General features: G+C 38.1%; 1 protein-coding gene across 1 annotated transcript; it reads right to left on the reverse strand.

Moving 5' to 3' along the window:
* Positions 1 to 33,848: 33,848 nt before the first annotated feature.
* Positions 33,849 to 36,629, reverse strand: LOC148039657 (UDP-glycosyltransferase 76E2-like). Its single transcript, XM_087692468.1, has 2 exons — positions 36,032 to 36,629; positions 33,849 to 35,649 (listed from the first exon to the last, which is right to left on the reverse strand). Exons 1-2 carry the CDS (start codon positions 36,528 to 36,530, stop codon positions 34,688 to 34,690), a joined length of 1,461 nt encoding a protein of 486 aa, XP_087548594.1. The 5' UTR covers positions 36,531 to 36,629; the 3' UTR covers positions 33,849 to 34,687.
* Between the last annotated feature and the right edge of the window lie 35,460 nt (positions 36,630 to 72,089).

A 72,089-nucleotide genomic window follows, 5' to 3' on the forward strand; every position in this document is an offset into this window, starting at 1 on the left:
GATCTTGGCCATGTCAACCTTTTGCTCATCAAACTGTGCATGATAGACCTGACTAACCTTCACATGAGAAGGTAAAGGATAGCCAATAGGATTAACATCTTACATATGAAACTACTCAAGAACCTTTGGATATACTCCTTTTGCGACAAGTAAAGCAAACCCTTAGAGAGCGATCATGCATGATGCACATCCTTGGGAAATGAGGTTTGTCCCATGTCCTTCATCTCAAACCTATTCTTGAGCTAACTTTTCAAGGCATCTAGCTCATCATTAGTACTCCAATTAGAATATCATCAACATAGAGTATAAAAATCATAACGCTACTATCATTGGCCTTCTTCATGCATATACATAGATTCATATCTCTACGAATATATCCTTGTGAATGCATGAAAGTATCAAATTTGTGATACCATTCCCTAGGTGCCTACTTAAGGCCATAAATGCTCTTTCTCAACTTTCATGCTAGGTGTTCCTCAAAGCCCTTATGCTGCTACATATAAATCTCATCATGTAAGTCCCCATGTAAGAAAGGCATCTTGACATCCATTTGAGAGAAGTCCCAATCTAGTTGCACAACCAAAGCCAAATACCAAGCATAGGGTAGACATCTTGACTACAGGAGATAAGACTTCATCAATGTTAACACCATGCTCTTACTTAAAACCCTTAGTAACCAATGTGGCCTTATAGGTTGGCTTGGGGTTTCCATGGATACATTTCAACTTGTATACCCACTTGCATGGAAAATCACATTTTTCACTAGGAAAATGAACCAAATCCCACCTATAATTTTTCTCAAGTGAGTTATACTCTAATTGCATGGCCCTCTCCCAAGAGTGACCATCACATCAGCACATGATCTCATCATAGGTAAGAGGCTCTCAAGCATTTGTCAATATAACATAATCCGTAGAGGATGCAAACCGATCAGGCTAATATTTATCTCTGGTAGATTACTTCAAAAAAGGTTGTGGGGCCTATACCTCCTATCTAACATCAGATTCTTGGGCCATTGGAGCATTACCTATTGCATGCTATCTAGCTAGCTATACAATACTGGAGGCTCCTGATAAATATCATGATGCGTATCTCAATGACATACTTAGGCTGCTTATGCATTTTCTCTTTAGGGAAAACAACATCATGGTTGGTGTGAATGACCTTTCGAGCATGCGGATCCCATAGGAGATAGCCATTTCACATGTATTCCCGTAATTAATAAAAATGTATTTCACGGACTTAGGATCTAGCTTATTGCCCTTGTCCTTGGAAACATGGTAGAAAGCTTACAACCAGAGACATGCAAATGGGCATATGATGGAGGTTTTCTAGGTCATACCTCCTCTACAACCAGATAGTCAAGAGCAATGCATGGGAATCAATTGATCAAATATAAGGCAGTAGTAACTACCTCAGTGAAAAAGTATTATGGTAAGCTTACTTGGCTAAGCATACTATGGACTCGCTCCTGATTATTCTATTCATGTAGTCAGCCATACCATTCTAGGGTGGGGTGTATGGGGTATTCAATTGACACTTCATACCGTGCTATGATTACAAAACTAAAAGGCTTTAGATATATACTCACCCCTATGTCAAATCGTAGGCATTTTAGCCTATACCCAAATTGATTCTCAACAAAAGCAAGTTAACCTTGAAAAGTAGCCAAGACTTATGACTTCTTCTTGATGGGATATGCCCAAATCTTATGTGAGTAATCATCAATGAAAGGAATAAAATACTTTGCACTACCTAACAACTTTTAGGAAATGGGTCCACAAACACCAAAATGAACAAGAGCTAGGGACTCACCCATTCACGTAAGGCATGACTTCTTATCTGAACTATGGATCTACTTGCCAAGACAACGATTGCAAGGATAAAAACACTTATAGTCAAGGGGCAAAGGATACTACAAACAAGTAAGAATTTTCATCCCTTTAATGACATGTTTCCAAGGCAAAGATGCCATAATGATATATGTGGTATTGTAGCCACCAGTAAAAAAGCATGGTTGGTAGAACAAGATACAAGTTAGGAATAAAGAGTACCAAACTTAGTACCTTATGCTAGAGAACAAGATTTCCATGGGTAATATTTCATGAGGAATCACCAAAAAATACAATATAATCTGCATCATCCATATGTAGGATTTTAGTCAAAGCTAGAACATGGTGTACATCATGCAAAGTGAAAACACTGGCTGAAGAAAACTACAGATGAACATCTCCAATACCAACCATATCCAATGCAAAGTTATTATCCAATCTGATAGATCTTGTCATGTAATGGCAGGAGTGAAACTGCTCTCAATGAGGGGTGGATGAGGCATCAATCAACTACAAAACATTTAGAGAAGAAGCTGCAAGTACATAGTCATCATCAGAATTAGTCTGCATGACATTAATCTCTTCAACCTTGACCTTGGACCTGCTAGGGACAATGTTATGATCATCATTCTTTTCTCTCACTTTACCTTTTCCCTTTTCCTAGCACTTGTCATCATGCATTTTATGGCATTGTGGCCAAATCTGACCTTGCTTTCCATAATAGTGCCAAGCCAATGCAGACTTATAGTCACGAGACTTATTGTGAAACTGTCCATGTAACTAAGAATGAGACTTTTAAGAGTCTCTCCCATAGCGATCCTATGATTATTGCATTTGATTTGTGAAAGCAAGGATGTGGGAAGCATATACATTCTTTCAAATAACCTCTTCATTCAAGAGTGCATCCTCTATATTTTATAATTTTAGCCCATCAATAGGCATATTTCCACACATAGTAGTATGGAATGTGTTCCATGACTTAGGCAATGCAAGTAACAAGAATAAGTGAGGAAGATTGTCCTTAAATTACATGCCCTACGAAGATAAGTGGCTGAAAATAGAATGAAGCTCATTTCAGTGTGTAAACATGAAAGTCTCCTCCATATGAATGTCCATGAGTTGCTTTAGCCAATATATCTGAGAGATAGAGCATTGCTTATCATAGACATTATGAATTTATCCCATAACTATTGGGCATTCTGGTTGTCAAAGATAATATTATAGTAGACTTTCTTAGAGAGTGACAAAATGATTGTAGATCTACATAACTCAACCATTTTAGCCCAATCCTCTACATCAATGTGTTTAGACTTGATACCCTCATGTCTCACTTAATCTATAACTTTTGCACTAGAACTTACTAGATTTGTGCCTTCCAATAGCTACAATTTATGCCATTCAAATTGTCAATATTGAAGATAAGATTGTCACCCAACCCATTAGTTGTAATGCAAGAAAGAAAGGCACATGACAAAAAAAACAAGTTGCTCTAAATGACTACAAACAACTCCAAAATCAGAGCCAAATCAAGGACTAAGTAAGAGAAACTATGGTGAGCTTTTCACAAACTATAATCAAGTAACTATCAAATCCAAGTGTTTACCCTTAGATAGAATGCATTAAATAAAATAATAGATTGCTATAATAAACTATAGTATTATGCCAGCAATAAACTATGATAAACCAAGAAAGAAAGACTAGGAACAATTGACATTGAAAGTTTTCACAACTACAATGTGTTACATGTGGTAGGCATAGATATCATGCACATAAGAGATCTTAGGGTAAAGAGAAGAGAATTGCCAAATGCATAACCCACTAAGAAAAGCTAAATACATAACCCATAAGTTTATAAATATCACTGATAACATAGTGATAGATTTAAGTGCCAGGTCCAAAGTAAGTGATCAAATCAGCCCACTATAGGGTAACTGCATCCAATACATATCAATAGAGCATGCACATGAGGTAAGTGTCCCATGATCTTGGTGAAATTAAACTCAATCTCCACTATGAATGTCCAAAACTCTATGTAACATCCAAAATGTCAAGAAAGCTCCTACTACAACAAAGAGTAAATGCTAGATGAGTAGAAGAAGCTTAATACATCAAAGGTGTATAATCTAAGCATCCAAGATACATGTGAAATACATCTGAAAAGCAAGATAGATAGACAACCCTCAAGTCACAAGTTGAATCATTGAAGTACTCAAAGCATAAAGCCAATGCTCCAATACATATAATCAATCTCTAAGGACCAAGAGACATCTGTAAGAGTTCCAAAACTCTGAGAAAGAGGCTATCCTAGAGGTATTATAGCCAAGAAACATCTGTAAGAGTTCCAAAACTCTGAGAAAGAGGCTCAATATTAATGCTAAGGTTGTCAATGATGAATGCCAAGCCTCTGAAGAGTGTTTAAGGACCAATGGAACGGGTATGAGCTATTGTAGACAATTGTTATGTTGCCCAAATAGTCCATTCTAAGGTCTATAGGTCTACAAGTGGATGTGTTGAAGCGAATGGGGTAGACAAGATGCTTAACAATGCTGATTCAAATCCTTACATAATGCTCAAGTGTCCAAGAATGAAAATGAACTCCCAAATAACAAGAAATGAGCTTTTTGGGAAATAGGTGCAGTTTGTCTAGCTTATGCTACCACTAAAAATGGTGGGGGGGAAGCAATGTTGAGCTCAATGGAGCATAAAACAATGCTCAATGGGTCCTGAATGATGCTTGGAGGAATCTTTATTGAGCTAGATAGAGAGTAAGTAACAATGGTTACTACTTAAAGATGGAGTAATGGCTACCAATGAGTGTATGAGTGCTCTAGGTATTTCTCATGAGCTGAGAAGAATGCTAAGAAAGCTCGAGTGTAAGGGCTTTGATACCGGGTGAAGGGAGAAGCCCTGAGTGGAATCATGTGAATAGAAGCATGAGCTATACTAGAAAAAGAAAGAGAGTAAGAGTATGAGACACATGATGTGGGAACTCCAATATTCACAATGTGTGGCCGGCCTTCCCTTATTCAAATGCCACTAAAAGAATAAAGAATGAAGTGATAGCGATAGGCTCCTACCAAGTGTGTGGGTACTGTTAGTGTAATGAATACACAATTGGTTAGGCATAGTTGCACTTTACTATCTTTAAATCTATATCCATGTGCCACTCAACTTTCTTCAATGCTTAGTTTCTCCCTTGCTTGTTTAACCCTTATCACTTTAGGTATAGAAATTCATTGAAAGAACTAATGCAACACATCAAAATCCTTAGAGTCAACATAAAATGCTCCCAACATATGTCAACATAAAATGCTCCCAACCAACATATGTCTTACTCTAATTGTATATTGAAGTACATTAAGCCCTCCATGCCTTCATCCTACGTAGTTTTTGATTGAAGAGCCCTATTCATTAAGATGATTGTAACTCTCTTTATTTTGTTACCCTTCACAATCTCAGTTTCACCTAGCTTGATAAAAAAATGTCAATCCCATTTGCCTTAGCATGCTCTAGCCTATTAAACTTAATAAAAGTTATTTGCAAAGTCCTTAGGTTAAAGTATATATAATATAAGCTATTACACTTTGGCACTCTCTTCTTTCTAGGATAGCTACCTATGATGTGAAAGGACTTACCAAGGACTTTCGTAACTCTTTGACTAATATTGCATCTTATTTGCTGAATTGAAGATGGCTTTGGCAATCCCGAGGATCCCTTGACTATTTTCTTATTCAATGTCTATTCCATCTCTTTGAAGAGTTGAGTATATCTTTGTCTCATAATCCCCACTTTGCCCAAGGTGCTTTGGATCTCCTCTCTTTCCAAGAAAGAACCATGCAGGAACTTTTCAACACATTGTTCCTTGGCCTTCTTAAACCTTTTCTTCGCCAACATGTTTCTCATAGCTTTAGGAGGAATGATGTTGTAGGATTGCAATGCTCTTTCCATGTTCCTCTTCAATTTGTCTAAATTAAAAAAAGGTCGTATCAGTTATAAAAATAATAATAGTATGAGAATATATACATAATATAGTCACATAATGATCACATACTTGGGACTAGATGGACCCAAATCACAATTAGAAGAACATAAAACTAGTTTCAAGCTAGTGGCTAACTATTACCATATTGCTCTTGTTCTTTTGCTGCAATGTCGACTTCCAAGCTTATTGAGTCTCAGTATTCTTCACACTTCTCTACCTTTCACGAGACCTGGGCTTAGTTTCCTTCCATTTACCTACACGTACAACAGGGTTTACAAGTTCTCTATTTTCTATTGGTTCTCCTCTAATTATTTCCTCATTATATCTCTTTCTTGACATAGCTACGCTTCTCCAACTTTAAAATGCTTGAATGTGCTACTAGATTCTATATATAAGTTAGAAGCCCCTAATGGACATCTCCAAAAATCCTTAGCAACAAGGAACCATTAGAGAATGGAGGGGTGCTTCTTGTTGTAGAATCAATAGGATACAATTGGCCATTAGTCCATAGATAAAAATTGTTTCTAACCTCTAATCTCGATGCTTCCATTGCACTTGATGCATTCATATTAACCTTGTTTCTTTTACAAATATGTTTATACTTATCTTTCAAATAAATCTTGGATTCCCTTTTCCTTTCCCTCTTTACTATGTGTATTGGTGGGTGGTGGTGTAGTAGGAACCATTCTCACAATTCAGCATGATATGCCCGAAGATAGCATGGATTAATTAGGCTTGGATGGAGGTATCTTGATTATGGTAGCTGACAAGAGCACACCAACTTGATTTCTCTTTGGTGGATAGATCTCATTGATGGATTTAACAAGCGGCTTGTGGTTACCATTGGTGGTCCCCCTAGTTAGTTCCAAAACCTATTTGAACTATGCTATAATTGAGAGCCAAGAACATATTGGAGGGTCTTTCAAGGATATCTACTATGAATCCACTAGATTTGATACTCTTCTTGAAGGTTTCTATGATATATGCAATGTATTTCTACTATGAATCCACCAGATTTGATACTCTTCTTGAAGGTTTCTATGATATATGCAATGTATTTCATATCCCAAGTACTAGGAAAGACTCCCACATATCAACCACCAGTGCATGATGAGTGCATTCATGAGGTGCTTTCACATCATATAAATGCAATCTTCATGGCATGCTATGAATATACCCATGTCATATTGTTAATCCTCTTCAAATTTCCCACTATTGTCAATGGTTTGTCACTATTGTAGTTAGATAGGTAAGTCTATCGACCTAGGTAAAACGATGTAGAACCATGAGCTTTCTAAGGTCATGTATGATGAAAAAATGCTTGAGGTGAAATTCGCTAGATTTGTCTTAATGCTGTTGATTCTTTGATTTTCACCTTGAGGCTACTAATTTTGATTTGAAAATCAAGGTTCTCATATCAAGGTCATCATAGCATGCATATAAAGCTAGACATTATAAAATTTCATGAGTATGTCCTTTCAAGCAATGCATTAGTCACATCTATTGATAAAACTTGATTGAAGAGTTAAAGTTTTTAGAAAGCACTCTTCTCTTAAGAATTAAAACTCATGAATTCATTTTATTAACTTGCCAGTTTCATGAGTATGCTTGTGGGCTAAGACTAGTGCACAATGGTTATGTACATGGGGGTGTTGTCATGTAGTTACAGATTTAGTGAAGGAAAACCATAGAAAATACCATTTATTCAAAGACACATGGTAGGGAGTTTTTACAATGTTCTCTAGGAAAACAGAACTATTCTTCGAGATAGTCCAAGTATCCAATATTATGTTTTAGTTAGTGAATGGGATCTTTGGGTGAACATAAATGTATACAAGGACTTATTTTGAGTGGTATCCAATGTGAAAAAAAACAAAAAGTAACATGTTTACAAAAAAGTGACATTTTTAGCTATTCTAGGATGATTTTTTTACAAGATTATGCCTGTGTTCGCTTGTCAAAGGTTTGTTTGCTTCAATTTGAGTACATGATGATCCTATTCCAAGTTTTTATGCAAAAGCTATGGTCAAAACAATTTGTAGCTAGGCACATGCTCGTATAAACGAAAACAAATTCAAAAAAATCACTAAAGTAAATTGGGAGAAGACTGATATATCATTATGGATGCATGTTTATGACAGATTTAGGTGAGATTTGGGACTGTTATATTGCTATTAGACAAAGCTTTATAGGGCTAAAGTGCTAAGCTTGGAGTTGTAGAGAATATTCCCTTGATTCAGGTACTATCTCTCGTATGTTGAGTACCAATAGGGAGTTTATGGATAGATTTGGATCTCTCTTTTCCTATTGATGTGGATTAAAGAGTGCAAAGATTTTATGCTTAAAAATATAATGGTTTTGAAGCTTTTTCTTAGGGGATATATTTGTGTTTTTTTAATTCAAGTGCATCATAAGGTTATACCATGGTTGTCTTAAGGCCATACTAGCATTATTTATGCTAAGATATTATCTATGCAAAATGTCTATGCAATAGTAGATGATGCACCTTATGGAGTTCCAATAGAAGACATTCTAGACATTATTGCTAGTACATGCAGGAAATGTGAAATTTGAACTCATGCCCTACAAATTGTGAGTAAGGAAAAGACCCCTAAAACAAAGCTAAATAATACAAGAAGGAATATCATGAAAAGAATTGAAAAGGATACTTATTTAATTTATGCATATTTGGAAAAGGTATAGAGAACTAATGCTATTATTAAAGACAATAAGAAAAAAGAAGACGGCAATCTAGGGACTTCCAAGAGGGTAACTAGAGGGAGTGGAAAGTTTAATCTTGACTAGTCTATGATGCCTCTTGCTAAGCCTACACCAAAATGTGTCATGGAAGATGTTCAAAAAGAGCAAAAGGAAAAGTAGGATCAAAAGCCAAAGGGCAAACAACCAAGTTACAAGTTGTTTTCTGATATAGAGACTGCCATATATCTAAAGAAGGTCTTAAAGGAGCGAATTTTGACCACTAAAGTTGAATTCACTCTGGGAGAAATATTTGGTAGCACCAAGAGGGGAATTCACGAGGAGATAATAGATATCATAAAAAGAAATAGACTATTTTGTCAGAGATCCATCACCCTTTATCACATGCTATGATAAAGGGTGAAGAGGAAACAGGTTTGCAAGGTATATAGATGATTAGCAAAGAAGATATAGGTACTAAAAATGATTGTGAAGAAATTGAAAATGCCATTCTTAACACTGCAAAGGTTGGGAAGGAACTAACTTGTAGTAGTACAGTTAAGGGTGTATGGCCTATGCATTATACAGATGATGGGGCTACACATGTCATGCCTCAAAGTCACTATTTTCATAATCATTGGGCTTGTGCTACTACAATAACGGTAGTGAAAATAGGAGATCTTGAGATTTATGTGTTGCTCTCATAGACCATGGGTTAGATATTAATGTCATGGTCAAAAGCTTGTATGAAAATGGGAAGTGGCTAGTGGATGTTAACCATCATGGATGGAATGTGCAAGCAACCAATAACTTAGTAGCTGTATGAGAATTGTATGCAACCTTTCCAATTGTGAAGGTTTCTATAGGTGATGTCTAGGATGAGCATGATTTCTTCATGTGCTTTTTATTTGGGGGTTTTAGGATTCTCAATTGAAGGTTTCGTGTTACCAAAGAGTTACAAACATGAACAAGGCAACAAGACAATATGTATGCAGGACTGAGAAAAATGCGAGAGAATATGTACTATTGTAGGATTTTGAATGTATTTATTGATTACATGATGGACTTTCTTATGTAGACACACTGTCAAAAATTGCAACCATACTAGAATTTGTGCAAAGTTTTGAGTCTAGCATTATATAGGTGAATTCTTTCGGACATGTTTCAAGTTATTACTAATTTCTTGATGTAAGAAGAGCTCTTAGCTCTTAGAATCTACCAATTAGAAAGAAGACTTAAAGACATGAGATTGTAGTGCAAAGGTTGAAAGATTACTTGAATACATAGAGATTATAGTGTGAAGATTGAAAGAGGCTAGTTTTTGCAACAAAGAGAGGTTTAGTAGACAACACAAGTTGAGACCGAGACCCATTGAGGAAGGTGATAAGGTACTAATGTATAATAGTAGTCTTGATAATCAGCATAGTACCATTAAAAAGATTTCCAAATGATGTTTTGGAGCATATATTGTGAAGTAGGTTTATGATATGATACATATGCTCTATGTGAATTGGATGGAATATATCTAAAGTTACCTTTGAAGGAAGAATGGTCAAGTTGTTCATGAGAAAAGAGTCATACACCTATGAGAAAGAGGAGTTTGAAGAAGAGTCCACATACAAAAGCATTAAAGAGGATGAGGACAAGGATCTTGTGGAAGATGATGAAGTCCTTGAGCCTACAAAAAGAGTAACATAGGGTGACACATGCTAGAAGATGTACAGATTTGGAGGGGGTGGATGTCATGGGTTGCAAGTTCATTGAAGGAAAACCATGTAAAATACCATTTATACGGAGAGACATGGTAGGGAGTCTTTACATGGTTTTCTAATAACAAGACCAATCTTTGAGATAGTTTGAGTATCCAGTATTACTTCTAGGATCTTTACATTAATGTAGATACAAACAAGGACTTATTTTGATTGATAGAAGTCATACAAGGTGAAAAATATCAAAAAATGTGTTTACCAAAAACCAATGTTCTCAACTATTCTGGGAGGATTTTCACAATTCTGCCTACATAATCTTATTGATTAGGTTTGTTTGCTTTGATTTGAGTATCTAGATGTCCTATTCTGAGTTTGTATGCAAAAGTTATGGTCAAAACAAGTTGCAACCAAGCATAGGGCTTGTATACAAAAATAGATTTAGCAAAAGCACTAAAGTAAACAGAGAGAAGACCGAAAACACTTTTGGATACATGTTAGCCACAAATTTGGTGAGATTTGGGACTGTTATATTGCTATTACATAAAGATTTACAGTCTTGAAATGCTAAATTTAGAGTTTCCAAAGGATATTGCTTTGATTTAGGTGCTATCTCTTATATGTTGAGTATCTGAAAAGAGGGAGTTTGTGGACAAATTTAAATCTATTTTCCCACTAGTATACGTGAAAAAGTGCAAAGATTTTATGCTAAAAAATATAAAGGTTTTGAAGCTTTTTCTCAAGGAATACACTATTCTTTGGATTGTTGTGATTCAGATGCATCATAAGGTTATATTAGGCTTGTTTTAAGGTCTTACTTGCATTGTTTGTGCTGAGATTGATATATTGCAATCATTAAAGCTTTTATGTTTGAGCTAACATCTCAAAAGTATTATTTTGTTGATTTATTATTGTGGTCACAAGGTTGTAAGTCTAAAAGTGCTAGTGAAGTTATACAGAGATTGAAGAAAAGGTCCTTTGTAGTAATATAGGATGCAGTGTGACTTCCCTCATGCATACTCCTCTTGTCCTTAGTTTCTTTTATCTATCAAACCATAATCTAGGACCCCGATGGTTTTACGCCTGATACTTTACCCCCCAATAGCATGCACCTAGGTTAGTGCACATAAACCACTATACATGGGGGTATAATTGCATCACTCTAGTACACAAGTACATTAATGCACAAGTGCTTAAGGGTACCTACTATATACATGCACAAGCATATCTAGTAAACTAGGGATCTAATGCATGCGTGTTCAAATTCACAAGTGTACATGTGGCCATGTACCAAGATGGCTAAGCTAGCTTCTAAAACTATTAATGATGACATGAAACAAAGAACACTAATGAAATGGTAAAGATGGCTTCTTGTAATAGGTAGATTAATGGTGATAACCTCAAGATGTTGCATTGGAACCAATGATGCCATATATGAAGATAATCATGCCAATATTAATTATGGCAATGTGAATCATGATGTTTTCTGGCCACACCATTGTGTCGCTCAGGCTATCCATCCACACTGTGACACCATAAATGATGTCCCAACACTTTGTAATTGTACTGCACCTAGCCATACTTCTTATTAGGGTTTTCATTCAATTACATAGTCATGAAAAGAACACCTAAGAGGTTTGTGGAAGAGATCTTCACATGTGACATTGTTAGGCATGATTTAAATGCTTAATTAATTGAATAACTCTACAAAACTACCATCAAGCTACAAACTAAAGTTCCTAAGCAAACACCATCCACCATTGAATCTACATATCAAAGTTATTTGCAAAAATGGAATATACAACAAAAGGGTATTTGAGGAAAAGATAAGGAATGGCAATACCAATGCAAGTAGTATAATGTTAATGATTATTTGTAGATATTTCTCCATCAATAAGTCTTGAGTAATAACTTGTGGACTACTTGAGTGGCACTTTTCAAGCCATCCACAAAGAATTTATAGAGACTATTTAAGTTGATCAAATTGTGATGCCTTTTATTGAAGGTCAAAATTTTGTATATTATGCACAATATGTTGTCCCCTCGAAACTAGAGGTGTATAGACATTGAAGATTTGCCAATGCCAAGCCTTTCATTTTTAAATTGGGTGATCCCAGCTAAAGCAACAATACAAAGATTTAAACTCACAATCCCCGTATATTCAAAAGGATATGACTCGTGGAAGGATTTTCAATATAATGTGCTTATCATGGTTTTTGCCCCTACATGTCTTTGCAGCTTGCTTCAAAATAGCAAATTTAAAGAGGTCAGATATGAAAAAGTGTCATTGTTGAGTATAATTTTTTAAAAAGAATACTTGGATAATATTAGAGGTCTATTTTTTGGAATTTGGAGAGAGTGAGCATAAGGGTAACTTTATAAGGTACAATGCACGTGCACATTGCTTGGCTCAAAATCAAGTAGTGCATCGAGTACAATCTATAACCATTGATGTGAGGTGTTATCAGTTTGGGAATTTTTATTACTAAAGAAAATTGGAGAAGTAATTGTTAGAAATGACAATTTAAAAACCTACTCGAGTTGTGTGGTCTTTAAACTTACATCAGTGTATGAGGGGAATTTTCCACCTAACCACATGTATGGACTTCATCCAAAATGACAATCCTAGCATTAGATCTAGCATATTAGGCTATTTGAGAGGTACAATAAAAGGATGACTAGGGTAATACATGCTTGCCAACTAATAGAACATGCCTTGATGGATCAAACAAGGGATGGGGAAATATGAAAATCCATCTTGAATACTAATTGTCTTACAAAAATGGAGAAAACATGCAACTGATCAAGAGAGACTTACCTTTGTTGCCACCTTTGAGGATGACTTACATGTGACTGAACAAGTCTTTCATTAGATGTTCACATACAATAGCAACCTCTTTCACAACTATAATTCCAAAAAGTCTTGGGGGGGAATCTTGGAAGAAGAAATAGTTTAAAAAAACTTAAATGACTTGTAGTTAGAGGCTATTAAAGAATATTAAATAGAGCTCACAAACCCCTTATGCAAGCTCTTTGAGAAGGCACAATGGACATGAAAATAGCAATATTTAATTACTAGGGCACCCTCACCAAAGTGATCAATGGAGCACTAGGACTTCCCAATGAGGCACCATCCATTATAGGAATAGCTACACAACTAGCTATACCCTCTCCGCTAGGAGTCACCACTCCAGAGGGAGCAAGGTAGGATCTAACACACATAGAAGAAGTAAGGCCAACAAGAAAGAGTTGTAGTTCACACTACCAAAAGAAATCAAGAAAAGAATTAAAGAGGATAGTGGTTGCTCTCAGAAAGGAGAATAAATATTTTAAAAGAATGATCCATCTATCCTATAAAGAGGACATGCAAAGAAGGGATGCAACCCTCTCATAAGAAGTAAAAGAGGTGTTAGCTTAGAGAATGGAAAGCTCCAATAAAGTAAGATAGAATATTCTTGAAGGACCACACTTAGAGGCCCAAGGAGGCATTTCACAACCCATGAGACAATCCAAAACATGCAAACAAAGCTCATAGAGCTAGAAAATGAAAGAAGGAGACATGCTTCTTACAAGCCCTTGTTTCGGGCATACGAGAGGGTGTGTGTGGACAATGAAGGAGTTGTAGCACTATTCTTTTTGGGATGTGGCTCCTCTATGGTTGACAAGTTGAGAAAGCATAATTTTTTCCTTGCTCATCAATAGTTGTGCCTATCCACCCTTTGTTTACTGCAATCATTGTCCTCTTTGATGGGCTAATCAAGTTAGTATTTTCTTCAGCATGCTTTGGACTCTGTTTTTTTCTCATTTGCATCAATGTGCATGTTCCATTCATGTCTTCATCTGAACCTTTTTCTATCTGTATACATTTTCATATTTACCATTCTCGTCAATCTCTACAATTAGTTTGATCCTAGCATCTTCTCCTTCATCTACAACATGTGTCTTAGGATTTTGTTGTTGTTCTTCTTCCTCATCCATTTTGTATTCCCCTCAAATGGAACATGCCTACTACTTCTAACATTTGATTTGAATGCAAAGCAAGGACACTCTCTTAGGATTTGCTGAGCAAATTTAAGCACTACAATTTCTTCAAGGACTATGTTGTTCCTAGCACATGGGTTGATTATAGGAAATTCATGATCAATAGCCTTGCCTATCTTGAGATCATAGTTGGTTTATCTTTAAACCCTTTCTCTCTTGCTTGTAGGAAAATGAGGCCCCCTCAAAATCTAACGTCCCCCAAATAGTTAGAATCAAGTAATTGAAGGTGTATATTAAATTTTCTTACTGATATGACGATGCTTACTATTTTTCTTGCCAATTGTAAGAATCCATGCTTTTGCAACTTTAGGTATTTCCTTGGCATAGTTCCAATGCACCTAGGTCCCTTTCAACACAGACAAGATAGCAAAAGATAATGGGTAGTACTGGTGCATACATATAAGCATGTACATTCTAGTGACATGTGTCACATCTAGAACAAATATGCATTGGGAATCTATTCAACCCAAATGAAGCCCCTACATCATCAATAGTAGCAAATGCCATTTCATACAATTCATGTGAGAAAATACTATAAAGCAATTATTTTCATTAGTTATTATAAAACAAATATAATAAAGCGACCAACTACAATGTGAATTTGTGAAAGAACTTTAAATATTTTAGAAAGTGCCTTTGATCACTTAAAACTTTTCAAAAAGCACTTCAAGATTCAAAATGTATGGAAGTGGAGAAATTATTTTGAACAACTTGACAAACGCTTTTGGATCACTCTAAAAATTTTGAAAAGCACTCCGAGCTTTAAATTCAAAAGGTGATTTTATATTGTTGAAAACATTTCATAAAGCACTTTAAGAATTGAAGGACATTCAAGCAATATATTGGATATATATAAAACACTTTTGAGATATGTAGAAGCACTTTTTTGATATTAAAAGCACTTGAGTTACCCATAGTGATTCTTGCGGTTTAAATAGTGCTTCGACATGTAAAAAGTGCTTTGACATTCAAAAACACTTTGCAACCATTAAAAATGTTTTTTTCACCTTAATAATTCTTGCTTGCATTTAATAATCACTGTAATTTTATAGAAAGCGTTTTTAATCTATAAAAAAGGACCTTTAAATCCTCAAAATTACAAAACTATAGAATTCTAATTAATAACAAAGTTAGAACATAACAACAAGCTCTCAAAGTTATAGAACTAAGCTAGACAAAAGCAATGCCTATTACGTAGTAGTGGCTAACCTTCTCATGTTTGTAGAGAGGGAATTGAGGGTCAACACCACAGTAGGTAAATCCAACATCATACACTCCAATTTTTCCTTGCATACTTAATTTTTAGCACTATTGGAGCTTGGACTAACATTCAATTCATGTAGTTTTATCTTGAGCCTCTATAACTCATGCATGAGGTGCTTTGCTGTAGCAACATATGCTCCTAGCTAACGTAAAATGTTGTCTTTGGATTGTTTATACTATGCCTTTCTTGAGAACAAAAGGTCTTGCTCCTCCTACAATTGACTCTTTTGCCTTGATTGTAGAGTAGTTAAATTGTATAAAATTTGTGGATACACAAAATTTCTAGCTTGTGTTATCTTTAGATTCAAGCACATTGTCCAAACTTTTGTTCTCTCTCCCCTAGCCTAAGATGTCTCAGACTTTGACACAACACTACTTGCACATGCAAGTCAATTCACCCTCCATTGATTAGCAATTTTTTAATCAATCCCCTATGACAGAAGCCTGCTATTGTTCAATACATTGTCCATGAATTGGGACTAGGAAATCTAGCCTCTCCCTCCCCAAGGGTATTTTCTCATAAACAAAGCACTTGGAAAATTTGGTGAGTATCTCCCCATTACCATGGGTGCCTTGGTATACTTTTTGGGAAAAAAACTAGCATCTATCCATGTATTCTACTTTGAGCACATTGAGGAACAACCATATGCTTTGTTTATAGCCCACATTATAGATTGACAACCAATCACACCAACTTCAATTAGAAGTAGATCTTGGGGAGGCTTGCCTTCCAGGCTGCTCAATCTCACCTTGTAGCTCCTCCACAAAGATAAAAGCTTTGAAATGTGAGGGTATTCAAAATTACATTTTGTGGGAGTAGAGAAATCCATAGATTTCTTGGATGGGGTCCTCATGCTAGGGCTAGTTGGAGGGGGGATAGAGAGAGCTCTACGACTCTATTGAGTGTGTAGAACATAGCGTACCACTTGCAAACTAGAAAATTTGATAGAGAGAGAGAGAGAGAGAGAGAGAGAGAGAGAGAGAGAGAGAGAGAGAGAGAGAGAGAGAGAGAGAGAGAGAGAGAGATCTCCACCTATTGAAAATTAGGAGAAGGAAATAGACACAAAAATATTGACATCTTAGGAATTTAGTAGAAAAGACCAAGAGAGTGGCGTGCTAGAGCTAGGAGAGCGACTATGTTTTTGGCAATTATGACAAAAAAAACCACTTGAGAAACGTAAATTAAAAAATTTATATACTAATAATATATATATATTTTCTCTTTTATCAAAATCATCTTCATCTAGGAGCATGCATACCACTTTTCCAAAACCTCTAAAAAAGCATAATTTTGGTACCATCTAACCATGCTTTTACCCTCCCACTTTTGCACTTTTAGATTTCATAGATTTGGGTGTTTTGGTGTCAATATTTTCTTCACAAAACTCTATTACATGAATTGGGGATCAATGATACAAAGTTTTAAAGTTAGGCCTTATTGGGCAAGCTAGTAGTCCAAGGGATCATCCTACGGAGATAGACATGGAAAGTTCTCCTCCATGAGGGCTTTCATGAGTGTCAACCCTAGCTAGGTGGGGAGTGAAGACCACCCTTGAGGTGGTGGATCTTTATCTCAACGTAGACCATGCTACCAATTTCTTTGTTTGTTTGCAGTTGGGATTAGCTGGCTTAGGGTGAGTCTTAGGCTTATCAAGAGCTTTGATAGGAGTTCTTACTCACTTGGGGTGGCCATGGTCTATTCTTCATGGTGTAGATAGGTAGCACTAGGTGGTGGTAGATTCCCCTTCCATGGATTCTTCCCCCCCATATACCCCCATCCACCCTACCCCAAAGACCACCTTGAAAGGCTTACATAATTTATTTTTCAATGATTTTGAGGCAACTCTAGCTATTTTTGTGACCACATGTCTTATTTGTAAAATTATTCTACGTAATATAATTAGCCATATTTTTCTCCATTAAAAAAGATGCCATCTAGGAGCATGATATGTTGATTTAGCCATATTTTTCTCCATAAAAAAAGATACCATCTAGAAGCATGATATGTAACTATGCTGGGACATATCAGGAATGCAGAAATTTCACATGCAACTTGGACAATTTTTGAGAACATGTTTTCAGTAAATATAAAGGCATGAAAGATTCAACTCAAGCAAGAGTTGAATACATTGAAGAAAAAGAAAATGTCTGTCAATGAGTATGTGTTGAAGGTGAGAAGCATTGCAGATGCTTTAGCAACGATTGATGCAATGCCTAATGATGATGATTTGGTTTCATCCACTTTGAGTGGATTCAATAATGAGAAGACATGGAAATAATTTATTACTTCAGTATATGTATGGAAGCCATTTCCAGATTTTGATGAGTTGGTATCTCTCATGATTATTGAAGAGATCAATATGCAGGATGAGTCATCTAAAAGAAATGGTGAATGGGTCCAAGCATTTTACTCAAGTTCAAGAAGGGGACATGGTAGATCCTCTTCAAGAGGCCATGGTATGGGACGTGCTGGTGATAACCAGCAAAACAGGTTCAATCAGCAATTTGGTGAAATGCACGTTTCAGGAGGCCGAGGAAACTTTAGAGATAGGGGAAGCTCTAGAGGAAGAGGTGGATGGTAGAATGGAGGTTCTGGAAATTTTGCTATTGTTTGCCATTATTGTGGCAAGACAGGTCATATTGCAGCCCATTGTTATGCTAAGAAAGATGATATTCGTAGTGGTAAATTGTAGCAAGGAAACTATGCATCATCTTAACAATAGAATGAAGAAAAAAGTGAGCCCTTGTTTGTTATGCAACATATGATGAATGCAGTTACAGGAAAGGGGACACATGATGATGTATGGTTTGTCGATTTAGGTGCATCTAATCATATGACCAGTCATGTTGAATGGTTTGGAGAGATGCAGGACTTACAAAATCTAGGTTATGTGCAGACAGGTGATGATTCATGCCACCTGATTTCACACATTAGAAAGGTTCCCTTGTCCTTGCATGATGGTCAGACAAAGATTCTAACAAATGTATTACACGTGCCATAAGAAACAAAGAATCTAGTGTCTGTTGGCCAAATGATAAAGCAGGGGTTGCAGGTCCGATTCAATGCAAAAGGTTGTTTTAGTAGAAGACTTTAATGATAAGTGCAGGTTGGTTGCAAAAGAAAGTAGATTTGGCCGCATGTTGACGTTAGATTCTGGAATTCCTACAATGGATGCTGCTATGTATGCTAAATGAAAAGGATTATTTGCAAATATTGAAATATGGCATAAACGTATTGAACATGAAAATGTGCAAAGGCTGAAATTAATGCAATCCAGAGGATTGGTTACAAGGTTGCCTTCTTTTAGAGTTGCAGAATTGCGTAAAGTCTATGAAGCATGTCAGTTTGGTAAGCAGGTAAGACAACCCTTCTTGCATCACAGATAAGTGAGTAGAAATATACTTGATATAGTGCATACAGATGTTTGGGGGCCTACACGTAATGTATATCTTGGTGGCAACAAATACTTGGTCATATTTATTGATGACTGTTCAAGGAAGCTATGGGTATATTTCATGAAGGAAAAGAGTGATATATTTGAGTACTTCAAATCTTTCAAGGCAGTTGTTGAAATAGAAACATGCTTGAAACTGAAGTGCTTGAGATCATATGGAGGGGGAAGAATACCTCTCTAATGAGTTTAGTGGCTTCTTGAGGACTCATGGGATAAAAAGGCAATTTACTTGTAGGTATACCCCATAGAAAAATGAGTTTGTAGAAAGAAAAAATAGACATATTGCAAAAGTTACACGAGCATTAATAGATGAAAAGAATATGCCAAAACATTTTTGGTTTGAAGCTGTCCATACTACTGTCTATACTATGAATAGAACCCCCACAGCTGCAGTTCATGCGATGACTCCTAAAGAATGCTTTACTGGCAAGAAGCCTGATATAGGTATTTTGATGTGTTGCATATGTTCATGTTCCAGATGAGCTATGGAAGAAGATTGATCCAAAGGTTGAAAAATGTATTTTTATTGGATACTCTTTAGAGCAGAAAGGGTATCATTGTTATAACCCTGTCACAGGTGAGTTTAGAGTGAGTAGGGATGTTATTTTTTATGAGATGAACACTTGGAATGCACCTACTAGTGATGTATTAGATGATGATAATGATCATGATAGCTATGTGCAAAAATAAAAGCAATAATCATGGAGTCTTAGTGGACCAAAAACATCATCTGGTACTACACCTACTGTGAACCCTTGGTCTAGGAGACTAAGAAATGACTGGTCAATCAAGGCAACGGACAAGCCTTATTCGCAATCCATCCAAGAGCCTTTTATTCTCCGAGTTCTTTTCTCTCTAACCAAGTTCTATTAACACACTTGGCAATGCAAGACTTTTCACCTAGGCCTTCAGCATACAGTCTAGATGCATGCGTCCCTTCCATCTCTCTTAGTGCGGTACTATGCAGGATTCTCCAATCAAACTTACCCATCATGCACGTGGTGCATTTAATATATTAGTACATCCTAAATGACCTTTAAATCTCTTCATTCCTAACAACGAATACTTATTCCTAATGCATCGGATCACATGTGGCTTGCAAATATGAAAGTCTAGGTTTCTATCCATTGGTGCAATTGCATCTTATGAACGGAACTAACATTTCATGTGTCTCTTTTAATCATGATTGCGAAGCATGAATTCTAAATGACTATTCATGCACTGAATTTGTTTAAAAGCTATTATTTTATGTGAAATAATGCGAAACCCTTATCATTCCATGTGTGTAAAAGCTATCATTCCATGAATATAAACTTATGCGAACTCCATACTCTACCATTTCATGCATGCAACCTAGCACTTAGAGTAAACGAAAATCCTAAGACTTGTTCTTGTTCCATGCATGTAACTACCCCTTTATTTCTTCTTCTAGAAACCATACAGAATTTGCTTAATCAACATTGATTATAAAACCTAGGTACCAATGGTAGCTTTGGCACTTACACTTCCCACGACTCTCTTTTTGGGAGCCATTTGCCACGTGGAGTTTGGATAGTCCTAACCTTAACGGGCCTTCAAGACGACAGGCTAGGAAAGGTAGTAGAGCAACTACTACTACTACTACTACTATTACTACTACTACTACAAGAAACAAGAAAAGAAGAAACTAAAGAGCGGCTACTACTACTACTAATACAAACAAGAAAATAAGAAACTAAAGAGCAACTGCTACTGCTGCTACTGCTACTACTGCTGCTGCTACTACTACTACTACAAACAAGAAAAGAAGAAATTAAAGAAAAAGATCTTACCCTCTCTTTGTTTTTTATCCATTCATTCTCCTCTTTCTCTCCCTCTCTCGCTCTTTCTCTTTTTCTTTATTATGTTTCATGTTTATCCCCTCTCTCTCTCGTTCCTTATTTCTATTTCTCTCTTCCTCTCCCTCTCTCATTTCCTCTCTTTCTCTCTTAGGACACATCATTTTTATAAAAAACAAGCAAAACAAAAGGAGAAAAACAAAAACAAACCAAGAGGGAGCAATGCTCTCACCACAAGGGTCCGAGGATAGATTCGGTAGCTTCTCTTCACGATGGCGGCTCCTCTTTGCCCTTCCTACACTTCCTCCTCTTCTTTGGAAACAACGGCGTTGGCGGTTCTCCTTCTCCCTCTTTCTCTCTTTCCCTCCCTCTCCCTCTCAAACACACGATGCAGTTCACTCTCTTTCGCTCCCTCTTTCTCTCTTACATGCAAAATGCCGCGCTCAAGTTTCAGCCCGTTTTTTTCCGTCTGAGTACTGTCGCTATTTGCATTGCTATTTGTGTCACATTTGTGACGCAAATAGTGATGCCGCTAATATGCGTCGGAAATGGCCATCGCTATTCTCCTATATCCTTGTAGTGACATATAACACCCTTTTATTGACATCTGATATACATGCACATACCTACGTAACAGAGGGGGAATGGAATTTCTTCTAGATCATAGCTAATACAATGTGTAATTACCACGTCAACACATTTACACATGCAACTTCACGTGGACATCTATTAGGTAGCCAAGAGAACAATTTTTTTGGCAAAAAACAAAGTAAAATTTCAAGAGAACCCTTGTTTGAAGTTTGGCGTTTGGAGCTAGTTTTCTTGGCATGGCTCTAGACACCAAACTTTTGACACAACAAGGGATCCATTGGCTTTTTTTGTCCAAAAAAGGGTGGCTCCTGGCCACCTTATAGATGCACGTGGAAAGTTTCATTGCATTTTGATATAGTTTTGTATTTTTAAATTATCTTGTACCAAAATTATGGATGGATCAATAATAAAGAAATGAACATTGCGATTGTGAGCCCTTAGAGACTTCTCACCACACAGACTATACAAAGCTATTAGGAGTAAAGTCTACATTGAGAAATGGAAAAGTTTCACATGTTTTTCCTATTGAAATTAATAGTGCTAGCAAAAACTACAATGAAGATGCACATTGAAGTTGAGAGTGAAGGACGAGAGCTAAAAACTTACTTTAACTTTTCAGGCGAACACAATAGTTTTGCAGTGGGACGTAGTCACATGTCCAATGTACAAGGAGAACACTATTCGAAAAAAGATAACATCACAAACTATATTCATTCCATTGGAATGAACATATCCTTCACTACTTAAATATTTCTTTACCAATGAAGTCCTTAGGAGTTACAATGATATGCTTCGCATGTATTACACAATGTTGAGTACTAGTCATCAAGTATATCAAAATGGCCTCTCTAACACACTACAGATCATGAAGATATTCTTTTGTGAAGTGACTAGGTCTATGTTGACTTATGCCAAAAACCACCTTGTGCTTTTTATGCGGTAGAGGTCTTACACAATCTCATGAACAAGTCTTAAGAAACTTGACTTTAGAATGACAAGATCAAAAGAGCATTGATACTTCCTGATTTCTCTTAAGGCCATTGTACATGGCTTCCACCTACGTTTATTGTGGGGATATTGAGGACCCCTCTTAGGGTAGCTTCAAGAAGCTAGGTTAAGTTAAGAAGAGGATGGTCAATTTTTAGGCTATGAAGTGTCATTGTCCAAGACTATATCTAAGCTAGTAGACATTCCATGAAACTAAATACAATATGGGGCTCCAAGGGGAAGCTTCTTTGCAGCTATCTTAGATCTAGCCAACTTTCCTACACATCAAGAGATTTGAAATCTCAATGAATAAGATAGAAAGTGAAACCCTCTTATATAGTGCTTAAACTTTAAGACTCATTCCCATAGATGCACTCTCTATTTTTCTCTTAAATAATGAATTGTGCTCACATTGAATACATTCTTCATCTAACTATCTTAGCTCTTTTTGAACCCATTTATTGCCTTCTCAAAGCCTTACTTCTAACCATTTCGCATGGTTTTCTTTGGCACTTGAGACATTACATGTTCTTTTAGTAACATGAAGTGATTCAATTATGTTTGCGGTCAATTCTTTGATACTTTTATTTTCTCTCTTCTGTGAGAGTTGAGCTTCATTTGCTACTATGATTTTGTACCACCAAGGTAGCAATTGGATCATTGGATTTTTGTCACTTACCCCTCTATCATGATCGATTTTTCTTTGATATGCACCATGCACTATCCCTAGTGTGAATTTTCCATTCCTTGTATGGACCAAACTCTGGTACTTTCTTTTCTGCAAAGTATAGCCCATGCACCTCAAGGATGTCTACAAAGGCACATATCACACATGAGTAAAAATATGGTTTATAAAATGCAGACACTTTTAAAATATTGACTTAGTACACACCATGCAATGTGTGATAGAGCTTTTGCTCCATGCTTCCACCATGTTTTTGTAGAGGCTATGCATAACATCAATAAATCATTGCTTATCTCCATTATCAAACACCATCTTTCAAAGCAAGGGAGCCAATTTATTGAGACTAATCTCTGAACCTTAGCTTTGGATAACCTTGTTTTACCTCCATTACTTTGATCAGGAACAACAGTGTGCAACTTTTCCACCCATCATAATCTTATGGTGTACGAATGTGATATTTTCTTCCTCACACGATAGATGCCGAAAGAAACTTCATGGTCTTCGCTCCTCTAAAGCTAGGCTTTTTTTTGGCAATCTACTAGTTTTTCCTGATCTTTTCTCATCTTTTTCAATCGTTACTTGATGCTTGTGTCCCAATTTCTAATAGCACTCGCTCCACATCTCTACACATTGCAATGACTTCTTTTTTTAGTTGCATCCTCTACGGAAAGTAAATATACTCATACACAAATTTTTCCATAAAAATATTGCAAAATGATAACACGCCTCCTCCAATGCTCGAGTTACTCTGAGTGATAGGGTTACATGATCCACTTGGAGATTTAGATGCTGATCCTTATCTATTGATCCTATCCCCCCCCCCCCCCCACTCACGAGATCTTTGTGGCATATAGTGATGAGGCCATTACACCCCACCAATAGAACTCGACATTTGATAAAGCATAGTTCTATTTACAAAGTCCTTCAAACATACCTTCTAGAGATGCCTATGGGACAACTAGTGATCGAAGAGGATATCCTTCTTCTAATGGAAAATGGCCCATGTAGTAGGCAACGAGTTAGTTTAAATGCTACATGATGTGGTTCACCAACGTTGCTCACAGTATTGCATAGAGACCCCAAAGCATTGCTATTTTTCCATGGGAGGTAGGGTAGTTGGTGTGGAGAGGAACTTGTAGCAACTTTTATCGAGATTACTCCAACCTCAAGATTTTTTACCTTAGGGCTTTCTACAAGATGTGGTTTGCTAGTGTTGCCTTTGGTAATGCATGGAGACCTTGAATCATTGTCTATGGTCATGGGAGGTAGAATAGTTGTGTGGAGAGGAACGTGTGGGATCCTCTATGGAGAATAATCCAACCTCAAGATGTGTTGCTACTAGGGACTTTGTACTACTAGAAAATCAAGGACATTATAATCTTTATCACTTAGTCTGATTCATATGTTGTGGTGGGATTGGACACGTTGCCCATCCAACATGTACAAGATGTGAAGATGCATGACACAATCTTTATCATCGAGTTTGATTCATGCATTAGGGCCAAAACCCTTCAAAAATGGTACTTTTGTTAATCACTAGATTAAGGAAAGAGCTAATGAGAGTCTACCACGTGTGCAAAAATAGGGTATTCTTGTCTCCTATGCTTTGGAGATAGTAGAGACAATTTCGTGGATTTTTCCTCTTTTTTGATCAAAATCTTTGATATATGACAATTTTTGGTAGTTCCAAAGCTCATAAAGCTAATAAAGACTGACAAAATATGAGATAAAAATGAGATGCAATTAATACTATCAATTTTGTTACTTTCAAGATGCATTTGAGTATTCTTCTTGGCAGCAAGTGTATTTTCATTAGCCTTCTTGACATTCGTTTTGGGTTCAACGACCTTTTCTCTTTGAGTTTCCTTCTTTGCACATTGGTGTGCTCCCTTTTTTCTATGGCTTCCACAAGATGTCCTTCTCATTCTATAAACTCTTGCATTTTCTTTAACAAAAGTGTAGATGAAATATGGAAGCCCAAAATGGTTAGTACAAATGATTGGGTTACCATGTTGCCATTTTGGCAAGGGACTCTCATAAGGTAAAGAAAATGAAATGAGAGGATATTAAGTATTATGAGAAGGAATGTACCATTGGTTTCAAAATCACAACTCATGGGTAGTTTGCTAAGGTGCAACATGTTTAGATGGTGAAGAAATTGTACTTTTCTCCAAATGAACATTTTTCTGAACAAAGCCATTGTAAGTTTAATTTTGAGTTGAATCTTGTATGTGAATATATTTTTTTGTTAAAGCATTAAGTAAATAGTGTATTATTGGAGATATCTTTTTTTTGACAGGTTCTAAATGGCAACCCATGGAGAGTCTTAGTAGCACATTCTATGCAACTCTTAAAGAATTTGTAGACATTATCTATATTGATCAAACCACAAGTTTTTTTAGTGAAGGTAGGATTTTTGTATAGTATACACACTATGTGGTTCCATCAAGAGAAGGTGTATATGGACATGTTGAGGATTTACCATTGCTAAACCTTGCATCCTTGAATTGGGAGAATCCTGATGAAGTAATGATAAAGAGCTTCAAACTCAAAACAACCAAAGACATTCAAAAAGCCATGATGCCCACAAGGATATCTAGAAGAATACTCTTGTCATGGTTTAAATACAAGGCTAATCAGCTTTCTGATCTTCAATTTTCCTTTGAACTTTTCTCCTTCTTTAACGTAGGTTCATCTTTATCAAGTTTTTCATCATCGCTCGATTCCTTACTGCATGCTTTTTTTTTTTGTTGCTAGAAGAATTTGAATTCACATGTATCCTCTTTTCTTGAGGCTTCAAAGGAGATGGAACAAACTTCAAACGAGAAAGCTTCGACATATCTTTCTTTATGGAGGGGCAACAAAAGACTTTTTGGTGGTTACCTTGGCAGCCCTTTACCACTTATAGATTTCACCTATCTCTTGGCTTTGCCCTTGGAAAATTTAGGAGGAAGAGAGGAGTCAAGGTCCACCAGTGTGATTGCCCTATCCAAAATTATCTCAATATACCCCTCCCTTATCCACAATATGTATAACTTAGGGCAATCTTTGTATTGAAACAAAGCACACAACAACTCAGTTGAGAATACAATAGAATTTTAACTTAAAAGAAAAATATAAAAGACTTACATTCACCCCATCTATGTTCATCAACTTTGAATCTATAGTCCTGCAAACATTTGAGATAACTCTCCATCCATAATTGTGTACATCACTTTGTAGTGGGACCTCTTGAAGGAGAAACTTAAAAGGTCTCTCAGAGTCAACAATATCTTCAAAGCTGGCATCCAACTGGGTAGTAACAAGTCTATAGTACTAGAAATGAAAACTTAAGTAGGAAATAGTAAAGACTATATGTAACAAATCTAGAAAACAAGAAAAGACTATTTATGATACATTTTTGCCATGCCATGAATTCTTGAAAGAGAAATCATAATGATGACCTCTGGAGCAAGCATATCAAAGTAGATTAGACTCCAATGACCCATGTAAAGAAAACATTACTTAGCGAAAAATATGAAATAAATAAGCAAATGTAACTATGCATAAGGGATTTTCCTTTCAACATACAAAAAAAATATAAGTATGTGTATGGCATTATCAAAAAAAATTTAAATCATGTAATATTTGAACCGAAATTTGAAAAAACATCCATAGAGAGAAGTAGATCAGTAACAAAATATGATAGCTAAATATCTTTCTTCTCTAATATACTCTTCTCTTCCGAAGATATACTATGACAATCCTCTTCATTGCATCTCGAGAAACATTCAAAACCATTTGGGAAAATAAGTGACTATCGTGTCATAAGAGACTATTCACCACAGGTTGCAAGTGGGACAATTGGAGAGACTGCACATGGTGCTATCGTGTCATAGGGGACTCCCAATGGTGGATACATGCAAATCCTAGTTTTATATACCTAACTCACAATACAAAACAAAACAAAGATATGAGATTGAGTTAAATAGTGCAAACATATTATAAAATTTTTATAAAAAAATATAATTTTTTGTATAGGTTTAAGCTTAATAGTGTACACAATTGAAAAAAGATTTGAATATTGTTTGCTTTATATAAGGTATATATCTCTATATTTTTTGAACTAGAAATATATAAACCATTGAGAATTTGGTCTTGCTCATCAGCACTTCTTTTGAAGAAATATTTGAAACAAACTTCATATACTTCAATATGATTCTATAAATGAAAATATATTTTATTTGCATGTTCAAAGTATTTTATTAAATCATAAGTTATAAGATGATATGATAACACTGATCTTTATTTTTAGTGAGACTTTATATCTATCAAAAAATGTTAAAAGTTCTCATGAATATCTTGGACACTAAAAGTTGTTGAAATTTCTAAAAGAATTTTTAAGCACATTTTCTATTTTAAACTATTTTTAGGCTAGAAATTGGCTTGAAAAAAGACCAAATTTTTTTATGAAAATAGGGCATCACAAAATGGCATGAATAGGGAGATTGGGTGATGACCCAATCCCCCTATTTGCGCTATTTGGTAATGTCCTATTTTTTTGTGATTATCACTCAACCCCCCTATTTTCATTATTTCGTGATATACTATTTTTTTCTAATTTATTTGATATTATAAGTGACTAAAGAAACATTAAAAAATCATCAAAAAATAGGGCATCATAAAACGATACGAATAGGGGGCTTGGATGGTGACCCAAGCCCCCTATTCACATTGTTTTTTATCACCCAATCCCTCTATTTATGTCACTCATCACCAAAACCCCCCTATTCACACCGTTTTGTGATACCCAATTACCAACCCCCCTATTCGTGTCATTTTGTGATGCTCTACTTTTTATGAGACCTTATACCCATTCAAAAAAACTAAAATTTTACTAAATATCCTAAGATTTGAAAAAATGGATATTTTAAAAGAAATTTTTGAGCTCATTTTCTATTTTAAAACTATTTTAAATTTTTTAAAAAAACCTAAAAATCACCCATTAAAAATCACAATCACACAATGGTGTGAATTGGATGGCCTTTTGTGATGTTTTGATCATTTTAATGCCTTTTTTGGCTTGAAAATAGTTTTAGAATAGCAAATGAGCTCACTTTTTTTAAAATCTAATTTTTTAAGGAATCTAAGATGTTAATGAAAAAAATTCAAAATCTTTGGATAGGTGTAAGATCTCACTAAAAATAAAGATCATAACATTAACATAGAGTCACGTGTGACCATTATCTTAAAGCTTACAAATTTTTGGGCTATTCATGCTATTTTTTCTACCTATCATTACATAATTTGGATCCAAAAGAGACTCTCTTTTTTAATAGATATTATATTAGTATATATTTACTATATAAATTCTATTTTCTTTAAGATTTTTAAAAACATATAAGAGATATTAAATAGTTATATATTTTTAAATAATTTATTGCTAGTCATTTTATCAATTTACTAAATTATTTTTATTTTAGAGATAGTATATCTTTTTGAAGATTTATAAAATATAGTTTATCTTTGTCAAATAATATATTATACCTTTTGAGCTATTAAAAACATAAAATGATATTAAATAATTATCATAGATTTCATGTAATAATTTGACTACTAATGACTTGTTTATTCAACTCCATTGATTTATCGAAAAATTATATTATTATATAAAGGCCTCTACTAATAATTTATTTATCTAACTCTATTAACTTGACAAAAGTTCATGTTATTTCATATAGAGAACTTTGTATAGTATCATATAATACTATTTTAATCATTTTTAAAAAATAAATAAGATCATAAATGTTATAGAGTAAACGAGACCTATAATCACAAGGATTATTTTAATGAATAATTTTTTGTAAAACGTGAGATATACTACATTTGAAAAAGGATATACAAGGATGATGTAGTGATACTTTCAATCAAAATCAGTTTGCATTAGAATCAGAGTTCTAAGAGGAAGAAATGGAGTCAAGCCCTTTCTATTTCTTCCTACAAATCAATGGAAGAGATCTTAAGAGATTGCTAGGGATATGATAACCTAAGTAGTATCATCCCATGACATCAAACCAGCATTTAGGTATTGAAATCTGATAGTGCTATTAAGAATTGCAATCGAGGATATTGAAACCTGATAGTGCTATTAAGAATCACAATTGAGGGTATGATGAGAAAAAGACTCCCAGGAGCTAATATCAAGCAAAAAGTTGTATTCTTTATATTCTCCAAAGCATCCTACACACATGAAATCCTCTTAGTCCTAAAGCTGATATGATACACAATCTCACTAATAGTTTTATCCATTACTAAGTTAATAATTTTTATATTTTAATAAACTAAAAAATAAAAATAAATATTTAAAAAAGAGGAGATTTATCAATAGTAATAAGATTGTTTAAATTAATGTTTCAGTCTCTTGAAAATCAAAGTACTTTATTTCTTCTAATTATAATATATTATCCTTGTCTTATTGATTAATACTTGCTAAAAAGTTGATATTACAATGCTATATAGTAAATATATTTTATTTTCAAGTACCAAGTTCAAGGTGAATTTTTTCTCTTTCTATTCTATTAGCTTGAGGTTCATCCTTAGTATATCTATCCCTACCAAGTTGTATCAACACCATGTGTCTCTTTTAACCATTTTCTTATGAAACAAATTGAAGAGATGGGAAAAAAAGCTTGGATTTGGTTTAAACAAAATCTTACTAAACGAACGACTTAGGAAATAAAGCAAAGATATGGCTTGGATGTTCTAACCTAGTTGGATTTGCTGAAAACTGACGAGTTGATCTCGTTTTAGGCCCATGGAGGACCATATCTTTATAGTTTTGTTGGCAAGTAAGTGGCACTAGTCCTCTGTGTAGAGACTATTTTAATTGTTGATCACATTCTCAACGTTTTTTGAAGGAGACAAAGGAGACCAATGCAAACTATGGTAAGGATTGGATGTGACTTTGGTAAGAAAACTTACGACATAGTATAATATACTTTAAGAACTAAGAAACCAAAAGACACTACAAGGGAATGGGGGTATAGCGACGGTGGTTTCCGGTGCAAAATAGCAGCGTCGCTATAGCGACACCAGATCAATACATTCTCTATTGAATTCGCAAGGCGAGGAGAAGTGGAGACAATCTATCTCTTTGAGAAGTACCTTTCCACCAACATGCTCACGATACGAACCCACCTCCTGGTGCATCTTGTAGATGAAGTGGAGATCATGGGACCTGTCTATATGTGATGGATATTCTTCTTGGAGTGCTTCATGAAAACCCTAAAAGGCTTTGTGCAACAATGAGCTCGGTCAAAAGATAGCATGGTTGAAGGTTGACTGGTGTTTGAGGTATTAGTGTATATTTCACAATGGCTACCAACTGTGGATTCAGACAATAGTTGCTATGGTCGCTAAGGACGATGATAGACTGATTCGATATGTGGTTGAAAATGGGATAGAAAAAAGGATGGATACTACAATCGAAAAGAAAGTGGATCGTTTTTTTATATTGCATTATGCATCCATGGAGACGTGGCTCGCTAGGTACGAGCAACCAAGGAAGATTGAGAAGAAGCACGATCGAAATTTTGGCCCAGTACGTGCCATCGACCGATTCAATATCCTGAGAGGATGGAGGAGATTCTGTGGTTCATGTCTATGCAACGGTTACATGGAGCTTTGATCATAGCTTCTCGCGAAAGGGTGGAGGTCTCTATTGAGGAGTGGAAATACTCGAGGGGATGTAGTCCAAAAGTGACTGCATGTTTTATAAGCTATCATATCTAGATTTTATATGTGACACCTAATCTAACTATTTCAATGTATAGTATAAAATATACAGTGCGGCGTGGTCACACAGGTGACATTTTCACATCGAGCACATCAACAAAATGCGCTCCACAACAGATTGTGGTGTCATGGCAAAGTTCGAGCAAGAGAGCCAATTGTGAGCCATGGATCTCAACACCGTTATAGATGAGATGGAGTATTTTGAGAACTTGCAAAGTATTATCTCAGTGGATTATCATAGATTCTCCATGATCATATTTGATGTACAATGGTTCAAAATGGTATTGGAAGGAGCCAGGACAACGATTCGATGAGATTCATTTGGATTTCTCGAAATAGATTTCAAGAAAAGATGAAGAGATCTACACAACATGTTTTTCTTGCCAGCCCATTGTGAACAAGTGCATGAAGTATTCTTTTTTTATATAAAATTCACGATACAAAAGAGACAAATGTTGAATCTTTCTTATATGTGATTTTAAACATATAATTTTATATTCAAACTCCTAACAACCTCAATGATGGTATGTTGTGCCTTCAACTCCTTGGATTGTAAGAGTGTATAATGAAAGCAATTTCAACATCGATGAGGAGAGTATGTAGGTGAAGACGTTGCTATTGCAAGGGGTGGAGGTAGAAGATGGCTTGAAGCATGTAGAGGAGGCAGATTCAGGTAACGATGATGAAAAGACAAGAGGCAAGGAATTCTTTGAGAACAAAGTGGATTCCTACTTTTGTAGTGACCTATCTATAGACCTTTTAGTGTATGCTGAGTTGTGCTAAGAGATTGACATGGGACCATAGGCTATGTCATGCTTGCAACATCCGTCTACTCAATTCGTTGATGAATAGCTTATAAGGGTACCCTAGAATATACATTTTAAGTAGCATTATTTTTTTCAAAGTTATATTATCGTGCTTTACTTGAATATTTATATTGATTATGCTTACATCATTTTCTATTTGTGCATGTTACCTTTGACGATATTTGGAGAGAAGGATGAGTCGAGGGATGAACAAGGAGGAGTTGCAGGAGATATTTACATGTATGTCTCAAGATCAAATGGCCCAATTCAAAGATATTGTAGATAGAAAGTTGTCTCAGATACCATCATGCCATTCCATTAGATCTACTTTGGCACGCTATGATGCTTCGGTTTCTAGTAAGATTCACTAGAACATTCAGTTAGATCCACTATGGAGGTTTAGCCATAGTTGTGGAGGCATCGATGCAGTGTCTCTGTCTTTTCATTCTTGTGGAGGTGTGTCACCTGTAGGATTTGTCACACCTATGGGGATATCTACTCTAATGACTCCAGCTTTTGCTCAGTCATCTGTGGCATCCATATGGGTGCTAATTCGAGATATGCTACTCTTGTGGATACACCAAATGTACAAGGGTCTCTTGGTTATGTCCAAGAGTGTGGTCATAGATGGGAGAAGATACACCTTAGACATACCCCAGAGGGGTATGGATACCTCATAGATAACATGACAGAAGCTATGATCATGAATAATAAGGAGAGGAGGGTGATGTCTCACATGAGAGAGTTGTGCCAACAAGTTTTTCGACACGTCTTGGACCATTGGAAGAACATACACGAGGGGAGAAATTGACTATATAGTAACATCATTATACAAGGAGTTTCCGGTACCTATCATGGCAAAGGTTTTCCAGTGGGTGGATGATAGAGTGTATGCATGCGTACATATTACATAGATTATCAAATGTACGCAAGGCACTCAAGAGTGGTGCATTAAAGCCCAAGTGGCTAAACACAAATGATTGGCAGAGACTCGAGGAGGAGGCTACAGATTCTCCAAGACATTGGCGACAACAACAGCAAGAGGCGGTAAAAGGGCACAATTGGAGACATGGATTGTACATCATCTGGGGAGTGGTGGCCATAGGATTTATCTAAAGGACATTGTAAGTTTTTATTTTCTTATTCTCGCTTTCTTATTTGCAATATCACTTGTATTGACAATCGTATTTCTAACAATTGTATTTTGTTTTCTTTGCATAACTCCATTACAAACTGCGATCCCACCGGGACTTAGAGCCTCGATATGCAAAGAGACACGGTCTCACTGCATTGATCGATAGATTGTATGCACATAGCAGCCCAGTAAGTCAATCATCTTTCTTATTCATAGTTTTTTTCCTTTTAATGCATTATCTATGATGGACTAATATATACTGTTCATTTTGCAAAGTCCGTTCAATGCTCCTTTGCATCGGGACAAGCTTTCGAATGGCAAGGATCTATAGCTCGCACTTGGAGCACACATCCTCTTCTTTTTTTGCCATGTGATTTATGTAGGCATCTTCTATGTACTATGTGCTTATCATCCTTTGTATTTTGCCATAATTTCATGAGTTTCATTAGCGATCTTGTACTTATTCTATGTATTAGTCTTGTGGATTCAAGTACATTTTGCGCTCATCTTAACGACCATTGCACACCTAACATGTAATTCATTTGTAGAATATAAACATCGCACATGGTGCTCACGATTTTTTTTCTATATAACCGTCGATATTAGCGTCGTAAATTTATTGCATGTGTCATTATTGGCGTTGCATTATACGCCGCAAATCATTGCTATATGCATCACTATTTGCATCTTAAAACTGATAAAAATTGCGATGCAAATAGCAACGGTTTTATGGAGACGCTAATGCAGACATGTTTTGCGAGAATGGAGATATTTTTTTAATGAACATTTGAGTTGCTTTGAACGTCGGTATGAGGTATGTATCTTGTAGTGAGAATAAAAGAGGACAATAGTTCAAATGAATGTAAACGAAAAAACAAGCATGATTTTAGAGAAAAACATGATAATATAATATAATTTAACCATTCAAAAAGAAAAAATAATTGTCAAAAAGTGACCCCTGACATGAGTTAACGTTCTTAGATATTTAATGATTGACCTCTTAAATGAATAATACATTCTCTTATTAATCACATTTGAATGATCAAATTTGGAGTGATCCATTCTTTTAAAACCTCAACTAATTAACAACTTAATCATTTTCTTACAAGTGCCGTTTTTGAAAAAATTTTGGCCCTACTGGTGTTGTGGTAGGATTGGACACATAGCCCATCCAACATCTACAAGACCCTCAATGTCACAATAAAAAATGTGGGAGCTTAAATTTAGGAGCCTCATGAGGTGAAACATTAAGGCCCACGGTGTTGTGGTGGGATTGGACACATAGCCCATCTAACATCTATAAGAACCCTCAATGTCACAATCAGAGAGATGTGGGAGCTTATTAGGAGCCTCATGGGGTGAAACATTAAGGCCCACTAGCAACTAAACCTTTAGTGGAGAGCCCTTCTACAAATGCCATATTGGTGAAGATTTGGTTTCACATCATCCACTCCCTTCAAGGCCATTGGGGCTTCAAGGAGACCCTTGATATCCTTGGGAGCTTCAATAGTCATTCTCCTAATTAGGATTGTAACTAGCAGGCCTCTTAGGGTGGTCGAGCAGTGGTACTTCTTTGAATTTCTTCAAAATTCATTTTGCAAAATAAATAAGTGTTTACTTTCCTTGACCCAAGTATATTATGGTATGTATTAAAGTTTCGTGAAACATGAAAGAAATAAGCTGCAGTTTGCACATCCTTTCTTGACCTGCAGCCATGATTACCTATGTTACATGTTACAACTTCTTGCTGTTATCAGAGCTCCATACTTCGACTTAACTTCACCCGGTAAGAGAGATACCTTGCAAAATGTAATGGTCTCAACGTCAAGAATGGCCTGATATTCGTTGATATATAAGGAGGTATTAAAGATGGCCTGATATTGGTTGGTATATAAAGAGATATTATGATGAAGAATTCTATGGTTTTCTTGTTTTCTGATTCAAGCTGGCTGTCTCATTGACAAGGGACTCAAGGTGCCTGTAAGAGGATCCTCCTCTCTGGACAGCTGAGCAGGCTGCTTGCTTTAGTTCATGAGCTCTTCTTTTCATCTGTTTACCCATGTCTCCCTGCATCAGATCACCGACAGCCCTTTCCACAACAGCCCTGCTAACCAGTTGGTCAGGACCTTCCTGCAACTCCAAACCTACTTGCCACTCATCGACAAGCAATCTAGCATTCAGCCTCTGCTCTGCCCCGTGGGGCCAACAGATCATGGGAAGGCCGGCCAGGGAGAGGTTCTCTGTGATGGAGTTCCAACCGCAATGCGTGAGGAAGCCTCCCACGGAAGGGTGGGACAGCACCTCCAGCTGGGGAGCCCAGGGGATGATGAGCCCTCGGCCTTTGGTTCTCTCTTGGAAACCTGCAGGCAATGTTATATAAGTGCTGCTGACATAATCCCCATGGCTGCCTTGATGATCACCAGGTCGGACAACCCATAAGAAATCATGGCCGCTTCTGTTCAGGCCCTCAGCCAGCTCTCTCATCTGCTCGGCTTTCATTCCTGCCAAGCTCCCGAATGACACATACAGCACGCTGCCGGACGGCCTGCCATCCAGCCAGTCCAGGCAGCTCCTGTCAGCCGCCCATAAGCTGACACTACTCGGCACCTTGCCATCCGCAGTACAGCCTCTTACTGGGTCGCCACCCATGAGTAGCAGTGGCCCAATCGGGTACAGTGGAATTACCCGCACCAGCTCCTTCTCGATCGCCTCTAACGGCTTCCTCTCAAATGCTTCCAATGTGTTGAAGATGATCCCTGCTGCGTCCTGTATACCCTTCAGTTGATCTAACACAAAATCTGGTCGCTCTTTCATCGATAGTGGAAGATCCTTGCCTCGTATTGAGAACCCCGGCATAATGTCAACCCTCAGTTCCAAGTCTGCAAAACCATCCACACCAATATACAGTTACTCGATGGAAACTGATAATCAAGCCAAACCGCACCATCCTAATTTCTGCCATGGCTTCAGCACAATTTGTTCCGGATGTACTTGCGGCAACATTACCTTCCAGAAAAATAATCCTGGTTTCTGCCCTCTACATATTACACTGCTGATTATCAAAATCAAAGTGACCACATCATGATTCATGATTCATGAGCAATGGCAATTGGCAGATCAGGGAGTACGCTGCGTTTTTGCGTTCCAATATGCTATCACTACATATTTCGCAAAACGAGCATCTTGATGCTCGTAAGCTAGATTGAAGGATTAATTAGGCAATGCCATGGAGTATTAAATTAGCTCTGCTTTCGTCTTTACCTGTGAGAGGAAGCAGGCCCTTGGAGTGGAGCAATGGCGTATGAAGGTATGCCGCGAAGGTGTGGGCGTTGGATGTGAAGAAGACGAGTCTGGGGATGTCGAATTTAGTGGCCACGTCGTGGCTCCATGTCACGAACATGTCCGTCAGGATGCAGCTTACGCCCTCTCCAGCTCCTCCTCCTCCTTCTGCGCCGGGACAAGCCACCATCGCCTGTGCCAGATACTCCTCGAACCCGGCGCGCATATTCTTCATGGCCACCAGCCTCGCAGATAAAGAATTTGCTATGGTGGCGTCGTGCTCCGTGGCTATGGCGGTATACCTGATGCAATCATCGAGGGGTGACGATGATAATGGGGCCAAGTCAGAGGTGACGATGACAGTGAAGCGAAAGCATCCCGGGCGCTGCCGTGAGAGAAGGCGTGCCACTTCGACTAAGGGATTGACGTGGCTCTGTACGGGGAAGGGCAGCAGCACTATGTGATTCCTCTTCTGCTTCATTGGAGAAAGCTGAAACAGAGAGAGTCGACACTGTCTGAGAGTCTTCAACTGTTTCGGCAGAGAGCAAGCTTCAGGCTTCCAAGGAGTTCTCTACTTATATCCCACATGTAAAGGGAGAAATATTCCAAGGAGTTCTCTACTTATATCCCACATGTAAACGGCGAAATATTCCACACGGAAATCCAGAATACCTGGTACTGACACCTGTCTCTTCCTTCAAGAGTCAAGCATAACTTTAGAAAGAAACATTCTAGGGCTTGCGCCTTGCTAGTGCTGACACCTGTCTCTTCCTTCAAGAGTTAAGCTTAACTTTAGACTCTTAACCTGCAGGGCTCACCGGGCCAGAGACAAATTTCAACGTTACTTTAGACCTTGGAGTTCATATAACACTCCTTTACCTATTAGGAGTCTAAATTGTATTTCACTCGTGCTGCTAGGCTTTAGACACCTCATCACTGAGATCACTAAAGTGATCAAACAACCATGAGTGTGATTCACTAACCTGATTGACAATCATGAGTGCATTTTCCCACCGCGACGATGAAATTGTCAAAAGGGCAAATTTGAAGCTTTTCACATCATGCTTTCATCAGAGTCCCCCAGACTCAAGGACAATCTTGGGCAAAAGTTTCAAACATACAAGGTTTGTTTCATTGTTATTGCTTCATTTATTTATTTTTAAACCGCAAATTGCTTCTCCTGGGAAGGAGCCCTAATGGGTTTGTACATAGTTTTGGAATGTTTTGATCCATTTCAATACATGCTACAAAACTCATTATGCAAAATCCCCTTACAATTAGCACCTCCACTCATCTTGAATGGTCAAAATGAATTGCCTTTCCATCCCCTTTCCATCTCATTGCTTGCCATGGGATCATTAAGGGGATTTTGAGATCTCAAAAATGCCTTTTAGGAGATAGAGAGAGAGTACTCTAGACTAATAGGAGCAAAGCCTCCGTAGCATAACTTTTATTTTTAAAAAAATTATTTCACAAATATATATATATATATATATATATATATATATATATATATATATATATATATATATATATATATATATATATATATATATATATATATATATATATATACACACACACACACAAATTTGTATTATCAAGATCTATTTTTAGCCTTTTATATTTATGATTATGACATTCTTTACATTAATGATATACAATCTCAGTCATCTTTATTTAATGATATGTCTGGATTAATGATAATTATCTATTTAATCTAAATTCAAATTAGTAAAAAGCTTGGCACTTATTTCTTTCCCTCCTTTCTTTTATCCCTCTCGTGTTTTTCCCTCCTTTATGGTAGCCTAGTTCTCTCTCTCTCTCTCTCTCTCTCTCTCTCTCTCTCTCTCTCTCTCTCTCTGTGCCATGGATACAAAAATTCAACCTTTAATAAAGCGTCCAAGCTCCCAAATCACATCCATATTAGTGCTTAACTCATTCCAAAAAGATGGAAGATGTATTCCTCCTATCATTAGCAAAGGCAATTGGATCACCATGTAGTAGGCAAAACATGGGAAAGGATGAAGATATGAGAACTCGTTTATCTCGTCTTGAAAAAATAGAATCCAAGATTTTTATTCGGTGCTTTGATTGCCTTAGGTGTTGAAGACATAGCTTCACGTGCTACAATTACATGCACATCTTCTCCTTCATTGTCCAAGCCCCCACTACTGTCCATTATTGTCGGTTGCATACAATTGACCATTATGTACTTCACGACCTTTACCCTTATATACCAAACATACTCACTTGTATAGCAATCCCTTGAAAATTATCATACATTTTTAAGAAAAGATTTTTACTTCATTGTTATTTTTTACAATGGACCATATTATTATCATCAATTGACTATTTTGCAATGAACCTCTATCTTAAAGTTTAGTATCTTTTGCATTACCTTTACCATCTTGATGAGGACAAATGCAACCAACATATAAAGTAAAACTATGAAACTTGTTTACGACAGTTTATAGAATAAATTTTCTTCATTCAAATCAAGACCTTACTGTAACTTGTCTATATTGCATTATTGTAAGTAAATCAGAAGGCATGGGAGGCTTTTTCTCTAGCACTTCACTCAATCTTTTTATAGCTCTGTTTCAAAAATATAATAATTTAGAGTAATTACAAAAAAATATCAAAATATTTAAAGTACTTGTAAAAAAATAAAGATCAAAATATCAAGGAGACCCTAGATTATATTACTTACAACTTAGTATTTCCATTGCTTCGTTTCATAGAATTGATGAGAAAATATTACCTCTCCACACAGTCTATTCCAATTAGGCTCCAATGAGAATTGAAAATAGCCATATTTCAATAATTTAGGGAAAAAAAACTCATAAAATCTAATAGAATATCAAATTACTTACTTTTCATTGTATGGAATTAGAAGAACCTCCAAAGTTTCAAAGTCAATTGGATTGAACCAATGATCAAATGCACTTGCATCAAGCTCATTCCTCATATAGTATAAGATAGATGGACCAAGAACCTTAATTTTTTGTTGTATATCAAAGGGGATCTCATGCATTACACACCTAGCAAAGGAATGGAGATAGTAAGCATAAAAAAAAGCCCTATTGCTACAAAAATATAGTGAGTAAAAACAAATTTGGGTATATTATACCTCATCCCAACAAGAAGAATAGACTTATTCACTTCTCTCATTTTATTCTTGAGGATTTGAACACAGTCAGAATAAAAAAATACCATATTAGATCTTTTATTAATATCACTAGAGGTAAAAAGCAACAAACATTGAAGCCCTTAGGATCAGCCTTTTCAAAAAGGGTAGATCTCTATTCTTCAAAAGATGATAACTACTTTGCTTCCTTTTCTTCTACCTTTTTCCTTTTATACTCCCTCAATTTATCTACCTGCTCTTCTGTGGCCTTTTCCTATTTCTCATGTAGTCTTGTGTCCTTTTCATGGGTGACATCTTCAACCTTAGGACCTGGATCATTTTTCTTTTTTCTATATGGAGACAAATTTAAAATATTCAAAGTCGTTACATTAAAAAAGGGACACTGGCTCAAGGACCTTTGAAAATATATATGTCAACCTCCTAAGAATTATCATGTCTTTATTCATAAGTGTAAGCCTATGTGCATGAAATCTTTGACATGATATCATTTGCAATCACTTAGGGGTAAATTAACACTATTTAGATAGCCTCATTCCCATGTCGATTCTATTTTCACTATTTGTCAATGGAGTTATTTTTCAAATGATAAAACTAAAGTTTTAATGACTGATGATAGATGTCCTATCATTTCAGCTTGAATCTCCATCAAACACTGCACCTCCTCTCCCTTGATGTATGAAACATGAACTGGGTACTTTGCATGAGGGAGAGCTATGCCTTTTCACATTTCATATGTTAAATTTTTTGGAGAAAATTTGGATAGATTCAAAGAAAAATTTGAAAAAAAAATCGTTAACAATTTGGAAAATAATATCGCTATTGAGCTAGCTAAGATTTTTGAAAAGAAATTACATTTCTAAGACTTTAGTATATTGTATGCTAAGTGATGAAATCTTATCCTATGGGCTAGGTGTGTGCCGGAGAATTTGGAGCTGTGCTGAAGTTGCCTTGTGTTGGTGTTTCTGAGTAGAAAAAGAGCTTAGTCTTTGAAAATTTTATTTTGTGGTTCAAAAATTGGTTTTAAAAGGACCTTTCTTCACACATGTGGCAGTTATAATGCACAGTTTACTTCACATGTACGATGAATATACCATTGTTGCCTCAAAACTTGTGCCATGTGTCACTAACATTTTCAGATGTAATGGAACCATTTTTCAAATGAATAGGAGGACTTTTAGCCTCTTCTTTTTCACTCTAAATATAGGTCTTTTGAATCAGTGCATGGTACCTTTCTGAATAAATGCACTGTGACCATTGATAAATATATACACGAACTCAGGCTTGTGTTTGTGCAAAGTTTTCCTTTCTGCATTGCAAGCTGAGAGTATGTGTACTCCTTACAAAATCCATTCATTCTCAGAAAGTGATACCTTTCTCAGGTAACAAACTCCTATTTGTTATTTTTTTTCTATAAGCTTTGAAAAATAATTAAATGAACTATTTTTAGGCATTGAAAATGATTAAATCAATTATTTTTGTTGTGAAACAATTCAGTGCCTTATGAAATACAACAATATCAATCCACAAGGCCCTTCTGATCTCCACTGTTCCATTTCATAAATCTTCCAACCAGAATTAAGTCTGCCTGATGAAATGCAAAATTGCTTCCTTACTTTGCTGCCTAAAGACTCGATTCATGTTTCATAAGGCACTCCTGTTTTGATTTCATCTGATTACAAGCTATAATGAAAATTAATTTAAACACGTATGCTATGTTATGCAAGTATTTGCAAATGTGGAGTAAGAAATATGGATTTCATATGAGATGAGTGGAATAAAGTGTCATTATGGCCCATTGTTTTGTGTTTGGTGGTCCAAGAGGAGGAAGAGGACATTGAAGCCTTGCTTAGGTTTCCTCGATGAGAATGCTTCACATCAAAAGAACAAACTTCAAAGCCAAGAGTGAGTGCCTCACAAAATATCAAAAAGCCAAAAATGGCATGAAGGGATTGATGGAATTTCTCTAGCAATCTTACTTTGATCTTTACATATGTAAAATGATGTGGTTTTGATGTTCTATGTGCATTAGCTTATATAAATTTATATTGCTTTTTTGGATGTGAGCAAATGTGGATTGGTACTTTGTATTCCTAAACTTTTCTTGTTGTTTCAAAATTTGGTTCTATGAGTAATCAAGATGACTAAAAGGAAGATTTCTCTAGAGGGATGTAAACGCCCCGAACAACATAGTATGCTTAACAATTATGATATTTGCTTGTTTTCGAGATTTAATATAAAAGAGAATGAACACTTAAAGCTGAAAATGAAAATTACTCACAAAATTAAGCCATGAAAATGTAAAAGTAATGGAGACAAGATTGAGGGTTGAAGATGGGCAACCCCCCCCCCCCCGGAAGGAATGCATTTCTGCTCAACCCAAGTCCCTTAGGGAAGAGCTCAGTTACAATCAACCTGAGAGTGAGAAGAAGTAATTCTCACTCTCACAAGATCATGCAAAGATGTACAAACACACATGCATTATCTATTATGCAATGATAAGAACTGATTTCTTTACAGTATGAGAGAAGAAAAAGGGAAATTCAGCCTTTCTCCATCGTTGATCAGCAGTACATGGATAGGGCTTGCTTCTTGTAGCTAAAATGGAAGAAAAAGCTCGAGAAGGAGGTGTTGCAATGAATTTACAGGCTTGCTGTCCTGTAAACAGCAGTGATAGAAGAGGGAATATGGAGGAATTTGATAATGAAGAAGTGGGGGATGATGATGGGGATGGATGGGGCCAGTTTCTGGCTATCTGTGGGTGCTGTACATGAGTTTACAGCAAAGAAAAATGATGATCAATGAAGAAAAACGAGCTCTTATTTATAGGAGAGGGGAGAGCTAGTACAAAAGGGGAAAGTGGAGTAGCACAAGACAAGTGTCCAGTCACATGTCATGAGATGTGACAAGTGGTGGGACACTTGGAAACTTGTGTGACAAGTGTCTTGACACTTGTCTCTTCTCTATGGCCTTCCTTTTTGGGTTGAATACTGCCAAGAATAGAAACAACCAAATTTAGTAAGCACAGGAAGAGTACAGAACTTACTATTTTTAGAATGACATCCCTATTTTTTAGGACTAGCATTTTTAGGCTAATTCGAGGCTTCTAAATTTTAGGGACCTCCTAAAATTTAGGGATCTCCTAAAATTTAGGGACCCCCCCTCCCCCCCCCCCCCAATATGGGTGTCATATGAAAGCTTTTTCCGTGTACATCGCAAAAATGGTATCCGAATCTTCATGTGACTTTCCTATGCAAAGAAATGTGCATTTCAAGCTTTCAGCCCACACATGCACATTATACAAGCATTTCATGATCATGCCATCTTGTTGATTGTAACTGTTTGTTCTGGTGGATCTAGCCCACACTTCAAGGCATCAATCCTTTCTGTGTGCGAGTCTAACCCTGATATGCGTGAGTTCTAGTCACAGGTGCCCAATCGGGTCATATAGGTGGAAGTGTGAACTATCTTTTCTCTAACCCACCGTGTGGGTCCACCATAACCTGTGACCACTCATTAGTGGCCAGCTCCAATGCACTTTTCTTTATATCTAATTAGTGCAAAGGAAATAAATTTAATAAATCATTATATAGACAAATTAATGAGAAAGGATACAAATTCTGTTTCTATAGAGTTGTGACAAGGGAATGGAGGAAGAGGATTTGGAGGATAGTTGTGATGAGAAGCTCTTTGATTTCCTCCATACAACTGGAAATTCATCAAGATTTATTTACATCAAAGATATACTCAATGTTCTCTTTGATTTGCAAGAGCTCTTGAAGGATCTTGAAGACAAACTGAAGAATTATAGGGAGTCTTATGATAAACATGTGCAGAGCCTAGAGATTGAGGGATTTGTCCATTACCGTGATGTAATGGAAGCTAGCAATGCTGCTAGAATAACTTTGCGAACAAGGTTTAGCCTCATTGATGAGGAATTCAAGAAGTGGGAAGAAAATTTTCCTTTTCATTTTAATCAACATCAATGTCTTCTTGTCCACAAGGATGCTGGATTTCTTATATATATTCAGTATATAGAAAGTTTTTCTTTAGGTACAATATAAGAAAAGAAGATAGAGGATATTGCAAGTAAAGATAAAGAGGTTGAAGAGAAGGGGAAAATGTTTTAGGAAGATGTTGAGAATCAACTAGTGCAGGGATTTGATGTTGTTTTGTTTAAAAGTAAGAACATTCAAAAGCGGAAGAAAAGAAGATAGAGTTGAGTGCAGAGATTGAAGAAGGTCCTCTTGAATGTGTCCCAACATTTCTCAATTACCTCATCAACAAAAAGAGATATGTATTACTAAATTATATTCAACGCCTTTTTGATCTCAAAGAAGATTATTGCTTAGCAATCCTTGCAGCATGGGGCCAAAATAATAAGAATTTTATAGGTTATGGAATAGGAATTGCTAGCAAATCTTGATGTTGAGGGAGAGAATTTTCAAGACAACTCTCTAGCCTTGCATTCATGTGTTAATCAGATTGTGGAATATGAAAATGAGGAGCTATCTACAAAGGAAGAGTTCTTACAAATTCAATATAGACTTGGTATTAATGACATGGGGTATGAAGAGAAACTAAAGTCTCCATCAGAGGAGAAATCAAAAAGTTCAATAAATCTTTATGATGATAGTGTCCTTGAAGAAGATGAAAACCCTAAGGTACAGAAGATAATTCTAAGATATCCATTGTGGTTTATATTAGAGTATGTTATGCATTATAGATAAATATTATTGGATATTTATCTATTGACATCCTACACTATTAATGTTTATTGTGTAGATTGAAATTGAATATGCATACAACTTTCTTGGAAGAGCCAGGGGCTCAAGGCCATTAAAGCTTGGCAAAAGTCAAGGCCTTGGTTATTATATTGGAAGCTTAAATAACCAAATAGTTGCAATTTATCATACTAGGTTGTCAAGCTCTCCAAGCTTGTCAATGATGGTATTGAAAGCTATCTCCAAGGTGATTGGATCCCAAGTTTTCAATAGAGGATTATATAAGACAATTTTAATGGAGAAGGAAGAAGATGTAAGATTTTTTAGCTTCATTCCTGGATATAGTGGATCTAGGGCAAGATACTTTGGATTTCCTGACTCTTATTTGCTTTCCTATATAGTAGGTGCCAAGAATTTGAAGCTCCTTCTAACGGATAGCAAATACGAGTTCTTGAAATATAAAGGTCTCATTGATGTCAAAAGACACAGATCTAGAGCATGGCAATTGCTATGGCGGATGGAAGATGAAGACCAAACTCATGATGACATAGACAAGTAGAGACAAATGGTTACACAAGTGAATTAGGTTCCAAGGTGGCAGCTTGGACTCATAAACACAATCTTATGTAGGACTGACAAAGACAAGATACTTAACTAAGAGTACAAAGCATCATGACATTGTATTCATTCCATCTTAAAAGTGGTAGTCAAGAGACATTGCTTTATAGTTCTACTTGCATGTCCTAAGCCCAGAACTGCCATACAAAGAGGCTACAATAGGTGTGATTGTAAATATCTCAACACCCCTTCTCAATCACAACCAAAAAGTACAAAGTGTGTAGAGGATTTGGTGAAAGTAACACCTGCAAAGTGTGGGCACACCATAAACATGGCAAAACACGAGAGGCTATCGTAGAAAAGGCTAAGTGTGGGTACCACAAAAATGATGGACATCTAGAGGCTGTAAGAGGGGCCTCATAGAGGCTATAGTACAAGGCTACATGAGGAGTTTACAGGCTTATGTCAAAAGCATTAGGGCTAGACATTACAAGGCTAAAAAATTCAGTAAAAAGTTGGGTCACCGGTAGGCCCTTGCAGTTTTCAGCATTTCTTTTGACATAGATCTTCAATTCATTGCAGGTCTTCTCATCAATGTAGTCCAGCTTGCCCTTTTTGATCATGTACTTGTTCTTCACTTTGCTTGTAGCTCTAGTGTCTTCATGGTTGATCTTCTTCTTCTTCTCCACTGCTTTGCTTGCATTGTTCTTTTGGTCCTTTTCTTCATGGTCCTCTTTTTCTTGGTCTTCTTTGCTTGCATTAGTCTTCATGTCCATGTCCCCCTCAAGCAAAGGTATCATCTTTGAGACAGTGGAAATGACTTCAAAATCTTCTAATAGATTCATTAATAGCTCTTTAGAACAAGGAAATCTATGCATCCCTGTAGGTAGTACAAACAAGTCTTCCATATAGTGTTGATAAGCAACATGAGTCATGCTACTTTCCATGAAGTGTATCCGCATAGAAATCTTCTTGCTTGTCATTGACATGACCAGAAATCAGTTTCACAAACCGAGAATAACCAACAATGAGTTGATCTTTTGTATGTGTCAAAAGACACAAGTAATGGTAGTGTAGTATCAAAAGATACTAGTTTGAAATTTGATGTTTGTTGTTTAAGTTTGACTTGATGATCTTCAAAAAATATTCACAACCTCCCTTTCTTGCTGATTTGAGTGAGGGACTAAGTATATCAGAGTTGCAAATTGCTGGTTGAGCCCAAATGGATGAGAAATTGAATAGACTTATGAGCTTTGAGCTCAAGGGCTATGGCCGCCCTTTAGGGTTTGCAAGGAGACGACTTGTTTTTTGCTTCCAACAAATCATGGAGATGTTTTTTTGCTGAGATACTTGGTGAGTAGATAGCTTGGGTAGTGGGCTTTCAAAGCCCTATGGTTAGGGTGGACGTTGCATTGCGCATAGGGAGAATGATAGCTGACGGGTTGCAGATAGACAACGACCACAAATTTTGACAATGCTAGGTTGTAGAAGGGCCAATGTTGGGGCTACTAGTGACATGATGAAGCGCCTTCAAGTTAGAAAGAGGTCTATAGAAGAAGGCTCAAAGAGATTTTGCCTATAATGAGAGATTTGGAAACTCCAAGACAGATGGGAGTAGGAGTGGCTATGGTTGCCTCAAGGTCAAGTGAGGATGAAGTTGGAAATGGAGTTATACACTGATCCTGAGCTATCCAAGGATGAAAAGGAGCTGACAGAGATCTGAGACATGCTAAGCCATGCTCAGCTAATACCATGTCAAAAGGCATGGATCTAGAGTATGAAAGTTGCTATGGCGGATGGAAGATGAAGACCAAACTCATGATGACTTAGACAAGTAGAGATAAAATGTTACACAAGTGAATTAGGTTCCAAGATAGCAGCTTGGAATCATAAACACAATCTTTTCTAGGACTGACAAAGACAAGACACTTAACTGAGAGTACAAAGCATCATGACATTGTATTCATTCCATCTTAAAAGTGGTAGTCAAGTACATTGCTTTATAGTTGTTGGATGGGTAGTAGTTTTCCTCTCTATGCATATGGGATTTAGTTTGCTTGCATGTCTTAAGCCCAGAATTGCCTCATACAAAGAGGGTACAATAGGTTTGATTGCAAATATCTCAACAATTAAGTGGGATGCCTTTAGCTCGCTAATTTCTTTTTGGTACATGGCCACCTGTCCAGTTTTCTCTAGCTAGAATGCCGCCACCACTGACTCTTTCTCGTCTTCCAACTCAGCCACCACTATTCTCTTTTCCTCCTTGGCTTTCTCTAGAGCTGAGAGAGTAGCTCCGTGACATATTCGTTGTAGTTAGTAGTTGGTGTCATAGTTGTGGGGATGGGAGTTGTGAAAGTTCCCACCTTTTGCTGCTTAGGGTTCTGCCTTGACTCGGCATCTGCTGCTCTGCTGCTAGTCTTTTTTGCCCTACAGTTGGGTTTTCCATGCTCTTTGCTTGAGCCAATTCCTTGTTAATGAAATACTACACCCATGCCATAAGATTATTGGCATTGTCGGGGTGCCTTGGGTGGGCATTATTGTTGTGGGGGTAGGTACCATGAGGGGCGAAATGGGGTGGATGGGGGCTTTCCCTTACCCTCTTGGACTGCAGTTGGCGTGCCTTCAGGTACTTGTGTGCTTGAACCCGGGCCCTCATCTCTCCTTGGGCTCAAGGCGTCTATCTTGCCTTGTTCACCTTGTTGCTCCATTGATCTACGTTTGGCCAGCTCAATGTCTTTCTCTTCTTTCTTCCTCAACTCCTTCTCCTTTTCAATGGCCTTTCCTCTCTTCCTCGGCTCTTTTTGACTCTACCTCTAGCCTCTCAAACTCTTCTCTCTCTTTCTTTCTCCTTTCCTTTGCCTCTTACTTGGACTCTTCCTTAGCTTTCTGCAAATCTACTTTCTCCTTTTTCTTCGTTCATTCCTCCTGCTTTTCCTGCATTGTCTTCTTCTTAGGCTTCTCTGATTTCCTTCTGTTGGACTGAGCTTCTTGCTCTCCCTTCTCTTCACTAATATCCTCTCACTCGATTGTTCTCTATCATGATGAGGAGGTGCCTTGTCAATGTTTCATGTGCTCCCTCTTCTCTGTCATGTGCCTCTTTTATCGCTTCCTGGATAAGGGCAGTCAAGATTCCTCCATACCCAATGAACATGGCTTTGACTGAAGGCTTCTTTCTCTCGGCTCCTTTTGACATTGGGGACTCTCCACCCACCGATCTACTTCCAAGGGCTAGTGCTTTAGTGAATTGGTCAATGGTTTTCTGCACGTAGCCATTCCAATCCACCTCATCTAGTGAGTGAGACACTATGCTCTCCAGCATGGGCACGTTGATCCTATGCATGAGTGTTGTACCTTTGGCTAGAGAAGAGGGAGTGGATCACCTTGGCCTGAAATCTAACTTCCAAGTTGGGGATGTCTTGGATGCTTATGCCATCGTTCATCAAGACATTCTCCTTTTTCATCCTCAACATGGCATAAACATCTCTCTTCTTCCTCTTTTCCACCTTTGGTTCCAATCCTAGTGCCTTCTCTACCAAGGCCTTATTGAGAGGGACCTGTACTTGCTTGGTTCCTTCTCTGCTCCCCACAGTTACTATCCCACACTCCTTGTCAGGGTCGTATGTCCTTAAGAATTCCACACACTTAGTGCGGTTTTTGAACTTTTCGATGTACTCGGTGAGGTTGCATTGTTCTACAATCCTCCTAACAGCCTCCTCATCAGCCACCACCTCTTTGATGTTGTGAATGCTCCTAAATTTGAGCTGGTTGTAGGCTCAATTTTCAAGGTAGAGGCTATAATTCACTCTTTCCTCTTCTATGAAGGGAAGGCAATGGGCTCAGTCTTGCTGTGACATTTTCAGCTCTCCTATCATGAACCATGGTTTACCATTAGTGCTTTCCAAAACATTTACTTGCTGAAAGAAAAGACTTCATGCTTGTTGAATTGAAACGTTTTTAGTACAAAAATAGACTTTCCCTTCAAGCTTTATTTCAAATTTTTGTGACATTTTCCTCAATCACTAGTTAATGTTTTCCTTTCTTTTCTGTTCTTAGATGTGGATTGAGGCTTTTAAGGTATGTTTTTCTTTTTTTTGTTTCCTTATGTGTTTGATTTGATTTTAATTCACCTTACCCCTTTACCCCTCCTCCTCAGAATTGAGAAGGATCCTTTATAGGATTGAAGGTTAGAGGGTAGAGAGCGTTCATCGCATGGGCATAGGGTTTTACTTTCGCATTGAGCCAAGCATAGAATTTTGGATTATATTCCATACAAGCTTATTGGTCCACATCAAAAGGTCAAGTGATGTAAGTAAGGACATTGAGTAAGAAGTCACTGGAGTCTATGCGACTAGCAATGTGCAATTCCTCCTTGTGGCGAGGATGCAATTTAAATAGGGGTGTCCCTGAATGTGTTCTTCCATGGGTCAGTCACGAATGGTCATCAATACCCTATAAGAGGTTGGAGCGACATAAGTTGGGTCATACTTTGATGTTTTGATTGCACATCATTGTTTTGTATTTGTCATGTCCTTCGGGCTCCCATTGAAGGAAAAGAGCATACCATTTCATCAAGAAAGGAAAGCCACTATCAACAAGCTGTTTCCAGTCTTCTATCGCTTGATCGTTGGCGTAGGATGTGCACTTGTCATATGAGGTGATGAGGCATTATTTCTACGCTTGTTCGCAAGAGAGATTGGTGGCAATTAGCTCCTCAGTTGCCTTGGAAGACTTGACAAACAAAAATTTTGATTCTTCCAAATAAAAAGGGAGTGTCCATACTTTTGTTGCTATAGGCTCGTCCAAGAGTCCCAAGTCTAAGCAGTCATAGCTTTTAGTAAGTGGCATGAAGGTGGCATCTAGGTGTCTAATATAGGTAACCAAGTCTTCCCTTGTGTTCTTCGCTAAGTCCAGGGCCACAATCAAAATGGATCATTGCTCATAAGAGGTTCTAAGGATGATGGGGGGTTGGGATTTGACAGAACTAGAGGGTTCAGCACTTGATGGTGGCTGCTTTGGTTGTTCTTGAGCTTGCGGTTGGGGGCCTTTTGTACAGTAGGCTAGGTTGTGGTTGCGGACAGTGCACTGCGACACTCGTGACATTCCATGAGCTATAGGACTAGTCATGATATGAGTGTGAGTAGTAGGCTGTGGTTTGTGTCGATAGACTTGCTCAATTTTCACTAGTTTGTGTGTTGGTGATTTTGAAGGCTTTCAATCCAAAGGCTTTTGCAGCCTTAGCCTTGGATGTGTCATGTGGGCTTGTGTGGTCAAGCTTGAAGCCGGCATTCTATTAGTGCCTTTGGACATTTTGGCCTTAGGAATCTATATCTAAGCATTACCCTTGTAATAGAATTGCGCTTGTAATAGGGTCTTGGAGACCCATCGCGGCTTGCCTTGTGCTTGCAATAGGTCTTGGGGACCATACGTTGATGTCTATAGTTGTGTTTTGGCCTCCTAGGGTGCAAGGTGGGGTTCTTAGCCTTGCGAGGTTGTGGGTGTCTGCTCCCAGGTGGCGGTCCTTGCAATTTAGGAATCCATTGAAAGTTTAGCTCATGGGCCTTAGCTTTGACTTTAGTGATTTGCTAGTCTTGAGGCTTGGTGGTTTGTGATGAAGTACTACTCCCCTCCTTAGACTTGGTGGTAGGTTTCTCTATTGGCGGCTTTGCAAACTTGGGAGGAGTCATGCAGCCCTTACCGAAAGCTATAACTATGAGCACATTGCCCACAGCTAGGTGGATACGCTGCGACTCGTAGTCGACATTGCAGTGAGCTTTCTTCTTAAAGGTTTGTCGTCCTAATAGTGACTCCATGCCTACATCTTTAGTGTTGGGAAACACATAGAAAATCATTGGCATGCTTTCAAACTCAATAAAAATCGTAGCCTTGCACTTTCCCAAGAGTGCGTATGATCAGCCCCCATACGGGTTGAGTTTAGCATTAGTGGGCTATAACTACGGTTAGCCAATTTAGGTCCAATGATCATGAGTTAAGATATTAAATTCAGCTCCCTCATCAATCAATACATTGAAGGTGCATGTGTGCTTGTGGCAGTGATTGTTATGCTTAGGTAAGCTGGTTCTACAACTTCCTCATCCTCATTCGTCCATCGTAGTGATAGTGGCTACTCATACATTGACAGGGGTCACTAGCATTGGAGGCTTATGCAGTGGGTGCATGGGAGGGAAGTACTTCTTTATGTGGCTACCATTGAACAAGCCTATGCTCTCACCTTCGAGGGTTTCAAGTTCTACATTGCTATTTTGGCTGATGGTTCGAACTCTAAAAGGACCTAACCCCTAAACTTCATTTTCTATTTATGTCCCTTGACTAAGTACAATAGTACTAAGTCACCCTGTTCAAAGTCTCGTTGCTTGACATGCTTGTCAAACTAGCTTTTCCATCTTGCCTTCTCACATATTAGCACATGGGTCGCTACAAGCCGAGTTTCTGATAAGTATTCAAACTCAACCAAGCGTTCTGTCCATACCTCCTTCCCATCCCATCTCTCTTGAAGGGCTATCCTCAGGCTAAGGGTAGAATTGCCTTAGTTCCATAGGTCAACCTAAAGGGAGTCTAAGACCCACAGTTGTTTTATAAGCAGTGCAATAGGCCCACAAGACCGCCATCAACTTGTTATCCCAATCATGGCGCAAAGCAAAGAATACCTTGGTCAGGACGTTCACCAAGATTTTATTCGTGGATTCAGCTTAGCCATTTTCTTGAGGGTAATAAGGTGAAGATTTTCGATAGATGATTAGGAAGGTGGATATGAGATGAGCTATCACTTTGTTGATGAAGTGTGTGCCTTGGTCACTAACAAGTTCAATGGGGCAACCAATTTGTGAGATCACTTGCTCCCACAAGAACTTGATAGTGGTCCTAGTATCAAGCACGTACTTCAACCCTTTTCATTAGATAATTAGTGGCTACAATGATGTATTTAGCTTGTGAATACTGTGTCGCATGACTAATGGATCCGATAAAGTCAATCCCCATTTCTTGAAGAGTTATCGTGCAATGATTGGGGTTAGCTCCATGTGATCCTTACAAACAGGGACCTTAGTTCGTTGGCACTCATCACAATGATTTACAAATCGTGCTGCATCTTGAAAAAGAGTGGGCCACCACAACTGCGATTGCAGAACCTTGCGGGCTATCGTGTCTCCACTGAAATGTCCTCTTGCAATTCCATTATGTGCCTCTGTGAGTACACCATGCATTTTATGCTCACACACGCATTTGTGTAGCAACCCGTCTTGCCCTAACCTATAGAGTTGGCCTACTATCAACTGATAGAGTTGGATCTCTAGGATGAGTTGCCTAAGTGGGACTTTTCTATTGGTCGTTCAAGTAGTCCGTGCTCAAGAACTTGGACTATGTCATATGCCTAGTACGGAGTCATGTTAGCTCTAAACAAATATTTTTCATTGGATAAGCTGAATAGATGCACATCTGGTAGTTCGACTACAATGCCTTGTCCAACAGCTTCTCTTGCGGGGATGCGAGACATATGGTCAGCCATGTAGTGTTGCTTTCCTTTATGTACCACCACTGAGAAGTCAAACTCCAAAAGTAGAAGTAGCCATCGAGCGATGAGTCTTGTAGCACAAGGCTTATTAATAAGATATAACAAGGCTTGATGGTCAGCAAAGAAGGTAAAAGGCATAGCCAAAAGATAATGCCAAAATTTCTTTATAGCAAATACATGGCCAAATCCTCTCTCTCCATTATTGAGTAATTTATTTTGGTCTCAGTGAGTTATGTGCTAGCAAAGCTCATTGGGTAATCTAGGTTGTGTTCACCAAGCTGGCACAACACAGCTCCTATGACAAATTTCAAAGTGTCAGTGTGCACATGGAATGTGAGTGTCCAATCTTAGGCTTGTAGAATTGGTGCAATGGCCAGAGCCTTTTTTAGTTCCTCATACACGTGTTGGCATTCCTTGTTCCATTCAAATATGATCAATAACTTGTATAGAGGTCTAGCAATCAATGTATAGTTCAACACAAACCGCTGATAATACCCTACATGGCCTAAGAAGCACTAAACACCCTTATAATCAATTGGGGATGGAATATCGACAATGACCTTGACCTTCGAGAAGTCTGTGGCAATGCCATTCTTCAATACTACGTGCCCTAGGATGCATCCATGCTTCACCCAAAAATGGCACTTCAAGGGATTCAATGGGAGACAATATAGTCAACACCATTCAAAGACCGCTTGGGGTTTTTCTAAGTGTTCCCTCCAAGTAGAGTGAACATACAAGTCATCCACGAAGACCTCAAACTCCTTCCTAAGCATGTCTTTGAATATAGTGCACATCAGTCTCGTTGAAAGGTAGATGGTGCATTAGTCAACCCAAAAGGCATGACTATGTAGGCAAAGATGGCCCATTCAGTGGCAAATGCGATCTTATGTCTATCATTAGGATGTGCTTGCACTCGATTGTATCCAGAGAAGCCATCCAGAAATCTGTAGGCCTCTTTGCCAACCACTCTTTCGAGCATGTGCTCGGTATACGGAAATGGATAGTTATCTCTATTCATAGCTGCATTTACCTTCTTGTAATTGTCGCACACTCTAATCTTTCCATTCTTCTTCAATAAGATGACTATGGGTAAAACCTAGTCTATGTGTTCAATTTCTTAGATGAATCCTGCTCTCATTAGCTTGTCAATTTCTTCCTTGATGGCGTGCTTGTCAATTTCTTCCTTGATGAATCCTGCTCTCATTAGCTTGTCAATTTCTTCCTTGATGGCGTGGGCGTGCTTTGGATTCATGGGCTACAATCACTACTTGACGTTGCGTTAGGTGTCATGGTTATGTTGTGAGTCACTACACTCGGGTCTACCCCTTTGAGCTCTTCTAGGGACCAAGCAAGGACGTCTATATACTCTCGTAAAAGAGCAATGAGGTTTGGTTCCTCTTATCAGTCAAGTTATTGATTATAAAGATAGGTCGGGGTGTCTCCCCTTCCCTGGCTAAATTGACCTCCTTGACCTTGCTGGGCCCTTTGATTGGTTCACTTGCTTGCCCTTGTTGTTTGGCTCCTAGAAAGGTCACTACACTATCTACTTTTTTGAACTTTGTAAATCGCTTTGGTAGGTCTTGTGGTTTTCACTGCTCTTCTACCTGCATTTATTTAGGCAGCTTCCGTCATTCCTCCCTTAACCATCGTGGAACCTTAGGTGGACAGGTAGGTCCCCCTTGGTGTGTCTAGTCTTGGAAGGTCAAGGTATCTTAGGATCACTATTTGAGCTGACTACCGACTTAGAATCAAACTCTTCATCTTTGCTAGAAGAGAGAGTCTCTCCTAGTGGTCACTGTTTGGAAGGTGAGTCCGTTCTCAATAGTGGTGTATCACTTGGTTGGGCTAGGCCTACTTACTCGTAGTCAATTGCGCCTATGTGATCCAACCATGTTTGATCCCAATCCATGTGCATGACTCCCCTCTCTATCCTAAAGGCATTCTTCTTGCATGGTCTGGAGTTGACTTGTATTTGTTTGATTGCATGTCCCCTAGTGTCTTACTCTATAGTATTTATTTCCTTTCGCTCTCATCACTAAAGAAACAACAATCTTCATATTCGTCATTAGAGCTATATTTTTCTGAATTTTCATCATCTCCCAAGTCTTATATGTCTCTTCTTGTTGGTTGGGGACTAAGGCCCCATTGTACATCAAGTTTAAATCATGCACCTTGGACCATCGCCACTTAGGCTCATCCAAGAGATCTTGGAGTGGCTTGAGATTTGTTGCTAGATTGTCAACCAATTTGTCAATTAGATATGCTAGGATCTTAAGGAGCTTTTGGTTGGACTTGGAATGTGATTTTTGGGCTTGCGAATCGTCTTGATGGCTTGTTCATACTCCTCATTGTCCAAGAATGGCAAGTTGATGGTAGCAAGAACATACATCCAATCTTGCTCATTCAAGTCTGGAGTATTGCATGGATTAGCACACTAACTCCCACTCTTGTGTCTACGATTCCCTTTCTTGTGACATCTCCAAGAGCTAAGACCAACAGGATTGTATGCATCTCTATGCCTTCCCAAAAAGCATTGGCATGCAAGGACTTAGGCACAAAGTGTAGCATTAGGCTCGGTATTTGCGTTTCTGAATTGTGCTCGTGAAATCTGCGGCAACTTACTCATTTGATTCTTTGACCTACTATTTCAACTCTTGCCATAGCGTTGGATGTTGCCTAAATAGGCTTTCTAAGCTTAGAGTCACAGTGATAAACCACGAAATAAGGCAAAACACAAGTACAAGATTCTTCCTCTACCTCGACTGAACCTCTCTCAATAATGTATTTGTTAGCTCAACATTTGCAAAAGGTTTAGACCTTAATAGATGTAACTTTACACTTTTAAGAAAATAAAAATAGGGTAGTGGGTCATGGGGTGAATGTTGAGATGACAAGCTCAACACATGCGGACATTAATGATGGACTGCCTAGTTAGATGAGTCCACACGTCTACACTTAGCACGTTGGTGGTCATTATGACTCTCACATGGCCACTGACTCATTACTTATTATATTCAGGTTGTTACATCTATTTACAGCTGGCATAGTTATAGCACCAGTCGACTAATGTAGTTGGTTATGCATTGTTTGACGTAGTAGGCCACTTTTCTTTATGTTGTATCTTATCTATACTTTGTGTACATAGTAAAGTGTGTGGAAGAAGAAGAAGAAACCAGCAAGAAAACGTTTTGGCCTCCATCTCTCTTCTTGTCTCTTGAGTGAGCTTCTCCTTGTGCATTCTGTGTGTGTTCGGCGCAGCATCTTGAGCAAGTCCCCTCATGGTATCAGAGCCGCGCCACTGAGAGAGGCTGATTTCTAAGGCTAAAGTGAAGGAGAAGAAGCAAGGTTCGAGCAAGCAAGCAATGGGTAAGAAGCTCTTCCATTCTCTACTTCTTCTCTTGGACAGTGCTTGTGGAGGCACCGGAAGCGAGGCAGAGCAAAAATCTCATATTGCAGTGAGATTTGGTGTGCGCAAAGAGCACTGTGTATTTTGTAGATAAGGCCTTTGGGGCTTTCCCACTGCTATTTTGGCCATCCGAGGTCATTTTAGGTCCCATTTTAGATTCGCAAGGTTGCGGACAGCAGTTTGAGGTATCCTGCAATTTCAGCTGTGTCTGTCGTATACAGGTCACAGGTTACAGATTTTAGATCCGTAAGTTCAAAGGTGTTTACTAGCAAATTAACACAAGGTTTATCTGCAAATTGGTTGCAGATTACATGTATTGTTGAGCAGACAGTGAAAAAGGTTGTCCGATGTATTGCTGTGCATTACAGGTCGAGGGTTGTAGAAGATTTGCTTGCTGTTTGGTACTAGTTTTGTGATAATGGTAGAGAACAGTGGAAATCCCATTATTGAGAAGCTCGACAAGAACAACTACCCTTCATGGAAGTTCCGTGTGACGAACTTCCTTATTGGAAAGGGCCTTTATAAATTTGTTTCAAGTGAAGAAAAGGAGCCAGAGCTGGGTATCCCTCCAACTGCAGATGAGTTAAAAGCATGGAAAGAGTGGAATGCGAAAGACAAAAAGGTGATGTACTGGCTATCTGCAGTAATTGATAATACTATGCTGGGACATATCAGGAATGTAGAAACTTCACATGCAGCTTGGACAATTTTTGAGAGCATGTTTTCAGTAAATACAAAGGCATAAAAGATTCAACTCAAGCAAGAGTTGAATGCCTTGAAGAAAGGGAAAATGTCTGCAAATGAGTATGTTTTGAAGGTGAGGAGCATTGCAGATGTCTTAGCAGCGATTGATGCAATGCCAGATGATGATGATTTGGTTTCATCCACTCTGAGTGGCCTTAACAATGAGAAGGCATGGAAATCATTTAATACTTCAGTATATGTACGGAAGCCATTTCCAAATTTTGATGAGCTAATCTCTCTCATGATTACTGAAGAGCTCAATATGCAGGGTGATTCGTCTGAAAGAAATGGTGAACAGGTCCAAGCATTTTACTTGAGTTCTGGAAGGGGACGTGGAAGATCCTCTTCAAGAGGTCGTGGTGTGGGACATGCTGGCGATAACCAGCAAAATAGGTTCAATCAATAGTTTGGTGAAATGCAGGTGTTTCTGGAGGTAGAGGAAACTTTAGAGGCAGGGGGAGCTCTAGAGGAAGAGGTGGATGGCAGAACAGAGGTTCTAACAACTCTGGTATTATGTGTCACTACTGTGGCAAAACAGGTCATATTGCAGCCCAATGTTATGCTAAGAAAGATGATATTCGTAGTGGTAAGTTGCAGCAAGGAAACTATGCATCGTCTTCACGACAGAATGAAGACAAAAATGAACGTCTATTTGTTATGCAGCATATGCTGAATGCTGTTCTAGGAAAGGGAACACATGATGATGTTTGGTATGTTGATTCAGGTGCATCCAATCATATGACCAGCCATGCAAAATGGTTTGGAGAGATGCAGGATTTGCAAAATGCAGGTTATGTGCAGACGAGTGATGATTCATGCTACCCAATTTCACACGTTGGAAAAGTTCCCTTGTCCTTGCATCATGGTAAGACAAAGAGTCTTTCAGATGTATTACATGTGCCATCTATTATAAAGAACTTGGTGTCAGTCGGTCAGATGGTAGAGCAAGGGCTGCAAGTCAGATTTAATGCAAAGGGCTACTTTGTAGAAGACTTCAATGACAAGTGCAGGTTGGTTGCAAAGGAAAGTAGAGTTGGATGTATGTTTACTCTAGATACTGGAATTCCTACTATGAATGCTGCTATGTATGCTAAAGGAAAAGGTGTTGTTGCAGATATTGAAATTTGGCACAAATGCATTGGATATGCAAATGTACAAAGGCTGAAATTAATGCAGTCCAAAGGATTGGTTACAGGTTTACCTACATTTAGAATTGCAGAATTTCATAAGGTATGCAAAGCATGTCAGTTTGGTAAGCAGGCAAGACAACCCTTTTCACACGACAGAGATGTAAGCAGAAATATCCTTGATGTTGTGCATACAGATATTTGGGGGCCTACACAAAATGTATCTCTTGGAGGCAGGTCATACTTTATCACATTCATTGATGATTGTTCTAGAAAGCTGTGGGTATATTTTATGAAGGAAAAGAGTGAAGCGTTTGAGCACTTTAGAACTTTCAAGGCTGCAGTTGAAAGAGAAACAGGCTTGAAAGTAAAGTGCTTGAGGTCAAATGGAGGGGGAGAGTACCTCTCGAATGAGTTCAGTGATTTTTTGAGGTCTCATGGGATAAAGAGATATTTCATATGTAGGTATACCCCACAGCAAAATGGGGTTGCAGAAAGGAAAAATAGGCATATTGCAGAAGTTGCACGTGCCTCGATGGCTGAAAAGAATATGCCTATTTTTGGTCTGAGGCCATTCATACTGTTCTTTATATTATGAACAAAACTCCCACAGCTGCAGTTCATGGTATGACCCCCGAAGAATGTTTTACAGGTAAGAAGCCTGATGTCTCACACTTGAAAGTGTTTGGCTGTATTGCATATGTTCATGTGCCAGATAAGTTGCGGAAGAAACTGGATCCAAAGGCTGAAAAGTGTGTCTTTATTGTATACTCTTTAGAGAAAAAAGGGTATCGTTGTTATAACCCTGTCACATGTAAGTTCAGAGTGAGCAGGGATGTCATCTTTGATTAAATGAGCAGTTGGTATGCATCTAGTGGCAATGCATTGGATGATGATGATGATCATGACACTCATGTGTAGGCTGAAAAATGAACTCTTAGTGGACCAGAGACATCATCTGGGAGTCCTTGGTCTGGGAGACTAAGGAGTAGCTCCACATCTTCAGGTGCATCTAGTAGCACTACAGGTAAAGACAAAGGAAAGAATAAAGTGTCAGATGGCATTGATGCAGTTCTTGATGGAGACTCCAGTGGCTCAGAGAGCTTGGATGATGAGCTTGGCATTCCTTTAGTGAGGACTCCAAGTGTGCAGAGAGTACATGTCAATGCAAAGACTCCATTGAGTGATCCAGTGGTACGCAGGTCTAGTAGGGTGAGATACCCTGTTAATAGATTTGATTTTGAAGGTTATGCAGCTCACCATTATGCTTATATGGTGAAAGTGATTGAGGATGTTGAGCCCACATGTTTTGAGGAGGCTGTTGGTCATGCTCATTGGGATGCAGCAATGGATGAGGAGATGGCTGCATTAGATGCCAATAAGACTTGGGATATAGTATCATTGCCGAAGGGCAAGAAAACTATTGGATGTAAGTGGGTTTATAAGATTAAGCACAATGCAGATGGTTCTATTAGTAGGTACAAAGCTAGGTTGGTTGCAAAAGACTATGCTCAGACATATGGCATAGATTATGAAGAAACCTTTAGTCCAGTTGCTAGAATGGCAACTGTCAAATGTGTGATTGCTTTGGCAGCAGCAAAAGGTTGGAGGTTGCAGCAAATGGATGTGAAGAATGCCTTCTTACATGTTGATTTGTAGGAAGACGTGTATATGGATCAACCGGCAGGTTATGAAGATTTAGAGCATCCCACGTATGTTTGCAGGTTGAAGAAGGCGCTCTATGGGCTCAAGCAAGCACCTAGAGCATGGTCTGACAAGATCAGAGAGTATCTTGTCAATATTAGCTTTTATGTTTCTGATGCTGATCACTCACTTTATGTGAGAAAGGGAGATGCAGGTTTGGTCATCATAGTCATCTATGTGGATGACTTGATTATTACAGGTGATAGTGATAGTGGGATTGCTGAAGTCAAGGACTTTTTGAAGAAGAAGTTTGAGATGAAGGATTTAGGTGAGCTAAGGTACTTCCTTGGCATTGAGGTGATCAAATGTGATGATGGTATATGGCTGTCCCAAAGATAATATGGCTTGGATATGTTGTCCAAGTATGGTATGACAGCATGCAAACCACTTTCAGTCCCGTTGGAGCAGAATGTAAAGTTGAGTGCTAATGTTGGGGATGAGATAGAAGACCCTACTATGTTCGGGAGGATAGTGGGGAGTTTGATCTACATGACCACTACAAGGCCAGACTTGAGCTACGATGTTGGTCTTGTGAGTCAGTTTATGCAAGTACCTAGAAAGCCACATTTGGATGCAGTCAGACGCATATTGAGATATGTGAAGTCCACACTACATTATGGACTTTTCTATGAGGCAGGTACAGATGTACAGGTGTTTGGATACACAGATGCAGATTGGGCTAGTAGTATGTCTGATAGAAGATCTACCAGCAGATACATGTTCTCTCTTGGTAGTGCAGCAGTTACTTGGAGTAGCAAAAAGCAATCTACAGTTGCTTTGTCGAGTACAGAGGCTGAGTATAGAGGTGTTGTTGTTGCAGCATGTGAGGTAGTATGGCTACAAAAGTTATTGGCTGATTTAGATGTGCAAGTGGAAGGTCCAGTTGTCATTTATTGTGACAACATGAGCAGTATACAGTTGGCTAGGAACCCTGTGTTCCATGCCAGGACAAAACATATTGAGGTACACTACCACTTTGTGAGAGAGAAGGTACTAGCAGGTGAGATTGACTTGGTGTATATCAACACACAGGATCAAATAGATGGCATCATTAGGGCCAAAAACGCTTCAAAAATGGCACTTGTAAGAAAGTGATTAAGTTGCTAATTAGTTGAGGTTTAGGAAGAATAAAACCTCTAAATTTGGTTGTCCAAATGTGATTAATGAGAGAATATTTGGTTCATTGAAGAGGTCGGCCATTAATTGCCCTCATCTTTTAATCCAGGTCAGGGGTCACCTTTTTGGCCGTTTTTGTCTTGGAACTCGAGAGATTTTGTATTTTCAAGATTTTCGTATGAACTTCGCATTTGTTTGCTCCCGCGTTTTCTTTCTACACACTATTCTCTTTTACCATTCCTTTTGTTGCACTTGCTTCCTATCACTGTGAGATTCTTGCTCGATACATTTGCTAGAATGTCTAGCAATACTACTTCAAATAACACAGGCGCAAGCACACGTAAATACAAGCTATCTATTCAGCTAGATCCGATTTACACATCTTGGAGAAGTATACATCATCGAGTATTGATAGATGAGATTGAAGCCAACACGTTGCTAACACAAGGAATGAAGCATATAGATTTGTGGGTGGACGGAAATATTTATCCCAGGGATCCTTCTACAGGTAAACCACCTCCTTTTTTCAATGTCCATGACTATATAAGATATGCTGGAGAAGGTTACAATGGAATGCTTGGCTACTGTATGAGGTTATACTTTGCATCTTACACATATATAGCTCAAATGCACGAAATGAAAAAAACACTAGAAACTACACAAACAAATATTTTAGAGTTGACAAGTCAGATTGATATTTTGAAAAATGTTAACAAGTCATTGCAAGATAAGCTAACACGCTTGAGAGAAACTCCAATAGGATTTAGAGAGAGGAAGAGACCATTAAAAAATATAACCAGCTTGTGTGAGAGAGCAAAGAAAAGGAGACTAAATCTTACAAAGAAATATGTCTCTAATATATTAGGCATAAATATCCGAGAGAATGAGGAAAGAATCAAACTTTTGAAGAAAACCATGAATAAGAAAGATATTTTGAGAATTCTTAAGTCACCCGAAAATGCGGATTTGAGAGGTCCAACTCTCAAAGAGTTAGTGAAGGATTTAAAAGGCATGGTGAAAGCAAATGAAATTTTAGAGACATGTGATACTGTGGGTATAAGTCGAAAAGGTTATCGTGCTATCTCTGGATTATGGTTTAAAAATCTTAAACGCAATAGGGTAACTTTATTTGGATTGCCCCGAGCCCTTGCAATTTCGACTGCAAGAATTGCCATGAATCGCAAGATTCCACATGTATTTGGAGATTACATTCACATCGAAAGGTCTATGTCCTATGAAAAACAAAAAAAAACAGGCAAGTTTTTATTACAATGCGTTTAACAATATATGGGTTGATCTAAAAAAGGTGCAAATTGCAATGGTTCACATGTATAAAATCACAGTAGAAGAAAGTTATGGTGTTCTAAAGTTTGCCTTGAAGTTGGATGAAGCACAGATTCAAAAGGGACAGAAGATGGAAAGAATTAGCATTTGCCTCATGAACATGGCATTGGACCATAGCAATGGTGAGGGCCAAGCTCCATTGCATAAGATCCAATCCGAGATGGAGATTTGGTGGATTGGTGCAGCCCAGGAACCAATTGAAAATCATCAAACGTTGAAATGGTTGTTCAACCATACAGGTATTCCAAATATCTTTAAGTCTCAAAGTGAAGGCGAAATGTTGGTAGTTGATGGGGTTGGTAAATTTAATGTGAAATGGCATATGAGTGCTGATTTGAAAACTATCAAATGTATGCTTGGAATATGTAATGGTGCAAATGCAAAATATCCTTACATTTATTGCATAGAAAGTATTGGATCCAAAGATTGGAGTAGTTTGCGACCAGTAAGAAGAGCCCCAAATAGAGACTCTATAGATTTGAGTAAATTTAAAAACATAGAAGACATCTGGGATCCCATTCTTTCCATCTCTCTTAAGAATGTTCATATTTGTACTTTGCATGCAGAGATTAGAAGAATCGATAAGCTTCTCAGGTTGCATCTTGACTATGCATATTCCATTAAGCCATTATCTTTATCAGATGAGTGTATTGATAAATGCGAGGCATTACTATCGAAAATGGGATTTCATGGGGGCCAAGTTCACTTGAAAAAGGATCCAATACTTTCAGGAAAAACAAGAGATATCTTGGCCGATGTCTCTATGGGAGGCTCAAAAGCTAGACGATTCTTAGGAAACCATTCAGGAAAGCAGGTGAATGCGGCTTGGGAGTGTTGGAGAGAGCTATGTGAGATCACAACAAATGTTACAAGCACGCCGAGGCTTGTGTTTCTTAGAATGGAGGTCTGGATACACCTTGATGTTTTTCTGAAACTCCTCAGGCAACATAAGACAACATATACATATACGGAAGAGTTCAAAAGATCAATCACAAAGCTTGTTCAGGCGATAAAAGAGGCATGGGGAGAAAAAGATATCACTTTTTAACTGGTAAAGTAACAATTATTTAATATGGGCTTATTTTGACAGGTTTTTCAATTGGTATAAAATTAGTGTTACTTTGTATTGTAGCATATTCTTCATATTCATGGACCTTACTTTGTGGAGGAGCATGGCCCCTTAGCAACTTATAGTAACCAAGGCATGGAAAAATCCCACTATCAAGCACGCACAAGTTATTTTCGAAGCACAAGGCATGGGGGAGGAGTTACAAAAAGCAATGCTTTGGAGGAGCTATTCAATAGGTTTTTTCAATGACAACTTTAAAGAATGCAGATAAAAGACAGCAATGACACATGAGCAATCGCACTTTTATATATAAAAAAGAATATATACAAAGCTAGTTTTCCAAAACTCTCACATTCTCTTCCTCCTCAGGAATCTTTGCTCTATAATGTAGAAATTTTTTTCTCTTGTAGCCAGCTATAGATTTTACATCAGTTCGGTTTGCAACCAAGGCGTAGGATGTGAACGCCAAAAAGTATCCTGCTCTAGAAGCAGAGTAACCTGGGCCCTAGCCAAAAATCCTAATTACTGCAGTCTTTTCCAAAAACATTACTTTGTGGGCATTATATTGTAATCCTGAGAAACCTAGAAGCCTTGTAAGAGCTTTAATACAAAGTATGGGCCATGCTGCATCCTCTGAGAAACTACTATGAAGTACTAAAAAGGAAGCAGGGTCAATCCTAGCCAAATAGTGGCTGAGTGCAATGTCTTTGAATGTACTACCACCAGCTCTCGATCCTTTGCCACATCCCAAGAAGTTATCTATATCAGCAATCTCCAACTGCAAATAAAACCCATACTGAATGAGCATGAAATGTAAACCTACCAATGTGTAAAAGCAAATTCAAAATTATCTTACCACTTGATTTTCATCGTACTCCAATTTAATTGGATTCCATAAATTTATTGATGATGATGTCTCATTGGTGTTAATCAATTCTTTAACATATTCAGACTCCTCTCTTCCAAAAGTGGAAATCCCAAGTTGGTTTTGAATGCGATCGAAGTCCTCATCAGTAATACTCAACTCTTTCTCAGCTTCTTTGGCCTTTTCAAAACAAAGAGAGAGGGCCTCACCAGCATCAATAAACTTATCGTCTAGAGTTTCTTTATCAAGTTTGAGTATCTCTTCCTTTGATTCATTCTCTGTGTCAATTATCCCATTTGTAGCATCAGAAGCCTGTGCAATAATTGCTAGACAATAATCTTCCCTGAGATTGAAAAGTTTTTGAATATCTGACAATAAAATGTACTCCTTGTCCTTGAAAGGTATAGATGGTAAAGAAGGAACAGTATGGTGAGAACTCTCATCAGTTGGAGGGTTTGTATCTCCTTGGCTCTCCTCAATGATAGTCTCAGCTTTGAAGTGAGCAACATCCAAATTCTCAGCAATAGAAGCCTCAAAATCTGCATCTACAACCTCCTCTGTTTCCTTTTCATCTGCCAGATCATCTAACATGCAAAAGCTGGCAGACTTTGCTCCTTCCAACTGTTGCTCATCAGCTTTCACAGGATATTTGACAAGGGTGAAAACAATAAAAGCAGTAGATTTTCTCATCATCTTGCAGTTTTTGGAATGAGTGGAGCACAATATGTCTCTTGAATAAAACCTCTCCAGAGAGTGGGCACCACACTTCTTAGTAAACACTGACTTTTCATTTCATGTTGACCCAATGGGAACATGGACATATTCAATTGTGCCAACTTCAATAGAAGGACTTGCAAGATTTTCAAACTCCAAAAAGTCCTCCAAAATATATTTTTTACAAGATTTCAAAACACTGTCAAGGTCCCAATCAGGATTAAAGACATTCTTCACAACTCCATAGAATGAGAGATCCATTCCATTCTGAAGGATAAAATCAAGAAGCCTCTCTGATGGAGTGATATCAGTAAGCTCTGATACTCCTTGACCTCGCTTCCCTGGAGATGTACTTGGCATTCTCACACTGGTGGCAGAGCATGGAGAAGAAACAGAATGCACAGGCTCATCACATGTTGATGCCCTTGAGCCTTTTGAAAGCCTTATTCTTTTACCAGTTCCTGGAAAAACCTTGGAGCCTAGGAATTCTGTGGGTTTAGACATGTTTCCAACTTGTGCCGATACGGCGCGATAAGACTGAAACGCTTGACACGGATGTGCCTCCTCGCACCGTATCGGTGATTCCAACAAGAACCTTAACGAAAGAGCCGCAACCGTAAGGACGGGAGAAGAGAGAGCCAAAATCAGTGATCACCCGACCTCGGGCACTATGAGCTTAGGAGGCAAGCTGAAGGAAGACTCTGCAGAACACCCAAAACGACGCAAACAGACGAAAGCGCAGAAGACAAACACTCGCTCTCACGCCGTATTAGGAGAAGAGATAGAGGTCCACAAAGAAACCGAAAAAAGCCGTACGGATTAGGAACACACCCTTATGTAGGCGCGCAATAATGCCACCTGGCACTATCCGTTGGGCTTCGACACGTGGCAGTAGCCGTTGGCCAACACGTGGCCGATAAACACGTGGCAAACACGTGGACCGGTCATTAGTCCACACGTAGCATATGCACGATATGCGCAGACATGTGGCACAATCAGCGTCAGACACATGTATGACACGTGTCATGATTGACGTGGGTATATAAGGGGTTATTTTTCCTACATGTACACTTTACATTTCTCGAGCTCTTCCGCCTTGCTTGCCGATACGGTGCGATCCAAGTCTTGCGTCTTCTGCGTTTCTAATCTCTCGCGTTGTATCGGTGGTCTTTTTGCTGATTTCTTTGCTTCGGTGGTCAAAACAAGGTGTGCCAATATGGAGCAAGGACGTTCATCCGAGGCTTTCGTAACCTCCCCCTCGCATCATATCGGCCTTGTGTCATTTCCAATACGGAGCGAGGGCTTCTTTACGTAGTCTTCGTTTTCTCCATATCGCGCCATATCGGCATTTTTCATCTCGTCTTTGATACGACGCGATTGTCATCTCCAACACGGAGCAAAGGCATGCTTCCATTGTCTTCGTATTCCTCCTATCGTGCCATTTCGGCATTTATCTTCTTGGCATTTCTCCTCTTGTAATCTCCAATACGGAGCGAGGGCGCGCTTCCATACTGTTCGTATTCTTCATATCGTGCCGTATTGGCATTTCTCTTTTCGTCCCTTCTTGCGCCGAATAAGGCTTGTTGCGTTTACAGATTTTTGCTATTTCACTTTTTGTCCTTCTGGTTCTTGTATTTGCTTCTCTAGATGGCAAGGACAAAGCAAACTGCAAGAAGAGTGTATCTGGATAGGAAGGACAGTGGGGGTAGAAGAAAGTTACAATTTGATGAATTTGAGGAGGAGCCCTCTTCAAATTTTGCTAAAGCTGGGCCATCACAAGCCCCAGAGCATTTTACCACAGAAATCCCCCCACCAGGTGTTGGCCTAACATCTTCCATCAAGTTAAAGAATTTCAGTGCAGTGAATGTTTCTTCTCCTGAAGTTGAGGAAGCAAAGGGTGAGACTTGCCCTGTGAAAGATTCATCCCCTGCAATTGCACCTGAGCCTACATCTGATGAAGCCACTGAACCTCCCAAGCCACAAAAGAGAAAGAGGAAGTCCCGGTTCTTCTATATGCAGAGATGTTTCAGTGAGATCAGGAAAGCCCAGAGAGCTACACAACATGTCATTCCAAAGGCTGCTTTTATAAGAGTCGTTAAAGAGATCTCTGATAGATTGTCTCAAGTGGCAACTGTCTCTAGTCTAAATAAGAAGTGGTAACTCTCAGCCATTCTTGCCCTACAAGAGGCCGCAGAGGATTTTGTTATTGATTTCATGAACGATGCTTACATTGCTGCCGCCCATGCTCATAGAATCACCCTTATGAATAAGGATTTCAGCATCATCAGCAGAATCAGGTATAGGTTCGATAAAGTGCTGAGGCACTTGCCTTCCAACGATCAAAAAGCCCTTGAAATCCTTAACATTCCCCCGAAATTGTCCAGGAAAGGGAAAAAGCTTAAGGTTGAGGATATAACTCACCTTTACTCTACAAGGGGTGCCACCCAGCAGGAGTCTTTCTTGAGTGAAAAAAATCAGGAGGTGTTGGAAACTGAAGACAAAGTTTACAAGAGGAAAGCCGCATCACTTGCTCCCGTCAACAGCGAGAGGATGGGCAAAGTGTATGGGCAGATACTTGTGAATGTTTCTGCGGAACCTGAGGAGGAATATCTTAGTATATCTCCTGAGGACAAGCCCATGTTGGAAAAAAGGGATGTCCAACAAGTATATTTTAGATGTAATTTGTATCGAATAGCTTTTGCTATTAACTGCAGGGCATTGGTCTCCTCTCTCACTCTCGATATCCGTAGAACCATATATATTGTTGATCCACTTCTCTCTGTGGAACTATTTGCAAAATCTGGGTCTAATATTTCACCATTTTTTCGTAGCTTCGATAGTGTGACAAATTACCACATCTTTTTTCCTTATGTAGAAAGGTATTTTTCTTTTTCTGTAGAGGAAAATTTATATTCATTTGCTTTCACCCTTCTACTCACCTCTATTATGAATTTGCAGAGGGCATTGGAGTCTCATCTATATTAATTGTCTTACAAGAGAAATTATCTTTATGAACTCTCTCAGCGGTGTTCATGGCCAAGCACGAATGTATGTTGAAAGAAAATTACTTACTTTGATTTTATTTACAAAAAATATCTTGAACTTACAAAGCTTCCTTTTGCAATGCTGGTAGACTTGTTTCTACATTTTTGGATACTACATATGAGGATCTTGCTGATCCTCAAAGGCCTTATACGTTTCTTCTACAAGAAGTTCCATTGCAAAGCGATACGCATTCTTGTGGATGAAGAGTTATCTCAAATATTTGCAGAACAGTGGATTCAAAGTTGTTACAAATAGAAGGAGTGAATGTAAGTTAATTTCATTTGATGTTTGTGTAACCCTTATCATGATTTCTTTTCACTAACTTATAACATTTATTCTTACAGTGTAGAGACTATCCTGATTCATATGTTTGGTGGATAAGGGAGAGATGCATTGAGCTGATTCTGGACAAGGCAATCACATCATATGATCCTGACTCCCCTCTTCCTCCCAAAACTTCAATGGCCAAGGGCACAAGCAAGGGAAAGGGCAAGGGAAAGGATAAGGACAATGGCAATGGTAAGGACAAGGGCAAGGGCAAGGGCAAAGGCAACGGGGCCATTGCTGTAGAGTCTAAAAAAAAGGAATGCCAATGCTTATCAAACGAAACTTTTTTCCTTCTCGTCGCACTCCATTCCGACCACTCAATTTTTTGTTATTAAATTTTATTATGTTTTCAAGTTCTAATTTTTCATTTTTTTTCCATGTGAATGTGCCTCATTCTTATCGAAACTATGTTTTAACTTGATAGGACTGTGTGAAACCTTTGTCCGACATTTTTTCTTCTTTCCACAATTTGTTCTGATCAATGGAATTTTGGTTATTAATTTTTTGCTATGTTTTTGTATGTGTTTTTGTCATTTTTCCATGTGAATGCCTGAATTTCACCTCATGATGTGTGCCAGTGCATCTAAATGTCGCATCCAACCCACATATGTTTCTCCCACTCTTGTTTGATCCCCTCACAGTAAATTTTTTTACTCCTGTCCCACGATGGTGCATAGGACGGGGGGCGATTATTATTATCTTGATTATTTCCCCAAAAACAACAAAACCTACAACAAACAAATACAAAATTAAAAATAAAACAAAAAGTAGAATAAAAATAAAACCCCCCAACCGATCCCTCCCAACCCCTCATCTCTCTTCTTTATATATATATATATATATATATATATATATATACCATTGCCTCCCCCTCCTCCCTCTCGTCCTTCTCCTCTCCCTCCTTCCCGTCCACCCCTAGCTCTGTGTAGTCGTTGCCACCACCAACATCGTCGCCTCTTGCGCCTCCTCCTCCGCTTCCCCCACTTCCTCCCTCGTGCCATCTCCTCAGCCTTCTTTACCTTCCTCATTGGTCATTTTCCTCCTTCCACCTGCTCACCGTCGCCTTTGCCTCTCACCCCCCTCCCAATTTTTGTGCCCACCATTGCCTTTCCCTCCCATCCCCTACCCTATACCCCCCACTCGCCATCCCTCCCCCCCTTCTAACCCCCCAGCCCCCTGCTCACCTGCCCATCCCCTATTCTCCCCCGCCCACCCACTCATCCCATTGCCCAACCCCCCTCACCCCCAATTGCCCACCCTATTCCCTGCTTGCCCACCTCACACCCCCTTTCTTTTATCCCCCCTTTCCCCCATATTTACTCTCCCACCCCAATTTTCAACCCCCCCTATTTTTTACCCTTTCCCAATTTTATCCCTCCCACCTTTTTTTATCCCCCTACTATTTTTAACCTCCTACCCCTATATTTGATGCCCCACCACCGCCCTTTTCCCCTCATAGCCCCCTTTCCTTTTGCTCCCTCCTTAGCACACCCCACCTCCTCCTCGCACAATGCCCATTTGTGTACAGGATAGTGTCGAGCCCTTTCTATGCAGTCTTCTTGATGTTGTGATTGTGTTCGTGTGCACCCTCGTTTGTACGGGTGCATTTTCTGCATACTTCGCACTACATGGTTGTTCATGAACGAATTTTTTTTGTTCATGCATGCATGTCGTTTAAGCCCCGCCCTATTCACATGCTTGGACATGCATGTCTTTCTCCATGTAGTGGATTTGTTGTTGTTCATATGCAAAGTGCTATTCACACGCCATGTAGCTGGTACTTGTCTTTTACCCACTTATTATTATTTAAAAAATAAAAAATCCCAAAAACACATAAAACTTCATAACATAATTCAAATTAAATGTGAAATATTATAAGAAAAAAAAATTGAAAATTGAGATACCAATTTTAAGGGAAATTTTACATTAAAAATTTAAAAATATATTCAAAATTGGTAAATTTATGTAAAATCTATAAATATTCTCAAAAGTAGCCCAAAAAATCCCACCAAAAAAAAAAAATCCCCCACATAAACTCCACACATTTTTGTTAGTATTTGGGCATTCAAATTTAAATATTTATTTATACTAACACGACATAATTAAATAAAAACAAAAATCAACATCTAAAATTTTAAAAGAACAACCCAATAAAACACCTCAACTCACATACTGTTTCCATTTTTACAATTTGAACAAGCAAAATGAAGGAAAACCCACACCTTAAAAAAGCACAAATTAACAAAAAGAGAAAAAAAAAACACACACACAAAACACACAACAAAAATGAAAAAAATTTATCAAAACAACACAAACAAAACCAAACACTCCTATTGTCTTTTTTTTATATCCATGGGCATTAGCTATCATTTTTTTATTTTATCATTATCCAAGAGGTTGACTCTCCGCTAGTCGACAAGCTATCCTCCTATTTGCATATTTTTTGGACGTGGGACTTGCACTGCTTCTTTTTCCACTGTGCCATTAGACCTTGAGGGTGCCATATACGCACTACCAGGTTCCATTTTCTTTTCCCTTTTTTAGATGCACCATAATACACATTTAATTTATAAATAAAAATTCATTCAACCATTGCACTCACAAAATTAATAGAATGCATTCCATAAAGTTTTAAATTAAAATCAACCAATTGTTAATTTGTAAAAGGAACCCCTACTATTGTTGCATGAGCATATAGCATAGTCACCCACATAATTTTGTAAATTAAAATTAATCACTAAAGTTGACATAATATAGAATGCATTCCATAAAGTTTTAAATTAAAATCAACCAATTGTTAATTTGTAAAAGGAACCCCTACTATTGTTGCATGAGCATATAGCATAGTCACCCACATAATTTTGTAAATTAAAATTAATCACTAAAGTTGACATTGCATGTGCACACGAGCTACAAACAAATTTAAATTGTAAATAACAACAATCCACCCTCCCCCGATTGTCACTCATGCATCCGATCTGTGCCAAACATCATTTAATTTGTAACAAGGAAGTGCATTTGTAGAGACCATCATCCAATTGAGTTCAATCTAGATGGATTTTGGATTGCGAACTATGACTCATTGTGCATTAAGGGCATAATTTAATAATGAACTATTGCTAATATCATCTGCCAAAAGTAATTTGTGTAGTTCTCACCCATCCACATTACTGCACTATAGGATGACGACATATGTTTATGGAGATGGGATTTATCTGTCGTACATTGGTCTTATCAGTCTCTCTCTATTTTGGGTATTAATCAGTGGTTATGTCATTAGTATGTTATGGTTTCGTTGCTTAAGTCCAAGTTAGGGATACGGTTTGACTTGATTATATTTTATTTGTATTTGTTGATTACGGGGATTAGGGTGCCTATTTGTTTGCATATCATGAAGCTATCAATCACATGTGTATGTAGGTCATGTCAAAAAAAATTTGTAGGCTGTGGTTTTCTTGGATTTGTTTGGTTTAGTATTGTCAGTCTTGTTATTTTCTTTAATTTTTTCTATCTGAGTTGTGGTCTATATATTGGTCTTTTGTAGGATTTTCCTACTTTATTTTCCTAGTTCTGTGTGTATTACCTGAATAGTTTGAATGGCACCTTCTAAACCTTCTATACTTGTGATTCAACATCTTTCCCTTCCAATCCATGATTATTCCCTCCTCTGGATACTGATTGCATTTATAAGATAGATCTTCATCTTTTTGTGGCCTTGAAGTTCCCTCTAGTGGATGTGAAAATTTGTTACTCTTTTCTGGAAATTTACAAGAAGCTTTCACGCTTGGTTTATGACTGCCATCATTTCTGTTTATCCTCTACCACTGTTAATGAGGACCTATTCCTGCCCTTTGCAGCTTCACCTGCGCCTAGTGGTAATCATTTATTATCCATTATAGAGATTCTTGCCCTGTTACAAAAGGAGACCTCTACTCCTTTGGTAGTGGATATGGTTATCACCAGTTCAAGAGTATTAGTGGCACATATTTCCTCTCCCTTGTGGAAGCAATTACGCCAGTTCTTCCTCTAGGACTAATCTATGTCAGGCAAGCCTGCATCTAAATGCTTGTCTAGGGAACTATTCACTGTGTCTATTAGAATCCTTGAGGGGGTTAAGTTTAATTGGACAACCTTTTTGTTGGCTTAAAGAAGTACTGCACACAAGGTTCTCCTAATCCAGCTCCTATTCTATCGCCTATGGTACAAACTCTGATACCTGAGCTCATGTCAAATATCCAAGATACAATGGAAACAAATTTGATTTCCTATCTCCATTTTGTCTACATAGGAGTTTCTACCTCTTTGCAAGACAAGGTGGATTCCTTGACCTATCAATTGAGTAAACACACTGACTCCCACTCATGTGTCTATAATCCCCTTTCTCATGACATCTCCTAGTGCTACCACTGGTAGGACTGCAAGAATCTCCATGCCTTCCTAGAAAGCATTCACGTGCAAAGGACTTAGAAACTGAGTTCAACATGAGGTTGGGTATTTGTGTGGCTACATCATGGTCATGCAAGTCAGCTACTCCTAGCTCACTAGATCTACCGATTGCTTCAATTCTCACCATAATGAAGGGTTTTGCCTAAGAAAATCCCCCATCAACAACGTTATA

The sequence above is a fragment of the Lygodium microphyllum genome, chromosome 2, assembly GCF_053477565.2.
Source record: "Lygodium microphyllum isolate KBCC chromosome 2, Lygodium_microphyllum_v1.1.10, whole genome shotgun sequence".
In the NCBI taxonomy this organism is placed as follows: domain Eukaryota; kingdom Viridiplantae; phylum Streptophyta; class Polypodiopsida; order Schizaeales; family Lygodiaceae; genus Lygodium; species Lygodium microphyllum.

Excerpts from the sequence above, each read along its gene's own strand:
- LOC148039657 (XM_087692468.1), bottom strand. The coding sequence starts at position 36,530 with ATGAAGCAGAAGAGGAATCACATAGTGCTGCTGCCCTTCCCCGTACAG. Across the intron at positions 35,650-36,031 it reads GGGCCTGCTTCCTCTCACAG|ACTTGGAACTGAGGGTTGAC; the intron begins GTAAAGACGAAA and ends ATGGTTTTGCAG.